This window comes from Anomaloglossus baeobatrachus, unplaced genomic scaffold, assembly GCF_048569485.1.
Source record: "Anomaloglossus baeobatrachus isolate aAnoBae1 unplaced genomic scaffold, aAnoBae1.hap1 Scaffold_3019, whole genome shotgun sequence".
Lineage (NCBI taxonomy): Eukaryota > Metazoa > Chordata > Amphibia > Anura > Aromobatidae > Anomaloglossus > Anomaloglossus baeobatrachus.
In genome coordinates, this window is record NW_027442446.1 from 4,659 (window position 1) to 76,747 (window position 72,089).

The window sequence follows — 72,089 nt, forward strand, 5'->3', positions numbered from 1 at the left end:
GCAGGGAGGCCCCTGGTTGGTATTGTGAGGGTTAGTGGAATTCCTTCACTGAAGGGTTCTCAGTTGCCTCAGGTTTGTGAAAAATGCTATAGACAAATAATGCCCGGAGAAAAGGGGTTCATATACAGCGAATAATGGTAATACAAGGTACATGTGTCACATGTAATAGTATATATATATATATTGTACTAAGCTCTACACCAGAAATAGAAAGTAGTCCCTCTGCCTTCTGTCTAGGTGCCCTGAGTTATGTCCTGTAAACTGTCACAGGGACCCAGACACACATGTGTAGTAGGGGAATATCCCTGCTGAGATGCCAGTGCTAGAGCACTCGTTTGCTGTGGAGTTGAACGCTATGTGAGCAGTTCTTACCTTCAATGAGCAGAAGTCTCTTTTTTCAGATTTCAATATCTCTGTGGGTATCTGGCAGAAATATGGAATACTCTTTACTGCTAAGACCCTGTACACCACTCCCACTAAAGGGGGCTTTACACGCTGCGACATCGCTAATGCGGAGTCGTTGGGGTCACGGAATTTGTGACGCACATCCGGCCGCATTAGCGATGTTGCTGCATGTGACACCGATGAGCGATTTTGCATCGCTGCAAAAACGTGCAAAATCGCTCATCGGTGACATGGGTCTCCATTCTCGATTATCGTTACTGCAGCAGTAACGATGTAGTTCGTCGCTCCTGCGGCAGCACACATCGCTCCGTGTGACACCGCAGAAACGAGGAACCTCTCCTTACCTGCCTCCCAGCCGCTATGAGGAAGGAAGGAGGTGGGCGGGATGTTCCGGCCACTCATCTCCGCCCCTCCGCTGCTATTGGGCGGTCGCTCAGTGACGTCGCTGTGACGCCGCACGGACCGCCCCCTTAGAAAGGAGGCGGTTCGCCGGTCACAGCGACGTCGCCGGGCAGGTAAGTATGTGTGACGGGTCTGGTCGGTGTTGTGCAGCATGGGCAGCGATTTGCCCGTGTCGCGCAACAGATGGGGGCGGGTATCCACACTAGCGATATCGGGACCGATATCGCAGTGTGTAAAGTAGCCTTTAATAAACTGTGTAAAGGATTTTAAGTAAAAATCCACAATAAACCAGCGCTAGATGGGTTTTTATAATTTTATTAATAGACCACAAATAAAAAATTTTTTGCTATCCTTGTTTCAAGACAGAGTATTTGATAATATACAATACACTGATTATTACTAAAACCAAGGACCACATAAAACAAGGACCACATAAAATAAAAAATGAAAGTAATGAGAATAAAATTCTTTTGTATAACCAATTAACTTCGAGGTGATACAATATTCACATTGATTTAGTTTTACCAGTCTAATGTAATGCCCCGGCCGGTGGCATATATTTTGTTTGGTTAATAATTTAGACTTATACAATGAAAGATGTACTATACCACCCCTGGCTAACTTACAAGTTTTAAGTTGTACAATATAAGTTTGCGACGTTATATTCATATATAGGAAGGCAAACAATATTGGCAATTTAGTGGCACCCACCATACGTAATCTTACAGCACCTAATAAGGGAGGATTATTTGGCCTGAAAGGTTTTTTTCCATGCAAAAGCTGTATAGTATGTAAGAATACAAAAAATATTTCACGGAAATCCTTCTTACAGGGGCAGTCAGAAGTCATGATTAGAGAATTTATTACATGTCAATCAAAGGGAGTAGTATATTGCATTCAATGTCCCTGTCAGAAAAAATACATTGGGAGAACTATTAGACCCCTATGGAAAAGGGTGGGTGAGCACATTAGAAGTGTTAAAAATAAATGTACTAAGCACCCCCTATCCAGACATTATGTGTTAAAACATGGAGGGTCCTTTAAAGGATCCCAAGTATGGGGCGTACAAAAAATAACTAAGGATTGGAGAGGTGGCGATTTCATTAAAAAAATGTCACGAGCAGAAAGCCAATGGATTTTTGAATTGAACACCTTGAAACCATATGGACTCAATAATGATATAAAACTGTTTGCTTTTAATTAATTTATATTTTTATAGGTAGAGGAGTAATAGGTACTGATAATAATACGGAGAGAAGGAAAAAAAAAAAAAAGCGATTGTCATGGAGATATATGTGTATATATGCATAATATATATTAAAATTGGTGCTTCACTTGCCCAAGGTTGATGTAGATATAAGGGGCTTTTCATATTATAGCAAATTTATATTACACCTTTATGATGTCCTTTTGTTAAATTTATTGTTGAAAAAAAGCATATGCATATATACACATTGTCTTCCCAGTATATGATGATACAAGCAAGGCTATATATAGGTCTTTTTAGAAAAACCTTTAGAAAAACCTTTGCACATAATTATATTATATGGCTATTATGAACGGTCTTTCACAAATTGATATATGTAGTGGTCATTGAATGTTGGTTGAATTTAAACATTGTTTAATTTTATGCAAATTATAACCAATTAAATATATGCATAAATAGTGCTCTAGGCAACAGCTGAGTTATCCTTGAGGAAGGGGGCCGTTACACGCCCCCGAAACGCGCGTCGGATCAGGACTCTGTTTTTGCCTACCTCACCTGTGCGGTGATAACCTGCCAAGTAATCTCTCCCTCGTGTGGAATCAACCGGCTTCCACTGGACACGGTACGGATTGCCTGCTGGAGAGGTTGAGAGGTTACCGCTGACATTTCCTTTGTCTGCAACCAGGATACATTGGTACCTCCAGCGGTTCTGCATTGCTCGTTTGGAAACGGATCGGAGCCTTGTGTGGTGCTAACCTGCCAAGCAACTTCCTCCTGTGTGGAATCAGTCAGCTGACACTGGATACGGTCTGGACTGCCCGCTGGAGAGGCTGAGTAGTTACCGCTGATCTTATTGTTGTCCGCAGCCAACATCTTGGTGCTTTCAGTGGCTTCGTACTGCTTGATTTCGAAAGTACATTTGGGAGAATACGGGACCGGCTGGTTTGTGGCCTTGTGAAGTGTTATAAAGGCTCTGTAAAGAGGGATGTCGGTAACCATACATCTCCCCCAGAGCCAGCACTAGTCGCGGCCACTGGCCTCAAAACGTCCGCTCTGGAAGTCTAACAGGTCAATCCTGTACATAGCGGTTCCAGCCTAATCAACGGAGAAATCCGGGGTGTTTTTTGCGGTCAAGTTGTTGTGAGGTTTATTCCCCCAGGCCCTGGGGGCGAATATAACGTCGCAAACTTATATTGTACAACTTAAAACTTGTAAGTTAGCCAGGGGTGGTATAGTACATCTTTCATTGTATAAGTCTAAATTATTAACCAAACAAAATATATGCCACCGGCCGGGGCATTACATTAGACTGGTAAAACTAAATCAATGTGAATATTGTATCACCTCGAAGTTAATTGGTTATACAAAAGAATTTTATTCTCATTACTTTCATTTTTTATTTTATGTGGTCCTTGTTTTATGTGGTCCTTGGTTTTAGTAATAATCAGTTGGCTACAGATTCTATGCTAGGGATGGGCTGCATCTTAATGGGGAGGGTGCAGCTCTGCTGGGGCAGAAAATGGCTAGAAGGTTGGAGGAGTGTTTAAACTAGGAATGGGGGGTGAGGGTATTCACTTTATAGAAGGGGAATGTAGTGCAGATAGTGACAAGGGCACAAGTAATGAAATTGGGGGTGGTACGGGGGGAAGGGTTAGGACAGTCAATACAGTAAGCAGGAATATAGGTACAGAGTCATACGTAACGTGCATGTACACTAATGCCCGAAGCCTCACAAATAAGGTGGAGGAATTAGAATTAATATTGTTGGAAGAAAATTATGATATAGTGGGGATATCAGAGACATGGCTGGATGAGAGCTATGACTGGGCTGTTAATTTACAGGGTTATAGCCTATTCAGGAATGACCGTACAAATAAGCGAGGGGGAGGTGTGTGTCTATATGTAAAATCATCCTTAAAACCCATCCTGCGTGACAACATATGTGAGGGTACTGAGAATGTAGAGTCCCTATGGGTGGAGATAAGGGGGGGGGGAGTGAATAATAAAATACTGATAGGGGTGTGTTATAAGACGCCGAATATTATGGAAGAGGTAGAGAATCTCCTCATAAAGCAAATTGATAAAGCAGCGAGTCTCGGAGAGGTAATTATTATGGGGGACTTTAACTATCCTGATATAAATTGGGGAACAGAAACTTGCAGTTCCAGCAAAGGAAATAGATTTTTGATAACAATGAAAGATAATTACCTTTCACAAATGGTACAGGACCCCACAAGAGGGGGAGCACTACTAGACCTTGTACTAACCAATAGGCCAGACCGCATATCAAATATACAAGTTGGGGGTTACTTGGGGAATAGTGATCACAAAATAATAAGTTTTCACGTATTCTTTAGTAAGATGTATAGTAGAGGGGCTACAAGGACACTAAACTTCAGGAAAGCAAATTTTAAACGGCTGAGAGATGATCTTAGTGCAATAAACTGGGATGATGTACTAAGTAATAAAAGTACACAAAGCAAATGGGAGACTTTTATGAGCATCCTGAATAGGGCTTGTGCAGAAAATATACCCTATGGGAACAAACATGCTAGAAATAGGAGGAAACCCCTATGGCTAAATAGAGCTGTAAGGGAAGCAATAAAAGAAAAACAGAAAGCCTTAAAAGAATTAAAGAGGGTAGGTAGTGATGAGGCATTATATAATTATAGAAAATTAAATAAAATATGTAAAAAGCAAATTAAGTTAGCTAAGTTTGAGACAGAGAGACTCATTGCGAGAGAAAGTAAAAATAATCCTAAAATATTCTTTAACTACATAAACAGTAAAAAACTGAAAAGCGATAGTGTTGGCCCCCTTAAAAATAGTCTTGGTGAAATGGTGGAAGGGGATGAGGGTAAAGCCAACCTGCTGAATGACTTTTTTTCTACGGTTTTTATACAAGAAAATGCCATGGCAGATGACATGACCAGTGATGCCATAAATTCACCCTTGAATATTACCTGCTTAACCCAGCAGGAAGTACGCCGCCGCCTCGAAATCACTAAGGTTGACAAATCTCCGGGCCCGGATGGCATACACCCCAGAGTACTACAGGAATTGAATTCTGTGATAGATAGACCATTATTTTTAATCTTCTCAGATTCCTTAATAACAGGGTCGGTACCGCAGGACTGGCGCATAGCAAATGTGGTGCCAATATTCAAAAAGGGGACAAAAACTGAGCCGGGAAATTATAGGCCGGTAAGTTTAACCTCTACGGTTGGTAAAATCCTTGAGGGTTTCTTGAGAGATGCTATACTGGAGTATCTCAAGAAAAATAACCTTATGACAGAGTATCAACATGGGTTTATGAGGGATCGATCCTGTCAAACTAATTTGATCAGCTTCTATGAAGAGGTAAGTTCAAGCCTGGACCGGGGAAATGCAGTGGATGTTGTGTATATGGACTTTTCAAAAGCTTTTGATACGGTGCCACACAAAAGGTTGGTACATAAAATGAGAATAATGGGGATAGGGGAAAATATGTGTAACTGGGTTAAAAACTGGCACAGTGATAGGAAACAAAGGGTGGTTATTAATGGTACGTACTCGGACTGGGTCTCAGTTCATAGTGGGGTACCACAGGGGTCAGTATTGGGCCCGCTTCTTTTCAACATATTTATAAATGACCTTGTTGGGGGCATGCGGAGTAGAATTTCAATATTTGCAGATGATACTAAACTCTGCAGGGTAATCAATACAGAGGAGGATAATTTTATATTACAGGGAGATTTATGTAAATTGGAGGATTGGGCTGAGAAGTGGCAATTGAAGTTTAATGTAGATAAATGTAAGGTCATGCACTTGGGTAGAGGAAATAACATTTATGATTATGTACTTAATTGTAGAACACTGGGTAAAACAGACACAGAAAAAGACTTGGGTGTATGGGTGGATGGTAAACTTCACTTTAGTGGACAGTGTCAGGCAGCTGCTGCCAGGGCTAATAAAATAATGGGATGTATTAAAAGAGGTATAAGTGTTCATGAAAAAAATATAGTTCTACCTCTGTACAAGTCACTAGTGCGACCGCACTTAGAATACTGTGTACAATTCTGGTCACCGATATATAAGAAGGACATAGCTGAACTGGAGAGGGTGCAGAGAAGAGCGACCAAGATTATTAGAGGAATGGGGGGGCTGCAATACGAAGACAGGTTATTAAACTTGGGGTTATTTAGTCTGGAAAAACGAAGGCTTAGGGGGGATCTAATCACAATGTATAAATATATGAGGGGACAGTACAGAGACCTTTCCAAAGATCTATTTACACCTAGGCCTGCGACTGGAACACGGGGGCATCCGCTACGTCTTGAGGAAAGAAGGTTTAATCATAATCACAGACGAGGATTCTTTACTGTACGAGCAGTGAGACTATGGAACTCTCTGCCGCATGATGTTGTAATGAGTGATTCACTACTAACATTTAAGCAGAGCCTGGATGCCTTTCTTGAAAAATTTAATATAACCAGTTATGTATATTAGATTTTATGACAGGGTATTGATCCAGGGAACTAGTCTGATTGCCGGATGTGGAGTCAGGAAGGACATTTTTTTCCCCATTGGAACTTGTTTGCCACATTGGGGTTTTTTGCCTTCCTCTGGATCAACATGTTAGGCTACGGGTTGAACTAGATGGACTTAGAGTCTCCCTTCAACCTTAAAAACTATGATACTATGATACTATGATCAGTGTATTGTATATTATCAAATACTCTGTCTTGAAACAAGGATAGCAAAAAAATTTTTATTTGTGGTCTATTAATAAAATTATAAAAACCCATCTAGCGCTGGTTTATTGTGGATTTTTACTTAAAATCCTTTACACAGTTTATTAAAGGCTACTTTACACACTGCGATATCGGTCCCGATATCGCTAGTGTGGATACCCGCCCCCATCTGTTGCGCGACACGGGCAAATCGCTGCCCATGCTGCACAACACCGACCAGACCCGTCACACATACTTACCTGCCCGGCGACGTCGCTGTGACCGGCGAACCGCCTCCTTTCTAAGGGGGCGGTCCGTGCGGCGTCACAGCGACGTCACTGAGCGACCGCCCAATAGCAGCGGAGGGGCGGAGATGAGTGGCCGGAACATCCCGCCCACCTCCTTCCTTCCTCATAGCGGCTGGGAGGCAGGTAAGGAGAGGTTCCTCGTTTCTGCGGTGTCACACGGAGCGATGTGTGCTGCCGCAGGAGCGACGAACTACATCGTTACTGCTGCAGTAACGATAATCGAGAATGGAGACCCATGTCACCGATGAGCGATTTTGCACGTTTTTGCAGCGATGCAAAATCGCTCATCGGTGTCACACGCAGCAACATCGCTAATGCGGCCGGATGTGCGTCACAAATTCCGTGACCCCAACGACTCCGCATTAGCGATGTCGCAGCGTGTAAAGCCCCCTTTAGTGGGAGTGGTGTACAGGGTCTTAGCAGTAAAGAGTATTCCATATTTCTGCCAGATACCCACAGAGATATTGAAATCTGAAAAAAGAGACTTCTGCTCATTGAAGGTAAGAACTGCTCACATAGCGTTCAACTCCACAGCAAACGAGTGCTCTAGCACTGGCATCTCAGCAGGGATATTCCCCTACTACACATGTGTGTCTGGGTCCCTGTGACAGTTTACAGGACATAACTCAGGGCACCTAGACAGAAGGCAGAGGGACTACTTTCTATTTCTGGTGTAGAGCTTAGTACAATATATATATATATACTATTACATGTGACACATGTACCTTGTATTACCATTATTCGCTGTATATGAACCCCTTTTCTCCGGGCATTATTTGTCTATAGCATTTTTCACGAACCTGAGGCAACTGAGAACCCTTCAGTGAAGGAATTCCACTAACCCTCACAATACCAACCAGGGGCCTCCCTGCAGTAACTCAGGTAGTTGTACCCATTCTCTTTCCGCATTCTATGTGTTCTTCTTCTTTCTTCTTTTTTTTCTTTTTTCTTCTTTTTATTTCTATCATGTAGTTCAGGGGTTTATAGATATATGTCCTGCATCTCATATTTCCTTTAGTGGTGCTTCTTACCCATTCTCATATCATTTACCCTAGTATTTCATGATCCTGAGGCGACTGAGAACCCTTTAATAAAGGAATCCTTTTTCACTTGAATTGTCAAGTGATACTTACCAGTGACTATCACGTAATGTTACAGGTAGTTGCATTTTCTTCCTCTTCTTTCTCTCCTTTCTTCTTTGTCACACGGTCCATTGTGTTATAGCCCACGTGTCATGATAACACTTGTACCATCTTTTCATTTAGATTCCACCTACAATTATTTACCGATTCCAGTTCTGAAATAGGCTTTCATGATCTACTCACTAGAATTCTCAAGTGCATAAGGTACTGAGACATATACATGTTCACACCATTATAAAGAACAAAGTATAAACATTGAGGTTTTTCTCACACCCATGTTCCTGTGTTCTTTGATATGATATGTGTTCATTTCCTTCACTATATAGGATTGCAAGTTTTCCATTTGTACCTTAATGGCAATGACGCTATACAATTGAACACATATCATCCTGTTATCCATATAGGTGTGTATTTACCTGCTTGACTATTTTTGGTTGTTTGATCCAGAATGTTTCTCCAGATAGGTCATGTGGAAATTTTCTTTCCTCAGTACAAATGTTTTCACTATGGCTTTGGAAAAATTTTTTGTATGTGCATCATGGTCATTTGACCCATTGTACTCTCAAGTAGCAATATATGTTATGTTATGTTGTACTATGTACTAATTACGTGTTTATATGGTTTTGTAACCCTTTATGATCTTAGATAACTTTATCCTTGATAAAGACCTAAAAACAAGGTCGAAACGTTGGATGAATTATCCTTTTGCACAAATAAAGAATTTTCAGCATTCCAAGAGTTCTTTTCTTACGTTATTGATCACTATAGTGTGCCAGAGCTATTTCTATTGAATTGACTCTTATTTTTTCTGAGCACCTGCTATATACACAGTGACCCAGACATATTCAAGTTTCATTCAGAAGGCAGAGGGAAGCCTTAGCAGCTGAGCCTATATCTTGGCTTGTGAGCATTAGAACAGGCCGGCGATTACAGGGTAACATGAAAAATGTCCAGCTTGCATTATGACTAGAACATGACAATATCCTTTTAAGTACTAACCTATGATGCGTTCCTAAGCAGTTGATGTTATATGTTCTACATTTCATTTTCTGCATACTTTACAAGTAGTAGAATTTGCTTTGATATAGGCAACTGGATTTTCACAATGAAAAGGCAAAGGATAACGCCCGAAAAAGACGCCATACATTATGTCAGTGCCATCACTGACAAACCTGGATTGACCATGAAATACATCAATCCCCTTAAAGGTGAGTTAAAACAAGTTTTAACTAAATTGCCTTAATATTGTCATGCATTAGAATGACTGTCTTAGGTAATGATAAATATTTTCTACAGGAAGAGGAGTGTTTGCTGAAACTGAAATCGAAAAAGGGAGTTTTGTTGCAGAATATCGAGGCGAGCTCACGTATGCACTTACGATGGTAGACAACTACTCGATATTTATGGTTGTGGTACAAGTCAAAGATCTAATGGCCCATACTGCAGCGAAGGTCTTCCAAGCACACTTATGCAGACCTCATGGCTACTCAGAGAGAGTCCTCACAGATCAAGGCACAGCCTTTGAAGCGGAAATCTTCAAGGACTTCTGCAGCTTTTACCGATGCAGGAAGATGCGCACTACACCCTACCATGCTCAAACCAATGGTTATCAACCTGCTCAGGACTTTACCCCATATTCCAGATGTGGCCTTACAAGTGATTTATAGAGGGGTAACAATACGTTGGGATCACCGGATCTAATCTCCCTTTTTATACACCCTAAAATCTTGTTTGCTTTAGAATAAACAATAACATCATAAAGGTATAGCAGTACCGTTTCAAAGTTTCGGTGTCCCAAGCAGCATTCCATCAGCCTCTGGAAGGTTCCTGGCAAATTGCACAGCTCGAAGGGCATGCTTTTGAACTCGCAGAGACCCATCGGGGTGGCAAAGGCGGTCTTCTCCCGGTCTGCCTCAGCAACGGACACTTGCCAATAGCGACTAGTGAGATCAAGGGTAGAAAAATAATTTGCAGTTCTCAATGCAGCTAGCTATTCCTCAATACAGGGGAGTGGTGCTGTCCTTCTTCTTTAACAGGACCAACGGAGCTGCCCAGAGGCTACAACTGTCACGGATAACCCCAGCCTCCTTCATGTTGCTCAACATGTCCTTGGTACACTGGTAATGTGCAGGTAGTTTTGGCTTATATCTCTCTTAGATGGGTGGGTGTGCACTTGTGGGGATGTAGTGTTTGACCCCTTTTATTCTTCAAAAGTCTAGCGGATGTTTGCTGAAGACTTGCTCGTATTCTTGCACTAGCCTGTAGACCCCCTTCTTGTGATGTGAAGGTGTGGAGTCAGTGCCTACGTGTAATTCCTTACACCACTCCTCTGGCTGACTTGGTGAGCTGTCACTGAATGGGTGGGCTGAAGCAATGGTGGATGCTGCTGTTTGGATAGCATGTGTATCTACTGAGAACAGCTTATCAATGGTGGCAAATCGGAGCAGCTTAATCTCTTGCTCTCCGCAGTTCAACACTCTCATGGGCACTCTTCCCTTCCATATTAATGAATAAAACTATGATGTAAATAGCATATAGATACCCCACAAATGCAGATAAAAGTAGGTTATGGGAAACGGGGGAAGAGAGAAACAGGAAAATAGTGGAATAAAGTATACCTTCCAGGTGGGAGAGGAAATGGCAGCACAGCCAGTGGAGGTGAAGCAAGGGGAGCCTGCAACTAAAGAGTTGAGAGCGTTATCACATGGTGACTGAGCCTGATTGTAACGGGAGCATAGAGGTGCCGATCCTGTCTTACCTGCGTTGGTGTAGAAGTGGGTGTCCTGTGGTGGAGTCAGCTATGTGCAGTGGTGGCCGTGGGTTCTTTTATGTGCGACCGTAGTAATAGCTGCGCCCACTTCCTGTATGGGAGTGGAATGCAGTGAGGGTAATGGAACGCACGCCTGCGCATTTGTGTTTAACGTCGCGCATGTGCAGAACGGAGAAAAGGCTGCGCTCACTTCCTAATGAAAGGGAGTGAGACGCATCTGGGAAGGGAAGGGAAAAGATTAGGGTTTGGGGATGATGAAAGGGCTTTCTACGGGCAAGGATGGCAAAGGGTGGCAGTGACGGAAAGTCAGGCAGCCTGTCCTGTCCTGTCCTGTCCGTCCGTCTTTTTGTATCATGAATTGGAAAGACTGCAAGGGGGAGGGGAGGTGCTTGTGTCCAAAAGGAGGAGTTATTCAGATTCATTGCAGTGGGTGCAAAAAGCACCATTCTTCTTGTTTTTGCTCTGCAAAACAGCCTTTTCAAGGGTTGGCTTGGGTGACAAAATGTCTTCTGTAGGCGTGGGTTTGTCTCCCTCTCCCTAAGATGTGTCCGGTATAGGCCAGGGTGCCACTCAAGGCCGTAACCAATTCGGGTTATAGCTTCTCGGCCTTTTGGCTAAGATCAAGTGTAGTTTCGGAGGACGCTACCTTGGTCGGTACTGGAAGGTGCCTGGGATTGCACGTCTGCCGGCCTTGAGGAAGTGTGTGCGCCTTCTGGTGACACATAGCCCTCTTGTGCCTGGACGGTTCCCAGGCAACGGGAGGCGATCACCTTTGTTATTTTGAAGTCCTACTGATAAGCAGAAAAAAAAAAAAATTAAATCTGTTCTTATCAGTTTAATATCTGATACGTCCCCTCTCTGGGGACCATATATTAAATGGATTTTTAGAACAAGGAGATGGAAAAAATCTTGCTCTGTCCACTGCACGCATTGACCTGGTATTGCAGTACCTCCAGGACCGGTGCACCCCTTCTTAACCCAGTTTCCAAAAGCAGAACTCAATTCACCTGATTCAAATGAGCCCCATTAGTGAATTGAAAGAAAGCAAAAACTTTATATGCACCTCAATTTGGCCAATTCACTTTTCACACTTTCACCCTTTTTTTTATCTTTCACACCTTTTACTTGCTTTATTGATGCAAAAAGCTGTGCCAAATAGCAAACTCATCTCCACTCAACTTGACCAACTCTGCTATGTCCCGTGCAGTATCTTATTCTCAGTCTTATCTAGATCATTTGCAATTGAATAGAATAGATCCCTTTTGGCTGCTTATGACTGTGTAAAATATGTAGTTTTACTGGGCTGGGATGAGAGAATCCATTGAAGCATGGTGTAGGGATTGTGGTTCCTGTGTGCTAAGAAGAGAGGCTGGCACCAGCCAGAAAGCCCCATTGCAGCCAATAATCACTTAATAACTTTTTCAACTTGTCATCATATGGGAGGCCTTCCATTCCTTGTAGTAGTCTAGTTGCCCACCTTTGAACTGACTCTAACTTCTGAATGTCCTTATTAAAATGTGGAGCCCAAAACTGGTTCCCATATTCCAGATGTAGCCTTACAAGTGATTTATAGAGGTGTAACAATACGTTGGGATCACGGGATCTAATCTCCCTTTTTATACACCCTAAAATCTTGTCCCAAGCAGCATTCCATCAGCCTCTGGAAGGTTCCTGGCGCATTGCACAGCTCGAAGGGCATGCTTTTGAACTCGCAGAGACCCATAGGGGTGGCGAAGGCGGTCTTCTCCCGGTCTGCCTCAGCAACGGACACTTGCCAATAGTGACTAGTGAGATCAAGGGTAGAAAAATAATTTGCAGTTCTCAATGCAGCTAGCGATTCCTCAATACGGGGAGTGGTGCCGTCCTTCTTTTTTAACAGGATCAACAGAGCTGCCCAAAGGCTACAACTGTCACGGATAACCCCAGCCGCCTTCATGTTGCTCAACATGTCCTTGGTACACTGGCAATGTGAAGGTGGTATTGGCTTATAGCTCTCTTTGATGGGTGGGTGTGCACCTGTGGGGATGTGGTGTTGGACCCCTTTTATTCCCCCAAAATCTAGCGGGCTTCCCACCGGTAACCCGCTCCCCAGCTTGGATGGATGCTGAGGGAGCCCCTTTTGCCCGCAGGCTCTGGCCCTGGGAACTGTAGCCTTGGCGGTGACTGTGCTTCCCTCTACGGTGTGAGCTGTTGCCTTCAATCGGGTCTTGACTGCTGGGAAACCCTGGAGGTTCCTGTCGCTAACGGATTTGACCGGTTTTACGGCGACTCCTAGCCTGGTCGGGGTCCGTAGGCCCTGCCGGATGGTGCTGGCTTCTCTTCACTCCCCGATCTGGTACCGGCGGGCCACCGCCCATCCCCGGTCCGTACGGTTCACTCCAATCAGCCTCTCCTGCAGAAGGTCACCACCGTCTGCCAACCTTGCTGAGTGCCCGGGCCACACACCCGGACACGGTCAGTCTCCTCTCCTCTTCACTTCTCTAACTCCAAAACTGATCTCTAATCTGACTCCTTTTCCCGCCTCCAGGACTGTGAACTCCTCGGTGGGTTGGATCAACCGCCTGGCCCACCCCCTGGTGTGGACATCAGCCCCTGGAGGAAGGCAACTAGGATTTGTGTTTAGCTTCGGTGTGCCTAGCCGGAGTGTAGAGTGTGTTGGTGTAGTACCTGTGACGACCTGGCTTGTCCAGGGCGCCACATTCCCCTATAGTAAAATGCAGACCGTCCGCGGGCTGCCCGTCCATCACCGGTTTTATTTTCACAACTGAAAAAGAATAAAACGGTAAAACATGTAAAAGCATCATAAACATTTTACAACGGTACAGCTTCCGCTCTTCTCCCACCCAAACAACCTGGCCCTGATGCTGCCCCTAAGAAGCGGGCAGCACCCCTTGACCCCAGTCCAGCACCAAGTTGCCCGAGCGGGTTCTGTCTCTTTCAGGGGGCCCACGTCCAAGGGGACCCCTGAACCCCCGGAGGATCGCCACCGGTTACGGTAGTGGCGGGCCTAGGCCATCCCTTTCCTCCAGGCCCATCCTCCCAAATCAGCCTCTCCGGAGGCGGTAACGGTGTCAAGCCAACAAACATTTTTATTTACATTGCACTAAGTTTGTGGTTGCCCTGCAAGTTCTCGGGCTTGTCCGTAAGCAGTTCCTTACGCAATGGTTGCACAGTCCCTACGGGGACAACAGTTGCCGGCAACGGCCGGTTTAATCACGGTTCAATCAGGTAAACTTCTTTGGTTGATCATCTTTACTTATCATTTAAAACTTTCAAACTGGTACACTCAACACATAAAGCCCCCCCCTTTTAAAGAGTAGTTTCCCTGTACCTAAGTGGGGGTCTACCTAGGTTGGGGCGAGTGGACCTTCGGGGTCCGGTGTCAGTGGTGACAGGCAGTGGGGCAGAGGGAACAGTCAGTTCCTCCTCCCTGCTATCATGTGGGGCAGGCGGAGGCGTAGGGGAGCTGGGTACAGGTACATCCCTGGGCACTGGCTCGCGGTTAACCGTTTCCATCATTTCTTCATCCACGGGTTGTGGGAACAGTATCACTGGAAGGATCACCGCACCGTTCTGTGTAGGCCAGTCTGCTGGAAAATCACCCATCATGGTGTGGATTACCTCTTTTTCCTTCTCCACTGGACTGGGAACTGGAGCCTCATCCGCTACTCTCAATGCTGGTGGGCACTTCTTCAGGTGGTCTCGGGAAACCGTGGCCAAAGTCCCCCCCTGGTCACGGCTGATCTGGTAGGCCTTCCCATTCTCCCATCCTGTGGGCTGGACTACATACGGGGTTTTTTCCCATTGATCATCCAGCTTGTGGGCCCTTCTTTTCCGCTTCAGCACTACATCCCCAGGTTGGAAGGAACCGGCAGGCGCCTTCTTGTTGAAGCACTGCTCCTGTTGTCCCCGACTCCGGCACAAGTTCTTTTCAACATACTCCTGGACCTGTCGGTACTGTGTCCTCCGCCGAGTGTCCCATTCAGCTGTCGACAGGAGTGCTTCTGAAGCTTCCAAGCCCATTTCCAGATCCACTGGTAGCCGGCCGGGACGAGCTCTCATCAGGTATGCTGGAGTGCATTTCGTAGAGCTGGAAGGGATGTTGTTGTACATATCGACCAGGTCAGGTAGCTTCTCCAGCCACAGGTTCCGCTCTTCCAGTGGTAACGTCTTGAGGAGGCCCAGGACCAAGTGGTTCATCTTTTCACAAATGCCATTGGTTTGGGCGTGGTAAGGCGTGGTCCGGATTTTCTTGCAGCCGTACAACTGGCAGAATTCCTGGAATACCTCTGCTTCAAAGGCCGGACCCTGGTCGGTAAGCACCCTCTCCGGGTACCAATGCGGTCAACAGAAATAAGCCTGGAAAGCCTTAGCAGCGGTGCGGCCGGTTAAGTCCTTAACTGGGACAACCACCAGGAACCTCGAGTAGTGGTCTACGATGGTCAGAGCGTAGGTGTACCCACTTCGGCTGGGGGTGAGCTTTACATGGTCAAGGGCAACCAGCTCCAGCGGTTGGTGTGTAATGATCGGGTGTAGGGGTGCCTTCTGGCTGGCCTCGTTCTTCCTTCTCAATGCGCAAGGGCCACATTCTCGGCACCAGGCCTCCACAGATTCCCGCATTCCACTCCAATAGAACCGCTCTCTTAACAACATCTCTAGCTTCTTCCACCCGAAGTGCACTGCACCATCATTGTATGCTTGCAGGACGGTGGGCACGTTAGCCTGGGGAATCACCAGCTGGCGGATCTTCTCGTGAGTCTTTGGATTAATCAGCTCGCGATACAACTTCCCCTGGTGTAGGTATAGCCGGGTCCGTTCTTGCCACAGACGTTGGGCTTCGGCAGGGGCAGCAGGGTCTATACCAGCAGAACCCTGTTCCACTAGAGTCTTGACCAGGCGGACAGCAGGTGCCTGGTCCTGAGCTTCCTGCCAGTCCTGTCGGGGCAGCGGATCCAGGTTCACCCGTTGTTGGTAGACGTGCACCTTCTCAGTGAATGGCCGGTGAAATGCAGGCAACTCGATCTCTTTGAGGTCATCATCCTCTGGCCCCTCTTCCGACAGGTGGGGCATCCGGGAGAGTGCATTGGCATTGACGTTGGTACGGCCGGCCCGGTACTTGATGGTGAAATCGTAGTTGGCTAACCTGGTCACCCACCGCTGCTCCAACGCGCCCAGCTTGGCCGTATCTAGATGGGTCAGCAGGTTATTGTCTGTGTACGTGGTGAACTTGGCTGCTGCCAGGTAATGGCGGAACCGCTCGGTGATAGCCCACACCAGTGCCAAGAGCTCAAGCTTGAAGGAGATGTAGTTCTCAGGGTTCCTCTCAGTCGGTCGGAGTTTTCGGCTAGCATAAGCTATTACCTTTTCCCTTCTGTCTTGGACCTGGGATAGAACAGCCCCCAAGCCCACATTGCTGGCGTCGGTGTAGAGGATGAATGGGCGGCTGTAGTCAGGGTACGCTAGGATTTCCTCTCCGGTCAGGGCTGTTCTCAGCTGGCGGAAGGATTCCTCATGCTTTTCTTCCCACACCAATGGGGCTACTAGGGATCTACCACCCTTGGTCTGTCCTACGAGGAGGTCTTGCATGGGGGCAGCCATCTTTGTGTACCCCTTAATGAAGCGACGGTAATATCCCACCAGGCCCAGAAACTGCCTCACTTCCCTCACTGTGGTCGGTCTCGGCCAGTCTTGGATGGCGGTGATCTTCTCGGGGTTGGGGGCGACACCTTCCGCACCAACCACATGTCCTAGGTACTGCACTCTGGGTTTCAGCAGATGACACTTTGAGGGCTTCAACTTCATCCCATACTTGGCAAGGGACGCGAACACCTCGGCTAGGTACTCCAGGTGGGCTTCATACGTCTGTGAGTACACAATCACATCATCCAAGTACAGCAAAACGGTCCCATAGGCAGTCTTCTCTCGGTCTTCCGGTGCCACGGCCACCTGCCAGTACCCGCTGGTGAGGTCAAGGGTGGAGAAGTAGTTAGCGGTTCTCAGCGAGGCCAGGGACTCTTTGATGCGGGGCAGAGGGTAAGCATCCTTATGCGTTATCTGGTTAATCTTCCGGTAATCCACACACATCCGCATGGTGCCATCCTTCTTCTTAACCAGCACCAACGGAGCGGCCCAGGGACTACAGCTGTCCCTAATAACCCCTGCCTCCTTCATGTTCCTCAACATGTCTTTGGCGCATTGGTAGTGCGCAGGGGGAATAGGCCTGTATCTCTCTTTAATAGGGGAGTGTGTACCGGTAGGGATGTGGTGTTGAACCCCTTTAATCTGCCCAAAATCTAGAGGGTGCTTGCTAAAAACCCGCTCATACTCCTGTACCACCCGGTATACCCCTTCCTTGTGGTGTATGGGGTATCATCAGTGCCGACATGTAGCTCTCGATACCACTCGCCTAACTCCCCCAGGGATGAGTGGGAACCGGCAGCAGGCGGTGTGACCGGGGGAACGGCTTCATGGATCGTGTGGGGATCTAGAGTGAGCAATTTGGCAAGGGTAGCGTACCGGGTGGTGCATGAATGCACACATATTGGTTTTATAATCTTATTGTATTACTTTATATTCTTATTTCACTTGTGCATATCTCCACCATAATCCTGGCTAAGAAATATAGCTTTTTTTTGGGGTACACAGGTAGTAAGGTCTTCTTTCTATTTCTTTAGGGGTGATATAGCCTGGTGGAACTCTAGACCTCTAACATTATATATGCACCCTTTTTCTTTATGGTTCTTGGACACCTTATAACATTCTTCCATACATATATATCTTTCTCATAAATTATAAATAATTAGGCATTTTTATATATTTTATTTACATTTTCATAAATAACTTTTTACAAAGCATGGGGGACATTCTCACATACATATAATTTTCATGTACGCATTCTGAAAATTTACGCATAAACCGTACACACTCCTTTTTGTAACAATTTCTATAACTCATTCGCTGAACTCTCATCCCGGATATTCATTCTTACACCGAATTTCCTGTTATAACACAACATTCATGATTTTTATTCAATTTATTTTTATTTTTTAGGTTTATTAGTAGTGATGAGCGAGTACTAAAAAGCTCGGGTGCTCGAAGCTCGGGCCGAGCCTCCCAAGATACTCGGTACTCGGCCCGAGCACCGAGCCTAATGTTATCCTATGGGAGACCCGAGTATTTTTGTGAAATGACCACCGGCAGCATGTAGAAACCCTAAAAATGGCACAAAAGTCTCCGAAGAGTGCTCAAATGACATGGCAACAGCATGGGGAAGACCCCTTGAAGCATTTATCACTCAAAAGTCACAGCTGTGAATAATTTTGTCCGCGTTTTACGCCATTTTTACGGACTCACCAGAAAACCTTCCAAAATGACACCAAAATGATTTTTCATAGCGGAAATGTTAAGGGCACATACCCAATAGTGAGATAGAGCTAATGTATGTTACTTTTTGAGATCAATACATGAAAGATTTTACGTAAAACATTGTGTGGCACTCCGATGTCCCTGAGAAGAGACGTACATAAAGGCCTCTGAGTCTAATGTGCCCATTTTGAGGAACTGAGTCTTTGTAGTATTTTCCTTTGCCAGGGCAGTCCAAAATTGTGAGGTTCACCAATGCCCCTGCATACAGACGTGCATGAAGGCCTGTAAACCTGAAGTGCCCATTGTAAGGAAGTGGGTCTATTGTAGTATAGCCCTTAGGCAGGGCAGCCAAAAATTGGGAGGCTCCACGTTGTCCCTGGATAGAGACGTGCATGAGGGCCTCAAAACATTAAGTGTCCAGTGTCAGGAAGTGGGTGTATTATAGTATAGCCCTTAGGCAGGGCAGCCAAAAATTGGGAGGCTCCACGTTGTCCCTGGATAGAGACGTGCATGAGGGCCTGTAAACCTGAAGTGCCCATTGGAAGGAAGTGGGTCTTTTGTAGTATAGCCCTTTGGCAGGGCAGCCAAAAATTGGGAGGCTCCACGTTGTCCCTGGATAGAGACGTGCATGAGGGCCTGTAAACCTGAAGTGCCCATTGGAAGGAAGTGGGTCTTTTGTAGTATAGCCCTTTGGCAGGGCAGCCAAAAATTGGGAGGCTCCACATTGTCCCTGGATAGAGACATGCATGAGGGCCTCAAAACATTAAGTGTCCATTGTCAGGAAGTGGGTGTATTATAGTATAGCCCTTAGGCAGGGCAGCCAAAAATTGGGAGGCTCCACGTTGTCCCTGGATAGAGACGTGCATGAGGGCCTGTAAACCTGAAGTGCCCATTGGAAGGAAGTGGGTCTTTTGTAGTATAGCCCTTTGGCAAGGCAGCCAAAAATTGGGAGGCTCCACGTTGTCCCTGGATAGAGACGTGCATGAGGGCCTCAAAACATTAAGTGTCCATTGTCAGGAAGTGGGTGTATTATAGTATAGCCCTTTGGCAGGGCAGCCAAAAATTGGGAGGCTCCACGTTGTCCCTGGATAGAGACGTGCATGAGGGCCTCAAAACATTAAGTGTCCATTGTCAGGAAGTGGGTGTATTATAGTATAGCCCTTAGGCAGTGCAGCCAAAAATTGGGAGGCTCCACGTTGTCCCTGGATAGAGACGTGCATGAGGGCCTCAAAACATTAAGTGTCCATTGTCAGGAAGTGGGTCATTTGTAGTATAGCCCTTTGGGAGGGCAGCCAAAAATTGGGAGGCTCCACGTTGTCCCTGGATAGAGACGTGCATGAGGGCCTCAAAACATTAAGTGTCCATTGTCAGGAAGTGGGTGTATTATAGTATAGCCCTTTGGCAGGGCAGCCAAAAATTGGGAGGCTCCACGTTGTCCCTGCATAGAGACGTGCATGAGGGCCTCAAAACATTGTTCCCATTGCAAAGGAGCGGGTCTCCTGTCGTTGTAACGTGGAGCCTCCCAATTTTTGGCTGCCCTGCCAAAGGGCTATACTACAAAAGACCCACTTCCTGACAATGGACACTTAATGTTTTGAGGCCCTCATGCACGTCTCTATCCAGGGACAACGTGGAGCCTCCCAATTTTTGGCTGCCCTGCCTAAGGGCTATACTATAATACACCCACTTCCTGACAATGGACACTTAATGTTTTGAGGCCCTCATGCACGTCTCTATCCAGGGACAACGTGGAGCCTCCCAATTTTTGGCTGCCCTGCCAAAGGGCTATACTATAATACACCCACTTCCTGACAATGGACACTTAATGTTTTGAGGCCCTCATGCACGTCTCTATCCAGGGACAACGTGGAGCCTCACAATTTTTGGCTGCCCTGCCAAAGGGCTATACTACAAAAGACCCACTTCCTTCCAATGGGCACTTCAGGTTTACAGGCCCTCATGCACGTCTCTATCCAGGGACAACGTGGAGCCTCCCAATTTTTGGCTGCCCTGCCTAAGGGCTATACTATAATACACCCACTTCCTGACAATGGACACTTAATGTTTTGAGGCCCTCATGCATGTCTCTATCCAGGGACAACGTGGAGCCTCCCAATTATTGGCTGCCCTGCCAAAGGGCTATACTACAAAAGACCCACTTCCTTCCAATGGGCACTTCAGGTTTACAGGCCCTCATGCACGTCTCTATCCAGGGACAACGTGGAGCCTCCCAATTTTTGGCTGCCCTGCCAAAGGGCTATACTACAAAAGACCCACTTCCTTCCAATGGGCACTTCAGGTTTACAGGCCCTCATGCACGTCTCTATCCAGGGACAACGTGGAGCCTCCCAATTTTTGGCTGCCCTGCCTAAGGGCTATACTATAATACACCCACTTCCTGACAATGGACACTTAATGTTTTGAGGCCCTCATGCACGTCTCTATCCAGGGACAACGTGGAGCCTCCCAATTTTTGGCTGCCCTGCCAAAGGGCTATACTATAATACACCCACTTCCTGACAATGGACACTTAATGTTTTGAGGCCCTCATGCACGTCTCTATCCAGGGACAACGTGGAGCCTCACAATTTTTGGCTGCCCTGCCAAAGGGCTATACTACAAAAGACCCACTTCCTTCCAATGGGCACTTCAGGTTTACAGGCCCTCATGCACGTCTCTATCCAGGGACAACGTGGAGCCTCCCAATTTTTGGCTGCCCTGCCTAAGGGCTATACTATAATACACCCACTTCCTGACACTGGACACTTAATGTTTTGAGGCCCTCATGCACGTCTCTATCCAGGGACAACGTGGAGCCTCCCAATTTTTGGCTGCCCTGCCTAAGGGTTATACTACAATAGACCCACTTCCTTACAATGGGCACTTCAGGTTTACAAGCCATCATGCACGTCTGTATGCAGGGGCATTGGTGAACCTCACAATTTTGGACTGCCCTGGCAAAGGAAAATACTACCCAGTCTTTACTCAGTTCCTCAAAATGGGCACATTAGACTCAGAGGCCTTTATGTACGTCTCTTCTCAGGGACATCGGAGTGCCACACAATGTTTTACGTAAAATCTTTCATGTATTGATCTCAAAAAGTAACATACATTAGCTTTATCTCACTATTGGGTATGTGCCCTTAACATTTCCGCTATGAAAAATCATTTTGGTGTCATTTTGGAAGGTTTTCTGGTGAGTCCGTAAAAATGGCGTAAAACGCGGACAAAATTATTCACAGCTGTGACTTTTGAGTGATAAATGCTTCAATGGGTCTTCCCCATGCTGTTGCCATGTCATTTGAGCACTCTTCGGAGACTTTTGTGCCATTTTTAGGGTTTCTACATGCTGCCGGTGGTCATTTCACAAAAATACTCGGGTCTCCCATAGGATAACATTGGGCTCGGTGCTCGGGCCGAGTACACGAGTATCTTGGGAGGCTCGGCCTGAGCTTCGAGCACCCGAGCTTTTTAGTACTCGCTCATCACTACTAATAAACCTAAAAAATAAAAATAAATTGAATAAAAATCATGAATGTTGTGTTATAACAGGAAATTCGGTGTAAGAATGAATATCCGGGATGAGAGTTCAGCGAATGAGTTATAGAAATTGTTACAAAAAGGAGTGTGTACGGTTTATGCGTAAATTTTCAGAATGCGTACATGAAAATTATATGTATGTGAGAATGTCCCCCATGCTTTGTAAAAAGTTATTTATGAAAATGTAAATAAAATATATAAAAATGCCTAATTATTTATAATTTATGAGAAAGATATATATGTATGGAAGAATGTTATAAGGTGTCCAAGAACCATAAAGAAAAAGGGTGCATATATAATGTTAGAGGTCTAGAGTTCCACCAGGCTATATCACCCCTAAAGAAATAGAAAGAAGACCTTACTACCTGTGTACCCCAAAAAAAGCTATATTTCTTAGCCAGGATTATGGTGGAGATATGCACAAGTGAAATAAGAATATAAAGTAATACAATAAGATTATAAAACCAATATGTGTGCATTCATGCACCACCCGGTACGCTACCCTTGCCAAATTGCTCACTCTAGATCCCCACACGATCCATGAAGCCGTTCCCCCGGTCACACCGCCTGCTGCCGGTTCCCACTCATCCCTGGGGGAGTTAGGCGAGTGGTATCGAGAGCTACATGTCGGCACTGATGATACCCCCATACACCACAAGGAAGGGGTATACCGGGTGGTACAGGAGTATGAGCGGGTTTTTAGCAAGCACCCTCTAGATTTTGGGCAGATTAAAGGGGTTCAACACCACATCCCTACCGGTACACACTCCCCTATTAAAGAGAGATACAGGCCTATTCCCCCTGCGCACTACCAATGCGCCAAAGACATGTTGAGGAACATGAAGGAGGCAGGGGTTATTAGGGACAGCTGTAGTCCCTGGGCCGCTCCGTTGGTGCTGGTTAAGAAGAAGGATGGCACCATGCGGATGTGTGTGGATTACCGGAAGATTAACCAGATAACGCATAAGGATGCTTACCCTCTGCCCCGCATCAAAGAGTCCCTGGCCTCGCTGAGAACCGCTAACTACTTCTCCACCCTTGACCTCACCAGCGGGTACTGGCAGGTGGCCGTGGCACCGGAAGACCGAGAGAAGACTGCCTATGGGACCGTTTTGCTGTACTTGGATGATGTGATTGTGTACTCACAGACGTATGAAGCCCACCTGGAGCACCTAGCCGAGGTGTTCGCGTCCCTTGCCAAGTATGGGATGAAGTTGAAGCCCTCAAAGTGTCATCTGCTGAAACCCAGAGTGCAGTACCTAGGACATGTGGTTGGTGCGGAAGGTGTCGCCCCCAACCCCGAGAAGATCACCGCCATCCAAGACTGGCCGAGACCGACCACAGTGAGGGAAGTGAGGCAGTTTCTGGGCCTGGTGGGATATTACCGTCGCTTCATTAAGGGGTACACAAAGATGGCTGCCCCCATGCAAGACCTCCTCGTAGGACAGACCAAGGGTGGTAGATCCCTAGTAGCCCCATTGGTGTGGGAAGAAAAGCATGAGGAATCCTTCCGCCAGCTGAGAACAGCCCTGACCGGAGAGGAAATCCTAGCGTACCCTGACTACAGCCGCCCATTCATCCTCTACACCGACGCCAGCAATGTGGGCTTGGGGGCTGTTCTATCCCAGGTCCAAGACAGAAGGGAAAAGGTAATAGCTTATGCTAGCCGAAAACTCCGACCGACTGAGAGGAACCCTGAGAACTACATCTCCTTCAAGCTTGAGCTCTTGGCACTGGTGTGGGCTATCACCGAGCGGTTCCGCCATTACCTGGCAGCAGCCAAGTTCACCGCGTACACAGACAATAACCTGCTGACCCATCTAGATACGGCCAAGCTGGGCGCGTTGGAGCAGCGGTGGGTGACCAGGTTAGCCAACTACGATTTCACCATCAAGTACCGGGCCGGCCGTACCAACGTCAATGCCAATGCACTCTCCCGGATGCCCCACCTGTCGGAAGAGGGGCCAGAGGATGATGACCTCGAAGAGATCGAGTTGCCTGCATTTCACCGGCCATTCACTGAGAAGGTGCACGTCTACCAACAACGGGGCCTCCCATATGATGACAAGTTGAAAAAGTTATTAAGTGATTATTGGCTGCAATGGGGCTTTCTGGCTGGTGCCAGCCTCTCTTCTTAGCACACAGGAACCACAATCCCTACACCATGCTTCAATGGATTCTCTCATCCCAGCCCAGTAAAACTACATATTTTACACAGTCATAAGTAGCCAAAAGGGATCTATTCTATTCAATTGCAAATGATCTAGATAAGACTGAGAATAAGATACTGCACGGGACATAGCAGAGTTGGTCAAGTTGAGTGGAGATGAGTTTGCTATTTGGCACAGCTTTTTGCATCAATAAAGCAAGTAAAAGGTGTGAAAGATAAAAAAAAGGGTGAAAGTGTGAAAAGTGAATTGGCCAAATTGAGGTGCATATAAAGTTTTTGCTTTCTTTCAATTCACTAATGGGGCTCATTTGAATCAGGTGAATTGAGTTCTGCTTTTGGAAACTGGGTTAAGAAGGGGTGCACCGGTCCTGGAGGTACTGCAATACCAGGTCAATGCGTGCAGTGGACAGAGCAAGATTTTTTCCATCTCCTTGTTCTAAAAATCCATTTAATATATGGTCCCCAGAGAGGGGACGTATCAGATATTAAACTGATAAGAACAGATTTAAATTTTTTTTTTTTCTGTTTATCAGTAGGACTTCAAAATAACAAAGGTGATCGCCTCCCGTTGCCTGGGAACCGTCCAGGCACAAGAGGGCTATGTGTCACCAGAAGGCGCACACACTTCCTCAAGGCCGGCAGACGTGCAATCCCAGGCACCTTCCAGTACCGACCAAGGTAGCGTCCTCCGAAACTACACTTGATCTTAGCCAAAAGGCCGAGAAGCTATAACCCGAATTTGTTACGGCCTTGAGTGGCACCCTGGCCTATACCGGACACATCTTAGGGAGAGGGAGACAAACCCACGCCTACAGAAGACATTTTGTCACCAAGCCAACCCTTGAAAAGGCTGTTTTGCAGAGCAAAAACAAGAAGAATGGTGCTTTTTGCAGCCGCCGCCCACTGCAATGAATCTGAATAACTCCTCCTTTTGGACACAAGCACCTCCCCTCCCCCTTGCAGTCTTTCCAATTCATGATACAAAAAGACGGACGGACAGGACAGGACAGGACAGGCTGCCTGACTTTCCGTCACTGCCACCCTTTGCCATCCTTGCCCGTAGAAAGCCCTTTCATCATCCCCAAACCCTAATCTTTTCCCTTCCCTTCCCAGATGCGTCTCACTCCCTTTCATTAGGAAGTGAGCGCAGCCTTTTCTCCGTTCTGCACATGCGCGACGTTAAACACAAATGCGCAGGTGTGACGCCCTAGCAGCAGTCGGACTGCTCGGCAGACACTTTGATGAAAAACAAAAAGGTTTTTTACGGGGGAGAATATTTGTGACGCCACCTGCGGTGTGCGGTAATAAGGAATACCGCCGCTGCTGTATGGGAGTGCCGGGGCTGATGGTGTTGGGGCAGCCTGGTGGTGATTCCCTCCGCAGGTAGGGGCCCCGGGACTCAGGGTAGGGAATAGGTAGGAACAGCCTATATTGATATAGGGCCGGCAGGACGCTGGGGGCCAGGGTACTCACTCAGGTGTGATGACGCATTCAGTGGACACAGACTCTGAGGTAAACAAAGTCTCTTGGTACTGCTGCACTCGGTGACTGCACGTGCGGTGGTCCCTTTCAGTGATTCTGTGGTGGACTGGAGCCTTCCTCCATACACTGTATACTGTGTGTGTCCCTGGCCCCGTTGGCTTGAAACCTTCGGGTCCCGTCCCTCTTTTTAATTGGGACCTGCTCTTAGCAGCTGGCACGTGGGATTTTCTGTGACTGCTCTGTGTGGGAAGTCCTATCCCTCCGCTGTGCTGACGCCGCTAATCTCTGAGCCGTCAAGTACAGGCCACTGTCTGCGACCCAGCCAGGCTCTCCTCAGGGAGCTCTTAATCCCCAGGTCCTCTCTCTTTTTCAGTTACTACCAACTGTCTAACTGACTCCTCCCACCAGCCTGTCTGACTCATAGGTGGGCGGTTCCTTTCCCAGCTGGAACCACGCCCCTGGTGTGCCTGACAAGTGTAGTGTTTGGGTGACTAGGATTTGTGCTGTTAGTACAGAATCACTGTTGCGGACCCCGGAACCAAGGAGGGTGGGCCCTGCACCAAGGATAGAGAATAGTGCAGTTCCCTGTGACACCCTGGATTAGTCCAGGGGCGTCACATTCCCCCTTGGTTAAACGTAGCTCGTCCCCGAGCTACAGTGCACCCAGAGTGTTTATTTTTATCTGCAAAAAGTGAACATTTTAATAAGAAAAACATATCTATCCATCCCACGCAGGGGAGGCACTTGAACCCAACGTTTCGCTTTCCCAGTCCTTCATCCCACCCCCAAAGTTCCAAAAGGAGGCAAGCCACCGTTCCTGTTGGTGGCCAGACCTGGGCCATATGTCTCCCAGGTCTCTCCTCCACCTGTGTCTTCTCCTGTAGGTGGGGATGCAGTCCGTGGCTATGAATGGGAAATAACCATTTACAATAGCACCAGTTCGTGCTGGCTACCACCAGTCCTGTAGCCAAAGGTCCATTTTCAATAAAACTTATCATTGGTCGTCAATCAGGTCATGAATCCAGGTAATTAAAATAAAATCAACATTCTTCTTATCAACACTCTATATCAACATGTCTTACATGACTATCTTTAGCATGGAAAATAGTAGAATTAAAAGCATGGAAAATACTAAACATTTTTAAATTTACTCTATATTTAGACTATTTACATTAGGGTAGAGTAGCCGGGTTCCGCTACCATTCCTCATCTCTGAACCTATGTGGGGGCTGACCAAAGTTCACACGGGTGGACCTTCTCAGCTCCTGGCTTCCCTCTAACCCTTGTACTGTGGTGTTTGCTACTACCTGTTCCCCACTACTGGTGCTAGGTGTTGTAGGTGGTAATCTACGTGTTCGTGGTGCTGGTATGGGTACTTCTCTAGGTGCAATGATTTCAGGCCTCCTTGGTTCTGGTTCTTCCGCGGGTTGCGGGAATGTGAGTACAGGCACAATCACTGCTCCATTGTACATAGGCCAATCTTCCGGGAAGTCACCTAGGATGGTGTGGATCACTCTCTTCTTTTTCTCAGTCACTTGAGGTTGGGGCTGTTCTTCCTTCTGGATGTTCAGGGGTTCAGGGCACTTTTTCAAGTGGTCACGGGAAATTACAGCTGTGGTTCTTCCTTGGTCCTTGCTGACAAGACAGGTCTTCTGGTTGTTGAAATTGGAAGGCTGGACCACATATGGCTCTCTTTCCCACTGGTCGTCCAGTTTATGCATCTTTCTTTTTCTTTTTAAGACCACTTCTCCTGGTGAAAATGGAGGGGCTTGGGCTTGCTTGTTAAAGCTTCTTTCTTGCTTTTCCCTACTTTGGTCCAGATTCTCCTCGACATACTCTTGAATTTGCCTGTATTGAGCTCTACGCTTGGTATCCCAATCTGCATTTGGGGAATAAACTTCAGGCATCTCAACTTCCATCTCCAGATCCACTGGCAGTTACTGAGGCCCGGTCCTGATCTGTCCAGGTCTCCGCCTCCAGCTCTGCGGCGCCTGATAACTGGCCGAGTAGTACAGACGCTTGCTGCCGGTCATTCATCCCAAACATATCCAGGAGTGTGCGGATTTTTCTTTTGAATCCTTGCAGAGTGTCAGGGGAACCATCATATTGTGGTAGCCAGGTAGCGCCTGGCACATACGGTAAAGTCATTGGCATTATCTGCGCGGTCGCTCGTGCGTCCATGTCACCTTGATCTTGAGGGGGAACTGCCGCTGCGCTCGCTTCACCCGGCGCCGACATCTTTCTATGCCCCCTTGGTTTTCAGCAGCAAGATGGCGGCAACTGAATTTTTTTTTTTTTTATTCACTTTGGGCTCAACAGTTTTGGAGAAGGCGCACGTCACCCAGGTTAGTGGGTCCAGTCCAATCCTGTTCGTGACGCCAAAAATCAATGTGTGACGCCCTAGCAGCAGTCGGACTGCTCGGCAGACACTTTGATGAAAAACAAAAAGGTTTTTTACGGGGGAGAATATTTGTGACGCCACCTGCGGTGTGCGGTAATAAGGAATACCGCCGCTGCTGTATGGGAGTGCCGGGGCTGATGGTGTTGGGGCAGCCTGGTGGTGATTCCCTCCGCAGGTAGGGGCCCCGGGACTCAGGGTAGGGAATAGGTAGGAACAGCCTATATTGATATAGGGCCGGCAGGACGCTGGGGGCCAGGGTACTCACTCAGGTGTGATGACGCATTCAGTGGACACAGACTCTGAGGTAAACAAAGTCTCTTGGTACTGCTGCACTCGGTGACTGCACGTGCGGTGGTCCCTTTCAGTGATTCTGTGGTGGACTGGAGCCTTCCTCCATACACTGTATACTGTGTGTGTCCCTGGCCCCGTTGGCTTGAAACCTTCGGGTCCCGTCCCTCTTTTTAATTGGGACCTGCTCTTAGCAGCTGGCACGTGGGATTTTCTGTGACTGCTCTGTGTGGGAAGTCCTATCCCTCCGCTGTGCTGACGCCGCTAATCTCTGAGCCGTCAAGTACAGGCCACTGTCTGCGACCCAGCCAGGCTCTCCTCAGGGAGCTCTTAATCCCCAGGTCCTCTCTCTTTTTCAGTTACTACCAACTGTCTAACTGACTCCTCCCACCAGCCTGTCTGACTCATAGGTGGGCGGTTCCTTTCCCAGCTGGAACCACGCCCCTGGTGTGCCTGACAAGTGTAGTGTTTAGGTGACTAGGATTTGTGCTGTTAGTACAGAATCACTGTTGCGGACCCCGGAACCAAGGAGGGTGGGCCCTGCACCAAGGATAGAGAATAGTGCAGTTCCCTGTGACACCCTGGATTAGTCCAGGGGCGTCACACAGGCGTGCGTTCCATTACCCTCACTGCATTCCACTCCCATACAGGAAGTGGGCGCAGCTATTACTACGGTCGCACATAAAAGAACCCACGGCCACCACTGCACATAGCTGACTCCACCACAGGACACCCACTTCTACACCAACGCAGGTAAGACAGGATCGGCACCTCTATGCTCCCGTTACAATCAGGCTCAGTCACCATGTGATAACGCTCTCAACTCTTTAGTTGCAGGCTCCCCTTGCTTCACCTCCACTGGCTGTGCTGCCATTTCCTCTCCCACCTGGAAGGTATACTTTATTCCACTATTTTCCTGTTTCTCTCTTCCCCCTTTTCCCATAACCTACTTTTATCTGCATTTGTGGGGTATCTATATGCTATTTACATCATAGTTTTATTCATTAATATGGAAGGGAAGAGTGCCCATGAGAGTGTTGAACTGCGGAGAGCAAGAGATTAAGCTGCTCCGATTTGCCACCATTGATAAGCTGTTCTCAGTAGATACACATGCTATCCAAACAGCAGCATCCACCATTGCTTCAGCCCACCCATTCAGTGACAGCTCACCAAGTCAGCCAGAGGAGTGGTGTAAGGAATTACACGTAGGCACTGACTCCACACCTTCACATCACAAGAAGGGGGTCTACAGGCTAGTGCAAGAATACGAGCAAGTCTTCAGCAAACATCCGCTAGACTTTTGAAGAATAAAAGGGGTCAAACACTACATCCCCACAAGTGCACACCCACCCATCAAAGATAGATATAAGCCAAAACTACCTGCACATTACCAGTGTACCAAGGACATGTTGAGCAACATGAAGGAGGCTGGGGTTATCCGTGACAGTTGTAGCCTCTGGGCAGCTCCGTTGGTCCTGTTAAAGAAGAAGGACAGCACCACTCCCCTGTATTGAGGAATAGCTAGCTGCATTGAGAACTGCAAATTATTTTTCTACCCTTGATCTCACTAGTCGCTATTGGCAAGTGTCCGTTGCTGAGGCAGACCGGGAGAAGACCGCCTTTGCCACCCCGATGGGTCTCTGCGAGTTCAAAAGCATGCCCTTCGAGCTGTGCAATTTGCCAGGAACCTTCCAGAGGCTGATGGAATGCTGCTTGGGACACCGAAACTTTGAAACGGTACTGCTATACCTTTATGATGTTATTGTTTATTCTAAAGCAAACAAGATTTTAGGGTGTATAAAAAGCGAGATTAGATCCGGTGATCCCAACGTATTGTTACCCCTCTATAAATCACTTGTAAGGCCACAATCATACATACATACATCTTTCATTGTATAAGTCTAAATTATTAACCAAACAAAATATATGCCACCGGCCGGGGCATTACATTAGACTGGTAAAACTAAATCAATGTGAATATTGTATCACCTCGAAGTTAATTGGTTATACAAAAGAATTTTATTCTCATTACTTTCATTTTTTATTTTATGTGGTCCTTGTTTTATGTGGTCCTTGGTTTTAGTAATAATCAGTGTATTGTATATTATCAAATACTCTGTCTTGAAACAAGGATAGCAAAAAATGTTTTATTTGTGGTCTATTAATAAAATTATAAAAACCCATCTAGCGCTGGTTTATTGTGGATTTTTACTTAAAATCCTTTACACAGTTTATTAAAGGCTACTTTACACACTGCGATATCGGTCCCGATATCGCTAGTGTGGATACCCGCCCCCATCTGTTGCGCGACACGGGCAAATCGCTGCCCATGCTGCACAACACCGACCAGACCCGTCACACATACTTACCTGCCCGGCGACGTCGCTGTGACCGGCGAACCGCCTCCTTTCTAAGGGGGCGGTCCGTGCGGCGTCACAGCGACGTCACTGAGCGACCGCCCAATAGCAGCGGAGGGGCGGAGATGAGTGGCCGGAACATCCCGCCCACCTCCTTCCTTCCTCATAGCGGCTGGGAGGCAGGTAAGGAGAGGTTCCTCGTTTCTGCGGTGTCACACGGAGCGATGTGTGCTGCCGCAGGAGCGACGAACTACATCGTTACTGCTGCAGTAACGATAATCGAGAATGGAGACCCATGTCACCGATGAGCGATTTTGCACGTTTTTGCAGCGATGCAAAATCGCTCATCGGTGTCACACGCAGCAACATCGCTAATGCGGCCGGATGTGCGTCACAAATTCCGTGACCCCAACGACTCCGCATTAGCGATGTCGCAGCGTGTAAAGCCCCCTTTAGTGGGAGTGGTGTACAGGGTCTTAGCAGTAAAGAGTATTCCATATTTCTGCCAGATACCCACAGAGATATTGAAATCTGAAAAAAGAGACTTCTGCTCATTGAAGGTAAGAACTGCTCACATAGCGTTCAACTCCACAGCAAACGAGTGCTCTAGCACTGGCATCTCAGGAGGGATATTCCCCTACTACACATGTGTGTCTGGGTCCCTGTGACAGTTTACAGGACATAACTCAGGGCACCTAGACAGAAGGCAGAGGGACTACTTTCTATTTCTGGTGTAGAGCTTAGTACAATATATATATATATACTATTACATGTGACACATGTACCTTGTATTACCATTATTCGCTGTATATGAACCCCTTTTCTCCGGGCATTATTTGTCTATAGCATTTTTCACGAACCTGAGGCAACTGAGAACCCTTCAGTGAAGGAATTCCACTAACCCTCACAATACCAACCAGGGGCCTCCCTGCAGTAACTCAGGTAGTTGTACCCATTCTCTTTCCGCATTCTATGTGTTCTTCTTCTTTCTTCTTTTTTTTCTTTTTTCTTCTTTTTATTTCTATCATGTAGTTCAGGGGTTTATAGATATATGTCCTGCATCTCATATTTCCTTTAGTGGTGCTTCTTACCCATTCTCATATCATTTACCCTAGTATTTCATGATCCTGAGGCGACTGAGAACCCTTTAATAAAGGAATCCTTTTTCATTTGAATTGTCAAGTGATACTTACCAGTGACTATCACGTAATGTTACAGGTAGTTGCATTTTCTTCCTCTTCTTTCTCTCCTTTCTTCTTTGTCACACGGTCCATTGTGTTATAGCCCACGTGTCATGATAACACTTGTACCATCTTTTCATTTAGATTCCACCTACATTTATTTACCGATTCCAGTTCTGAAATAGGCTTTCATGATCTACTCACTAGAATTCTCAAGTGCATAAGGTACTGAGACATATACATGTTCACACCATTATAAAGAACAAAGTATAAACATTGAGGTTTTTCTCACACCCATGTTCCTGTGTTCTTTGATATGATATGTGTTCATTTCCTTCACTATATAGGATTGCAAGTTTTCCATTTGTACCTTAATGGCAATGACGCTATACAATTGAACACATATCATCCTGTTATCCATATAGGTGTGTATTTACCTGCTTGACTATTTTTGGTTGTTTGATCCAGAATGTTTCTCCAGATAGGTCATGTGGAAATTTTCTTTCCTCAGTACAAATGTTTTCACTATGGCTTTGGAAAACTTTTTTGTATGTGCATCATGGTCATTTGACCCATTGTACTCTCAAGTAGCAATATATTGTACTGTTATGTTGTACTATGTACTAATTACGTGTTTATATGGTTTTGTAACCCTTTATGATCTTAGATAACTTTATCCTTGATAAAGACCTAAAAACAAGGTCGAAACGTTGGATGAATTATCCTTTTGCACAAATAAAGAATTTTCAGCATTCCAAGAGTTCTTTTCTTACGTTATTGATCACTATAGTGTGCCAGAGCTATTTCTATTGAATTGACTGTTATTTTTTCTGAGCACCTGCTATATACACAGTGACCCAGACATATTCAAGTTTCATTCAGAAGGCAGAGGGAAGCCTTAGCAGCTGAGCCTATATCTTGGCTTGTGAGCATTAGAACAGGCCGGCGATTACAGGGTAACATGAAAAATGTCCAGCTTGCATTATGACTAGAACATGACAATATCCTTTTAAGTACTAACCTATGATGCGTTCCTAAGCAGTTGATGTTATATGTTCTACATTTCATTTTCTGCATACTTTACAAGTAGTAGAATTTGCTTTGATATAGGCAACTGGATTTTCACAATGAAAAGGCAAAGGATAACGCCCGAAAAAGACGCCATACATTATGTCAGTGCCATCACTGACAAACCTGGATTGACCATGAAATACATCAATCCCCTTAAAGGTGAGTTAAAACAAGTTTTAACTAAATTGCCTTAATATTGTCATGCATTAGAATGACTGTCTTAGGTAATGATAAATATTTTCTACAGGAAGAGGAGTGTTTGCTGAAACTGAAATCGAAAAAGGGAGTTTTGTTGCAGAATATCGAGGCGAGCTCACGTATGCACTTACGATGGTAGACAACTACTCGAGATTTATGGTTGTGGTACAAGTCAAAGATCTAATGGCCCATACTGCAGCGAAGGTCTTCCAAGCACACTTATGCAGACCTCATGGCTACTCAGAGAGAGTCCTCACAGATCAAGGCACAGCCTTTGAAGCGGAAATCTTCAAGGACTTCTGCAGCTTTTACCGATGCAGGAAGATGCGCACTACACCCTACCATGCTCAAACCAATGGTTATCAACCTGCTCAGGACTTTACCCCATATTCCAGATGTGGCCTTACAAGTGATTTATAGAGGGGTAACAATACGTTGGGCTCACCGGATCTAATCTCCCTTTTTATACACCCTAAAATCTTGTTTGCTTTAGAATAAACAATAACATCATAAAGGTATAGCAGTACCGTTTCAAAGTTTCGGTGTCCCAAGCAGCATTCCATCAGCCTCTGGAAGGTTCCTGGCAAATTGCACAGCTCGAAGGGCATGCTTTTGAACTCGCAGAGACCCATCGGGGTGGCAAAGGCGGTCTTCTCCCGGTCTGCCTCAGCAACGGACACTTGCCAATAGCGACTAGTGAGATCAAGGGTAGAAAAATAATTTGCAGTTCTCAATGCAGCTAGCTATTCCTCAATACAGGGGAGTGGTGCTGTCCTTTTTCTTTAACAGGACCAACGGAGCTGCCCAGAGGCTACAACTGTCACGGATAACCCCAGCCTCCTTCATGTTGCTCAACATGTCCTTGGTACACTGGTAATGTGCAGGTAGTTTTGGCTTATATCTCTCTTTGATGGGTGGGTGTGCACTTGTGGGGATGTAGTGTTTGACCCCTTTTATTCTTCAAAAGTCTAGCGGATGTTTGCTGAAGACTTGCTCGTATTCTTGCACTAGCCTGTAGACCCCCTTCTTGTGATGTGAAGGTGTGGAGTCAGTGCCTACGTGTAATTCCTTACACCACTCCTCTGGCTGACTTGGTGAGCTGTCACTGAATGGGTGGGCTGAAGCAATGGTGGATGCTGCTGTTTGGATAGCATGTGTATCTACTGAGAACAGCTTATCAATGGTGGCAAATCGGAGCAGCTTAATCTCTTGCTCTCCGCAGTTCAACACTCTCATGGGCACTCTTCCCTTCCATATTAATGAATAAAACTATGATGTAAATAGCATATAGATACCCCACAAATGCAGATAAAAGTAGGTTATGGGAAAAGGGGGAAGAGAGAAACAGGAAAATAGTGGAATAAAGTATACCTTCCAGGTGGGAGAGGAAATGGCAGCACAGCCAGTGGAGGTGAAGCAAGGGGAGCCTGCAACTAAAGAGTTGAGAGCGTTATCACATGGTGACTGAGCCTGATTGTAACGGGAGCATAGAGGTGCCGATCCTGTCTTACCTGCGTTGGTGTAGAAGTGGGTGTCCTGTGGTGGAGTCAGCTATGTGCAGTGGTGGCCGTGGGTTCTTTTATGTGCGACCGTAGTAATAGCTGCGCCCACTTCCTGTATGGGAGTGGAATGCAGTGAGGGTAATGGAACGCACGCCTGTGTGACGCCCCTGGACTAATCCAGGGTGTCACAGGGAACTGCACTATTCTCTATCCTTGGTGCAGGGCCCACCCTCCTTGGTTCCGGGGTCCGCAACAGTGATTCTGTACTAACAGCACAAATCCTAGTCACCCAAACACTACACTTGTCAGGCACACCAGGGGCGTGGTTCCAGCTGGGAAAGGAACCGCCCACCTATGAGTCAGACAGGCTGGTGGGAGGAGTCAGTTAGACAGTTGGTAGTAACTGAAAAAGAGAGAGGACCTGGGGATTAAGAGCTCCCTGAGGAGAGCCTGGCTGGGTCGCAGACAGTGGCCTGTACTTGACGGCTCAGAGATTAGCGGCGTCAGCACAGCGGAGGGATAGGACTTCCCACACAGAGCAGTCACAGAAAATCCCACGTGCCAGCTGCTAAGAGCAGGTCCCAATTAAAAAGAGGGACGGGACCCGAAGGTTTCAAGCCAACGGGGCCAGGGACACACACAGTATACAGTGTATGGAGGAAGGCTCCAGTCCACCACAGAATCACTGAAAGGGACCACCGCACGTGCAGTCACCGAGTGCAGCAGTACCAAGAGACTTTGTTTACCTCAGAGTCTGTGTCCACTGAATGCGTCATCACACCTGAGTGAGTACCCTGGCCCCCAGCGTCCTGCCGGCCCTATATCAATATAGGCTGTTCCTACCTATTCCCTACCCTGAGTCCCGGGGCCCCTACCTGCGGAGGGAATCACCACCAGGCTGCCCCAACACCATCAGCCCCGGCACTCCCATACAGCAGTGGCGGTATTCCTTATTACCGCACACCGCAGGTGGCGTCACAAATATTCTCCCCCGTAAAAAACCTTTTTGTTTTTCATCAAAGTGTCTGCCGAGCAGTCCAACTGCTGCTAGGGCGTCACACATTGACTTTTGGCGTCACGAACAGGATTGGACTGGACCCACTAACCTGGGTGACGTGCGCCTTCTCCAAAACTGTTGAGCCCAAAGTGAATAAAAAAAAAAAAAATTCAGTTGCCGCCATCTTGCTGCTGAAAACCAAGGGGGCATAGAAAGATGTCGGCGCCGGGTGAAGCGAGCGCAGCGGCAGTTCCCCCTCAAGATCAAGGTGACATGGACGCACGAGCGACCGCGCAGATAATGCCAATGACTTTACCGTATGTGCCAGGCGCTACCTGGCTACCACAATATGATGGTTCCCCTGACACTCTGCAAGGATTCAAAAGAAAAATCCGCACACTCCTGGATATGTTTGGGATGAATGACCGGCAGCAAGCGTCTGTACTACTCGGCCAGTTATCAGGCGCCGCAGAGCTGGAGGCGGAGACCTGGACAGATCAGGACCGGGCCTCAGTAACTGCCAGTGGATCTGGAGATGGAAGTTGAGATGCCTGAAGTTTATTCCCCAAATGCAGATTGGGATACCAAGCGTAGAGCTCAATACAGGCAAATTCAAGAGTATGTCGAGGAGAATCTGGACCAAAGTAGGGAAAAGCAAGAAAGAAGCTTTAACAAGCAAGCCCAAGCCCCTCCATTTTCACCAGGAGAAGTGGTCTTAAAAAGAAAAAGAAAGATGCATAAACTGGACGACCAGTGGGAAAGAGAGCCATATGTGGTCCAGCCTTCCAATTTCAACAACCAGAAGACCTGTCTTGTCAGCAAGGACCAAGGAAGAACCACAGCTGTAATTTCCCGTGACCACTTGAAAAAGTGCCCTGAACCCCTGAACATCCAGAAGGAAGAACAGCCCCAACCTCAAGTGACTGAGAAAAAGAAGAGAGTGATCCACACCATCCTAGGTGACTTCCCGGAAGATTGGCCTATGTACAATGGAGCAGTGATTGTGCCTGTACTCACATTCCCGCAACCCGCGGAAGAACCAGAACCAAGGAGGCCTGAAATCATTGCACCTAGAGAAGTACCCATACCAGCACCACGAACACGTAGATTACCACCTACAACACCTAGCACCAGTAGTGGGGAACAGGTAGTAGCAAACACCACAGTACAAGGGTTAGAGGGAAGCCAGGAGCTGAGAAGGTCCACCCGTGTGAACTTTGGTCAGCCCCCACATAGGTTCAGAGATGAGGAATGGTAGCGGAACCCGGCTACTCTACCCTAATGTAAATAGTCTAAATATAGAGTAAATTTAAAAATGTTTAGTATTTTCCATGCTTTTAATTCTACTATTTTCCATGCTAAAGATAGTCATGTAAGACATGTTGATATAGAGTGTTGATAAGAAGAATGTTGATTTTATTTTAATTACCTGGATTCATGACCTGATTGACGACCAATGATAAGTTTTATTGAAAATGGACCTTTGGCTACAGGACTGGTGGTAGCCAGCACGAACTGGTGCTATTGTAAATGGTTATTTCCCATTCATAGCCACGGACTGCATCCCCACCTACAGGAGAAGACACAGGTGGAGGAGAGACCTGGGAGACATATGGCCCAGGTCTGGCCACCAACAGGAACGGTGGCTTGCCTCCTTTTGGAACTTTGGGGGTGGGATGAAGGACTGGGAAAGCGAAACGTTGGGTTCAAGTGCCTCCCCTGCGTGGGATGGATAGATATGTTTTTCTTATTAAAATGTTCACTTTTTGCAGATAAAAATAAACACTCTGGGTGCACTGTAGCTCGGGGACGAGCTACGTTTAACCAAGGGGGAATGTGACGCCCCTGGACTAATCCAGGGTGTCACAGGGAACTGCACTATTCTCTATCCTTGGTGCAGGGCCCACCCTCCTTGGTTCCGGGGTCCGCAACAGTGATTCTGTACTAACAGCACAAATCCTAGTCACCCAAACACTACACTTGTCAGGCACACCAGGGGCGTGGTTCCAGCTGGGAAAGGAACCGCCCACCTATGAGTCAGACAGGCTGGTGGGAGGAGTCAGTTAGACAGTTGGTAGTAACTGAAAAAGAGAGAGGACCTGGGGATTAAGAGCTCCCTGAGGAGAGCCTGGCTGGGTCGCAGACAGTGGCCTGTACTTGACGGCTCAGAGATTAGCGGCGTCAGCACAGCGGAGGGATAGGACTTCCCACACAGAGCAGTCACAGAAAATCCCACGTGCCAGCTGCTAAGAGCAGGTCCCAATTAAAAAGAGGGACGGGACCCGAAGGTTTCAAGCCAACGGGGCCAGGGACACACACAGTATACAGTGTATGGAGGAAGGCTCCAGTCCACCACAGAATCACTGAAAGGGACCACCGCACGTGCAGTCACCGAGTGCAGCAGTACCAAGAGACTTTGTTTACCTCAGAGTCTGTGTCCACTGAATGCGTCATCACACCTGAGTGAGTACCCTGGCCCCCAGCGTCCTGCCGGCCCTATATCAATATAGGCTGTTCCTACCTATTCCCTACCCTGAGTCCCGGGGCCCCTACCTGCGGAGGGAATCACCACCAGGCTGCCCCAACACCATCAGCCCCGGCACTCCCATACAGCAGCGGCGGTATTCCTTATTACCGCACACCGCAGGTGGCGTCACAAATATTCTCCCCCGTAAAAAACCTTTTTGTTTTTCATCAAAGTGTCTGCCGAGCAGTCCGACTGCTGCTAGGGCGTCACACCTGCGCATTTGTGTTTAACGTCGCGCATGTGCAGAACGGAGAAAAGGCTGCGCTCACTTCCTAATGAAAGGGAGTGAGACGCATCTGGGAAGGGAAGGGAAAAGATTAGGGTTTGGGGATGATGAAAGGGCTTTCTACGGGCAAGGATGGCAAAGGGTGGCAGTGACGGAAAGTCAGGCAGCCTGTCCTGTCCTGTCCTGTCCGTCCGTCTTTTTGTATCATGAATTGGAAAGACTGCAAGGGGGAGGGGAGGTGCTTGTGTCCAAAAGGAGGAGTTATTCAGATTCATTGCAGTGGGCGGCGGCTGCAAAAAGCACCATTCTTCTTGTTTTTGCTCTGCAAAACAGCCTTTTCAAGGGTTGGCTTGGTGACAAAATGTCTTCTGTAGGCGTGGGTTTGTCTCCCTCTCCCTAAGATGTGTCCGGTATAGGCCAGGGTGCCACTCAAGGCCGTAACCAATTCGGGTTATAGCTTCTCGGCCTTTTGGCTAAGATCAAGTGTAGTTTCGGAGGACGCTACCTTGGTCGGTACTGGAAGGTGCCTGGGATTGCACGTCTGCCGGCCTTGAGGAAGTGTGTGCGCCTTCTGGTGACACATAGCCCTCTTGTGCCTGGACGGTTCCCAGGCAACGGGAGGCGATCACCTTTGTTATTTGGAAGTCCTACTGATAAACAGAAAAAAAAAAAAATTAAATCTGTTCTTATCAGTTTAATATCTGATACGTCCCCTCTCTGGGGACCATATATTAAATGGATTTTTAGAACAAGGAGATGGAAAAAATCTTGCTCTGTCCACTGCACGCATTGACCTGGTATTGCAGTACCTCCAGGACCGGTGCACCCCTTCTTAACCCAGTTTCCAAAAGCAGAACTCAATTCACCTGATTCAAATGAGCCCCATTAGTGAATTGAAAGAAAGCAAAAACTTTATATGCACCTCAATTTGGCCAATTCACTTTTCACACTTTCACCCTTTTTTTTATCTTTCACACCTTTTACTTGCTTTATTGATGCAAAAAGCTGTGCCAAATAGCAAACTCATCTCCACTCAACTTGACCAACTCTGCTATGTCCCGTGCAGTATCTTATTCTCAGTCTTATCTAGATCATTTGCAATTGAATAGAATAGATCCCTTTTGGCTACTTATGACTGTGTAAAATATGTAGTTTTACTGGGCTGGGATGAGAGAATCCATTGAAGCATGGTGTAGGGATTGTGGTTCCTGTGTGCTAAGAAGAGAGGCTGGCACCAGCCAGAAAGCCCCATTGCAGCCAATAATCACTTAATAACTTTTTCAACTTGTCATCATATGGGAGGCCCCGTTGTTGGTAGACGTGCACCTTCTCAGTGAATGGCCGGTGAAATGCAGGCAACTCGATCTCTTCGAGGTCATCATCCTCTGGCCCCTCTTCCGACAGGTGGGGCATCCGGGAGAGTGCATTGGCATTGACGTTGGTACGGCCGGCCCGGTACTTGATGGTGAAATCGTAGTTGGCTAACCTGGTCACCCACCGCTGCTCCAACGCGCCCAGCTTGGCCGTATCTAGATGGGTCAGCAGGTTATTGTCTGTGTACGCGGTGAACTTGGCTGCTGCCAGGTAATGGCGGAACCGCTCGGTGATAGCCCACACCAGTGCCAAGAGCTCAAGCTTGAAGGAGATGTAGTTCTCAGGGTTCCTCTCAGTCGGTCGGAGTTTTCGCTAGCATAAGCTATTACCTTTTCCCTTCTGTCTTGGACCTGGGATAGAACAGCCCCCAAGCCCACATTGCTGGCGTCGGTGTAGAGGATGAATGGGCGGCTGTAGTCAGGGTACGCTAGGATTTCCTCTCCGGTCAGGGCTGTTCTCAGCTGGCGGAAGGATTCCTCATGCTTTTCTTCCCACACCAATGGGGCTACTAGGGATCTACCACCCTTGGTCTGTCCTACGAGGAGGTCTTGCATGGGGGCAGCCATCTTTGTGTACCCCTTAATGAAGCGACGGTAATATCCCACCAGGCCCAGAAACTGCCTCACTTCCCTCACTGTGGTCGGTCTCGGCCAGTCTTGGATGGCGGTGATCTTCCCGGGGTTGGGGGCGACACCTTCCGCACCAACCACATGTCCTAGGTACTGCACTCTGGGTTTCAGCAGATGACACTTTGAGGGCTTCAACTTCATCCCATACTTGGCAAGGGACGCGAACACCTCGGCTAGGTGCTCCAGGTGGGCTTCATACGTCTGTGAGTACACAATCACATCATCCAAGTACAGCAAAACGGTCCCATAGGCAGTCTTCTCTCGGTCTTCCGGTGCCACGGCCACCTGCCAGTACCCGCTGGTGAGGTCAAGGGTGGAGAAGTAGTTAGCGGTTCTCAGCGAGGCCAGGGACTCTTTGATGCGGGGCAGAGGGTAAGCATCCTTATGCGTTATCTGGTTAATCTTCCGGTAATCCACACACATCCGCATGGTGCCATCCTTCTTCTTAACCAGCACCAACGGAGCGGCCCAGGGACTACAGCTGTCCCTAATAACCCCTGCCTCCTTCACGTTCCTCAACATGTCTTTGGCGCATTGGTAGTGCGCAGGGGGAATAGGCCTGTATCTCTCTTTAATAGGGGAGTGTGTACCGGTAGGGATGTGGTGTTGAACCCCTTTAATCTGCCCAAAATCTAGAGGGTGCTTGCTAAAAACCCGCTCATACTCCTGTACCACCCGGTATACCCCTTCCTTGTGGTGTATGGGGGTATCATCAGTGCCGACATGTAGCTCTCGATACCACTCGCCTAACTCCCCCAGGGATGAGTGGGAACCGGCAGCAGGCGGTGTGACCGGGGGAACGGCTTCATGGATCGTGTGGGGATCTAGAGTGAGCAATTTGGCAAGGGTAGCGTACCGGGTGGTGCATGAATGCACACATATTGGTTTTATAATCTTATTGTATTACTTTATATTCTTATTTCACTTGTGCATATCTCCACCATAATCCTGGCTAAGAAATATAGCTTTTTTTGGGGTACACAGGTAGTAAGGTCTTCTTTCTATTTCTTTAGGGGTGATATAGCCTGGTGGAACTCTAGACCTCTAACATTATATATGCACCCTTTTTCTTTATGGTTCTTGGACACCTTATAACATTCTTCCATACATATATATCTTTCTCATAAATTATAAATAATTAGGCATTTTTATATATTTTATTTACATTTTCATAAATAACTTTTTACAAAGCATGGGGGACATTCTCACATACATATAATTTTCATGTACGCATTCTGAAAATTTACGCATAAACCGTACACACTCCTTTTTGTAACAATTTCTATAACTCATTCGCTGAACTCTCATCCCGGATATTCATTCTTACACCGAATTTCCTGTTATAACACAACATTCATGATTTTTATTCAATTTATTTTTATTTTTTAGGTTTATTAGTAGTGATGAGCGAGTACTAAAAAGCTCGGGTGCTCGAAGCTCGGGCCGAGCCTTCCAAGATACTCGTGTACTCGGCCCGAGCACCGAGCCCAATGTTATCCTATGGGAGACCCGAGTATTTTTGTGAAATGACCACCGGCAGCATGTAGAAACCCTAAAAATGGCACAAAGTCTCCGAAGAGTGCTCAAATGACATGGCAACAGCATGGGGAAGACCCCTTGAAGCATTTATCACTCAAAAGTCACAGCTGTGAATAATTTTGTCCGCGTTTTACGCCATTTTTACGGACTCACCAGAAAACCTTCCAAAATGACACCAAAATGATTTTTCATAGCGGAAATGTTAAGGGCACATACCCAATAGTGAGATAAAGCTAATGTATGTTACTTTTTGAGATCAATACATGAAAGATTTTACGTAAAACATTGTGTGGCACTCCGATGTCCCTGAGAAGAGACGTACATAAAGGCCTCTGAGTCTAATGTGCCCATTTTGAGGAACTGAGTCTTTGTAGTATTTTCCTTTGCCAGGGCAGTCCAAAATTGTGAGGTTCACCAATGCCCCTGCATACAGACGTGCATGATGGCCTGTAAACCTGAAGTGCCCATTGTAAGGAAGTGGGTCTATTGTAGTATAACCCTTAGGCAGGGCAGCCAAAAATTGGGAGGCTCCACGTTGTCCCTGGATAGAGACGTGCATGAGGGCCTCAAAACATTAAGTGTCCAGTGTCAGGAAGTGGGTGTATTATAGTATAGCCCTTAGGCAGGGCAGCCAAAAATTGGGAGGCTCCACGTTGTCCCTGGATAGAGACGTGCATGAGGGCCTGTAAACCTGAAGTGCCCATTGGAAGGAAGTGGGTCTTTTGTAGTATAGCCCTTTGGCAGGGCAGCCAAAAATTGGGAGGCTCCACGTTGTCCCTGGATAGAGACGTGCATGAGGGCCTGTAAACCTGAAGTGCCCATTGGAAGGAAGTGGGTCTTTTGTAGTATAGCCCTTTGGCAGGGCAGCCAATAATTGGGAGGCTCCACGTTGTCCCTGGATAGAGACATGCATGAGGGCCTCAAAACATTAAGTGTCCATTGTCAGGAAGTGGGTGTATTATAGTATAGCCCTTAGGCAGGGCAGCCAAAAATTGGGAGGCTCCACGTTGTCCCTGGATAGAGACGTGCATGAGGGCCTGTAAACCTGAAGTGCCCATTGGAAGGAAGTGGGTCTTTTGTAGTATAGCCCTTTGGCAGGGCAGCCAAAAATTGGGAGGCTCCACGTTGTCCCTGGATAGAGACGTGCATGAGGGCCTCAAAACATTAAGTGTCCATTGTCAGGAAGTGGGTGTATTATAGTATAGCCCTTTGGCAGGGCAGCCAAAAATTGGGAGGCTCCACGTTGTCCCTGGATAGAGACGTGCATGAGGGCCTCAAAACATTAAGTGTCCATTGTCAGGAAGTGGGTGTATTATAGTATAGCCCTTAGGCAGGGCAGCCAAAAATTGGGAGGCTCCACGTTGTCCCTGGATAGAGACGTGCATGAGGGCCTCAAAACATTAAGTGTCCATTGTCAGGAAGTGGGTCTTTTGTAGTATAGCCCTTTGGCAGGGCAGCCAAAAATTGGGAGGCTCCACGTTACAACGACAGGAGACCCGCTCCTTTGCAATGGGAACAATGTTTTGAGGCCCTCATGCACGTCTCTATGCAGGGACAACGTGGAGCCTCCCAATTTTTGGCTGCCCTGCCAAAGGGCTATACTATAATACACCCACTTCCTGACAATGGACACTTAATGTTTTGAGGCCCTCATGCACGTCTCTATCCAGGGACAACGTGGAGCCTCCCAATTTTTGGCTGCCCTGCCAAAGGGCTATACTACAAAAGACCCACTTCCTGACAATGGACACTTAATGTTTTGAGGCCCTCATGCACGTCTCTATCCAGGGACAACGTGGAGCCTCCCAATTTTTGGCTGCCCTGCCTAAGGGCTATACTATAATACACCCACTTCCTGACAATGGACACTTAATGTTTTGAGGCCCTCATGCACGTCTCTATCCAGGGACAACGTGGAGCCTCCCAATTTTTGGCTGCCCTGCCAAAGGGCTATACTACAAATGACCCACTTCCTGACAATGGACACTTAATGTTTTGAGGCCCTCATGCACGTCTCTATCCAGGGACAACGTGGAGCCTCCCAATTTTTGGCTGCACTGCCTAAGGGCTATACTATAATACACCCACTTCCTGACAATGGACACTTAATGTTTTGAGGCCCTCATGCACGTCTCTATCCAGGGACAACGTGGAGCCTCCCAATTTTTGGCTGCCCTGCCAAAGGGCTATACTATAATACACCCACTTCCTGACAATGGACACTTAATGTTTTGAGGCCCTCATGCACGTCTCTATCCAGGGACAACGTGGAGCCTCCCAATTTTTGGCTGCCCTGCCAAAGGGCTATACTACAAAAGACCCACTTCCTTCCAATGGGCACTTCAGGTTTACAGGCCCTCATGCACGTCTCTATCCAGGGACAACGTGGAGCCTCCCAATTTTTGGCTGCCCTGCCTAAGGGCTATACTATAATACACCCACTTCCTGACAATGGACACTTAATGTTTTGAGGCCCTCATGCATGTCTCTATCCAGGGACAACGTGGAGCCTCCCAATTTTTGGCTGCCCTGCCAAAGGGCTATACTACAAAAGACCCACTTCCTTCCAATGGGCACTTCAGGTTTACAGGCCCTCATGCACGTCTCTATCCAGGGACAACGTGAAGCCTCCCAATTTTTGGCTGCCCTGCCAAAGGGCTATACTACAAAAGACCCACTTCCTTCCAATGGGCACTTCAGGTTTACAGGCCCTCATGCACGTCTCTATCCAGGGACAACGTGGAGCCTCCCAATTTTTGGCTGCCCTGCCTAAGGGCTATACTATAATACACCCACTTCCTGACACTGGACACTTAATGTTTTGAGGCCCTCATGCACGTCTCTATCCAGGGACAACGTGGAGCCTCCCAATTTTTGGCTGCCCTGCCTAAGGGCTATACTACAATAGACCCACTTCCTTACAATGGGCACTTCAGGTTTACAGGCCTTCATGCACGTCTGTATGCAGGGGCATTGGTGAACCTCACAATTTTGGACTGCCCTGGCAAAGGAAAATACTACAAAGACTCAGTTCCTCAAAATGGGCACATTAGACTCAGAGGCCTTTATGTACGTCTCTTCTCAGGGACATCGGAGTGCCACACAATGTTTTACGTAAAATCTTTCATGTATTGATCTCAAAAAGTAACATACATTAGCTCTATCTCACTATTGGGTATGTGCCCTTAACATTTCCGCTATGAAAAATCATTTTGGTGTCATTTTGGAAGGTTTTCTGGTGAGTCCGTAAAAATGGCGTAAAACGCGGACAAAATTATTCACAGCTGTGACTTTTGAGTGATAAATGCTTCAAGGGGTCTTCCCCATGCTGTTGCCATGTCATTTGAGCACTCTTCGGAGACTTTTGTGCCATTTTTAGGGTTTCTACATGCTGCCGGTGGTCATTTCACAAAAATACTCGTGTCTCCCATAGGATAACATTGGGCTCGGTGCTCGGGCCGAGTACACGAGTATCTTGGGAGGCTCGGCCCGAGCTTCGAGCACCCGAGCTTTTTAGTACTCGCTCATCACTACTAATAAACCTAAAAAATAAAAATAAATTGAATAAAAATCATGAATGTTGTGTTATAACAGGAAATTCGGTGTAAGAATGAATATCCGGGATGAGAGTTCAGCGAATGAGTTATAGAAATTGTTACAAAAAGGAGTGTGTACGGTTTATGCGTAAATTTTCAGAATGCGTACATGAAAATTATATGTATGTGAGAATGTCCCCCATGCTTTGTAAAAAGTTATTTATGAAAATGTAAATAAAATATATAAAAATGCCTAATTATTTATAATTTATGAGAAAGATATATATGTATGGAAGAATGTTATAAGGTGTCCAAGAACCATAAAGAAAAAGGGTGCATATATAATGTTAGAGGTCTAGAGTTCCACCAGGCTATATCACCCCTAAAGAAATAGAAAGAAGACCTTACTACCTGTGTACCCCAAAAAAAGCTATATTTCTTAGCCAGGATTATGGTGGAGATATGCACAAGTGAAATAAGAATATAAAGTAATACAATAAGATTATAAAACCAATATGTGTGCATTCATGCACCACCCGGTACGCTACCCTTGCCAAATTGCTCACTCTAGATCCCCACACGATCCATGAAGCCGTTCCCCCGGTCACACCGCCTGCTGCCGGTTCCCACTCATCCCTGGGGGAGTTAGGCGAGTGGTATCGAGAGCTACATGTCGGCACTGATGATACCCCCATACACCACAAGGAAGGGGTATACCGGGTGGTACAGGAGTATGATCGGGTTTTTTGCAAGCACCCTCTAGATTTTGGGCAGATTAAAGGGGTTCAACACCACATCCCTACCGGTACACACTCCCCTATTAAAGAGAGATACAGGCCTATTCCCCCTGCGCACTACCAATGCGCCAAAGACATGTTGAGGAACATGAAGGAGGCAGGGGTTATTAGGGACAGCTGTAGTCCCTGGGCCGCTCCGTTGGTGCTGGTTAAGAAGAAGGATGGCACCATGCGGATGTGTGTGGATTACCGGAAGATTAACCAGATAACGCATAAGGATGCTTACCCTCTGCCCCGCATCAAAGAGTCCCTGGCCTCGCTGAGAACCGCTAACTACTTCTCCACCTTTGACCTCACCAGCGGGTACTGGCAGGTGGCCGTGGCACCGGAAGACCGAGAGAAGACTGCCTATGGGACCGTTTTGCTGTACTTGGATGATGTGATTGTGTACTCACAGACGTATGAAGCCCACCTGGAGTACCTAGCCGAGGTGTTCGCGTCCCTTGCCAAGTATGGGATGAAGTTGAAGCCCTCAAAGTGTCATCTGCTGAAACCCAGAGTGCAGTACCTAGGACATGTGGTTGGTGCGGAAGGTGTCGCCCCCAACCCCGAGAAGATCACCGCCATCCAAGACTGGCCGAGACCGACCACAGTGAGGGAAGTGAGGCAGTTTCTGGGCCTGGTGGGATATTACCGTCGCTTCATTAAGGGGTACACAAAGATGGCTGCCCCCATGCAAGACCTCCTCGTAGGACAGACCAAGGGTGGTAGATCCCTAGTAGCCCCATTGGTGTGGGAAGAAAAGCATGAGGAATCCTTCCGCCAGCTGAGAACAGCCCTGACCGGAGAGGAAATCCTAGCGTACCCTGACTACAGCCGCCCATTCATCCTCTACACCGACGCCAGCAATGTGGGCTTGGGGGCTGTTCTATCCCAGGTCCAAGACAGAAGGGAAAAGGTAATAGCTTATGCTAGCCGAAAACTCCGACCGACTGAGAGGAACCCTGAGAACTACATCTCCTTCAAGCTTGAGCTCTTGGCACTGGTGTGGGCTATCACCGAGCGGTTCCGCCATTACCTGGCAGCAGCCAAGTTCACCGCGTACACAGACAATAACCTGCTGACCCATCTAGATACGGCCAAGCTGGGCGCGTTGGAGCAGCGGTGGGTGACCAGGTTAGCCAACTACGATTTCACCATCAAGTACCGGGCCGGCCGTACCAACGTCAATGCCAATGCACTCTCCCGGATGCCCCACCTGTCGGAAGAGGGGCCAGAGGATGATGACCTCGAAGAGATCGAGTTGCCTGCATTTCACCGGCCATTCACTGAGAAGGTGCACGTCTACCAACAACGGGTGAACCTGGATCCGCTGCCCCGACAGGACTGGCAGGAAGCTCAGGACCAGGCACCTGCTGTCCGCCTGGTCAAGACTTTAGTGGAACAGGGTTCTGCTGGGATAGACCCTGCTGCCCCTGCCGAAGCCCAACGTCTGTGGCAAGAACGGACCCGGCTATACCTACACCAGGGGAAGTTGTATCGCGAGCTGATTAATCCAAAGACTCACGAGAAGATCCGCCAGCTGGTGATTCCCCAGGCTAACGTGCCCACCGTCCTGCAAGCATACCATGATGGTGCAGTGCACTTCGGGTGGAAGAAGCTAGAGATGTTGTTAAGAGAGCGGTTCTATTGGAGTGGAATGCGGGAATCTGTGGAGGCCTGGTGCCGAGAATGTGGCCCTTGCGCATTGAGAAGGAAGGACGAGGCCAGCCAGAAGGCACCCCTACACCCGATCATTACACACCAACCGCTGGAGCTGGTTGCCCTTGACCATGTAAAGCTCACCCCCAGCCGAAGTGGGTACACCTACGCTCTGACCATCGTAGACCACTACTCGAGGTTCCTGGTGGTTGTCCCAGTTAAGGACTTAACCGGCCGCACCGCTGCTAAGGCTTTCCAGGCTTATTTCTGTTGACCGCATTGGTACCCGGAGAGGGTGCTTACCGACCAGGGTCCGGCCTTTGAAGCAGAGGTATTCCAGGAATTCTGCCAGTTGTACGGCTGCAAGAAAATCCGGACCACGCCTTACCACGCCCAAACCAATGGCATTTGTGAAAAGATGAACCACTTGGTCCTGGGCCTCCTCAAGACGTTACCACTGGAAGAGCGGAACCTGTGGCTGGAGAAGCTACCTGACCTGGTCGATATGTACAACAACATCCCTTCCAGCTCTACGAAATGCACTCCAGCATACCTGATGAGAGCTCGTCCCGGCCGGCTACCAGTGGATCTGGAAATGGGCTTGGAAGCTTCAGAAGCACTCCTGTCGACAGCTGAATGGGACACTCGGCGGAGGACACAGTACCGACAGGTCCAGGAGTATGTTGAAAAGAACGGGAGCAGTGCTTCAACAAGAAGGCGCCTGCCGGTTCCTTCCAACCTGGGGATGTAGTGCTGAAGCGGAAAAGAAGGGCCCACAAGCTGGATGATCAATGGGAAAAAACCCCGTATGTAGTCCAGCCCACAGGATGGGAGAATGGGAAGGCCTACCAGATCAGCCGTGACCAGGGGGGGACTTTGGCCACGGTTTCCCGAGACCACCTGAAGAAGTGCCCACCAGCATTGAGAGTAGCGGATGAGGCTCCAGTTCCCAGTCCAGTGGAGAAGGAAAAAGAGGTAATCCACACCATGATGGGTGATTTTCCAGCAGACTGGCCTACACAGAACGGTGCGGTGATCCTTCCAGTGATACTGTTCCCACAACCCGTGGATGAAGAAATGATGGAAACGGTTAACCGCGAGCCAGTGCCCAGGGATGTACCTGTACCCAGCTCCCCTACGCCTCCGCCTGCCCCACATGATAGCAGGGAGGAGGAACTGACTGTTCCCTCTGCCCCACTGCCTGTCACCACTGACACCGGACCCCGAAGGTCCACTCGCCCCAACCTAGGTAGACCCCCACTTAGGTACAGGGAAACTACTCTTTAAAAAGGGGGGGGCTTTATGTGTTGAGTGTACCAGTTTGAAAGTTTTAAATGATAAGTAAAGATGATCAACCAAAGAAGTTTACCTGATTGAACCGTGATTAAACCGGCCGTTGCCGGCAACTGTTGTCCCCGTAGGGACTGTGCAACCATTGCGTAAGGAACTGCTTACGGACAAGCCCGAGAACTTGCAGGGCAACCACAAACTTAGTGCAATGTAAATAAAAATGTTTGTTGGCTTGACACCGTTACCGCCTCCGGAGAGGCTGATTTGGGAGGATGGGCCTGGAGGAAAGGGATGGCCTAGGCCCGCCACTACCGTAACCGGTGGCGATCCTCCGGGGGTTCAGGGGTCCCCTTGGACGTGGGCCCCCTGAAAGAGACAGAACCCGCTCGGGCAACTTGGTGCTGGACTGGGGTCAAGGGGTGCTGCCCGCTTCTTAGGGGCAGCATCAGGGCCAGGTTGTTTGGGTGGGAGAAGAGCGGAAGCTGTACCGTTGTAAAATGTTTATGATGCTTTTACATGTTTTACCGTTTTATTCTTTTTCAGTTGTGAAAATAAAACCGGTGATGGACGGGCAGCCCGCAGACGGTCTGCATTTTACTATAGGGGAATGTGGCGCCCTGGACAAGCCAGGTCGTCACAGGTACTACACCAACACACTCTACACTCCGGCTAGGCACACCGAAGCTAAACACAAATCCTAGTTGCCTTCCTCCAGGGGCTGATGTCCACACCAGGGGGTGGGCCAGGCGGTTGATCCCACCCACCGAGGAGTTCACAGTCCTGGAGGCGGGAAAAGGAGTCAGATTAGAGATCAGTTTTGGAGTTAGAGAAGTGAAGAGGAGAGGAGACTGACCGTGTCCGGGTGTGTGGCCCGGGCACTCAGCAAGGTTGGCAGACGGTGGTGACCTTCTGCAGGAGAGGCTGATTGGAGTGAACCGTACGGACCGGGGATGGGCGGTGGCCCGCCGGTACCAGATCGGGGAGTGAAGAGAAGCCAGCACCATCCGGCAGGGCCTACGGACCCCGACCAGGCTAGGAGTCGCCGTAAAACCGGTCAAATCCGTTAGCGACAGGAACCTCCAGGGTTTCCCAGCAGTCAAGACCCGATTGAAGGCAACAGCTCACACCGTAGAGGGAAGCACAGTCACCGCCAAGGCTACAGTTCCCAGGGCCAGAGCCTGCGGGCAAAAGGGGCTCCCTCAGCATCCATCCAAGCTGGGGAGCGGGTTACCGGTGGGAAGCCCGCTAGATTTTGGGGGAATAAAAGGGGTCCAACACCACATCCCCACAGGTGCACACCCACCCATCAAAGAGAGCTATAAGCCAATACCACCTTCACATTGCCAGTGTACCAAGGACATGTTGAGCAACATGAAGGCGGCTGGGGTTATCCGTGACAGTTGTAGCCTTTGGGCAGCTCTGTTGATCCTGTTAAAAAAGAAGGACGGCACCACTCCCCGTATTGAGGAATCGCTAGCTGCATTGAGAACTGCAAATTATTTTTCTACCCTTGATCTCACTAGTCACTATTGGCAAGTGTCCGTTGCTGAGGCAGACCGGGAGAAGACCGCCTTCGCCACCCCTATGGGTCTCTGCGAGTTCAAAAGCATGCCCTTCGAGCTGTGCAATGCGCCAGGAACCTTCCAGAGGCTGATGGAATGCTGCTTGGGACACCGAAACTTTGAAACGGTACTGCTATACCTTTATGATGTTATTGTTTATTCTAAAGCAAACAAGATTTTAGGGTGTATAAAAAGGGAGATTAGATCCGGTGATCCCAACGTATTGTTACCCCTCTATAAATCACTTGTAAGGCCACATCTGGAATATGGGGTAAAGTCCTGAGCAGGTTGATAACCATTGGTTTGAGCATGGTAGGGTGTAGTGCGCATCTTCCTGCATCGGTAAAAGCTGCAGAAGTCCTTGAAGATTTCCGCTTCAAAGGCTGTGCCTTGATCTGTGAGGACTCTCTCTGAGTAGCCATGAGGTCTGCATAAGTGTGCTTGGAAGACCTTCGCTGCAGTATGGGCCATTAGATCTTTGACTTGTACCACAACCATAAATCTCGAGTAGTTGTCTACCATCGTAAGTGCATACGTGAGCTCGCCTCGATATTCTGTAACAAAACTCCCTTTTTCGATTTCAGTTTCAGCAAACACTCCTCTTCCTGTAGAAAATATTTATCATTACCTAAGACAGTCATTCTAATGCATGACAATATTAAGGCAATTTAGTTAAAACTTGTTTTAACTCACCTTTAAGGGGATTGATGTATTTCATGGTCAATCCAGGTTTGTCAGTGATGGCACTGACATAATGTATGGCGTCTTTTTCGGGCGTTATCCTTTGCCTTTTCATTGTGAAAATCCAGTTGCCTATATCAAAGCAAATTCTACTACTTGTAAAGTATGCAGAAAATGAAATGTAGAACATATAACATCAACTGCTTAGGAACGCATCATAGGTTAGTACTTAAAAGGATATTGTCATGTTCTAGTCATAATGCAAGCTGGACATTTTTCATGTTACCCTGTAATCGCCGGCCTGTTCTAATGCTCACAAGCCAAGATATAGGCTCAGCTGCTAAGGCTTCCCTCTGCCTTCTGAATGAAACTTGAATATGTCTGGGTCACTGTGTATATAGCAGGTGCTCAGAAAAAATAAGAGTCAATTCAATAGAAATAGCTCTGGCACACTATAGTGATCAATAACGTAAGAAAAGAACTCTTGGAATGCTGAAAATTCTTTATTTGTGCAAAAGGATAATTCATCCAACGTTTCGACCTTGTTTTTAGGTCTTTATCAAGGATAAAGTTATCTAAGATCATAAAGGGTTACAAAACCATATAAACACGTAATTAGTACATAGTACAACATAACAGTACAATATATTGCTACTTGAGAGTACAATGGGTCAAATGACCATGATGCACATACAAAAAATTTTTCCAAAGCCATAGTGAAAACATTTGTACTGAGGAAAGAAAATTTCCACATGACCTATCTGGAGAAACATTCTGGATCAAACAACCAAAAATAGTCAAGCAGGTAAATACACACCTATATGGATAACAGGATGATATGTGTTCAATTGTATAGCGTCATTGCCATTAAGGTACAAATGGAAAACTTGCAATCCTATATAGTGAAGGAAATGAACACATATCATATCAAAGAACACAGGAACATGGGTGTGAGAAAAACCTCAATGTTTATACTTTGTTCTTTATAATGGTGTGAACATGTATATGTCTCAGTACCTTATGCACTTGAGAATTCTAGTGAGTAGATCATGAAAGCCTATTTCAGAACTGGAATCGGTAAATAATTGTAGGTGGAATCTAAATGAAAAGATGGTACAAGTGTTATCATGACACGTGGGCTATAACACAATGGACCGTGTGACAAAGAAGAAAGGAGAGAAAGAAGAGGAAGAAAATGCAACTACCTGTAACATTACGTGATAGTCACTGGTAAGTATCACTTGACAATTCAAGTGAAAAAGGATTCCTTTATTAAAGGGTTCTCAGTCGCCTCAGGATCATGAAATACTAGGGTAAATGATATGAGAATGGGTAAGAAGCACCACTAAAGGAAATATGAGATGCAGGACATATATCTATAAACCCCTGAACTACATGATAGAAATAAAAAGAAGAAAAAAGAAAAAAAAGAAGAAAGAAGAAGAACACATAGAATGCGGAAAGAGAATGGGTACAACTACCTGAGTTACTGCAGGGAGGCCCCTGGTTGGTATTGTGAGGGTTAGTGGAATTCCTTCACTGAAGGGTTCTCAGTTGCCTCAGGTTCGTGAAAAATGCTATAGACAAATAATGCCCGGAGAAAAGGGGTTCATATACAGCGAATAATGGTAATACAAGGTACATGTGTCACATGTAATAGTATATATATATATATTGTACTAAGCTCTACACCAGAAATAGAAAGTAGTCCCTCTGCCTTCTGTCTAGGTGCCCTGAGTTATGTCCTGTAAACTGTCACAGGGACCCAGACACACATGTGTAGTAGGGGAATATCCCTGCTGAGATGCCAGTGCTAGAGCACTCGTTTGCTGTGGAGTTGAACGCTATGTGAGCAGTTCTTACCTTCAATGAGCAGAAGTCTCTTTTTTCAGATTTCAATATCTCTGTGGGTATCTGGCAGAAATATGGAATACTCTTTACTGCTAAGACCCTGTACACCACTCCCACTAAAGGGGGCTTTACACGCTGCGACATCGCTAATGCGGAGTCGTTGGGGTCACGGAATTTGTGACGCACATCCGGCCGCATTAGCGATGTTGCTGCGTGTGACACCGATGAGCGATTTTGCATCGCTGCAAAAACGTGCAAAATCGCTCATCGGTGACATGGGTCTCCATTCTCGATTATCGTTACTGCAGCAGTAACGATGTAGTTCGTCGCTCCTGCGGCAGCACACATCGCTCCGTGTGACACCGCAGAAACGAGGAACCTCTCCTTACCTGCCTCCCAGCCGCTATGAGGAAGGAAGGAGGTGGGCGGGATGTTCCGGCCACTCATCTCCGCCCCTCCGCTGCTATTGGGCGGTCGCTCAGTGACGTCGCTGTGACGCCGCACGGACCGCCCCCTTAGAAAGGAGGCGGTTCGCCGGTCACAGCGACGTCGCCGGGCAGGTAAGTATGTGTGACGGGTCTGGTCGGTGTTGTGCAGCATGGGCAGCGATTTGCCCGTGTCGCGCAACAGATGGGGGCGGGTATCCACACTAGCGATATCGGGACCGATATCGCAGTGTGTAAAGTAGCCTTTAATAAACTGTGTAAAGGATTTTAAGTAAAAATCCACAATAAACCAGCGCTAGATGGGTTTTTATAATTTTATTAATAGACCACAAATAAAAAATTTTTTGCTATCCTTGTTTCAAGACAGAGTATTTGATAATATACAATACACTGATTATTACTAAAACCAAGGACCACATAAAACAAGGACCACATAAAATAAAAAATGAAAGTAATGAGAATAAAATTCTTTTGTATAACCAATTAACTTCGAGGTGATACAATATTCACATTGATTTAGTTTTACCAGTCTAATGTAATGCCCCGGCCGGTGGCATATATTTTGTTTGGTTAATAATTTAGACTTATACAATGAAAGATGTACTATACCACCCCTGGCTAACTTACAAGTTTTAAGTTGTACAATATAAGTTTGCGACGTTATATTCGCCCCCAGGGCCTGGGGGAATAAACCTCACAACAACTTGACCGCAAAAAACACCCCGGATTTCTCCGTTGATTAGGCTGGAACCGCTATGTACAGGATTGACCTGTTAGACTTCCAGAGCGGACGTTTTGAGGCCAGTGGCCGCGACTAGTGCTGGCTCTGGGGGAGATGTATGGTTACCGACATCCCTCTTTACAGAGCCTTTATAACACTTCACAAGGCCACAAACCAGCCGGTCCCGTATTCTCCCAAATGTACTTTCGAAATCAAGCAGTACGAAGCCACTGAAAGCACCAAGATGTTGGCTGCGGACAACAATAAGATCAGCGGTAACTACTCAGCCTCTCCAGCGGGCAGTCCAGACCGTATCCAGTGTCAGCTGACTGATTCCACACAGGAGGAAGTTGCTTGGCAGGTTAGCACCACACAAGGCTCCGATCCGCTTCCAAACGAGCAATGCAGAACCGCTGGAGGTACCAATGTATCCTGGTTGCAGACAAAGGAAATGTCAGCGGTAACCTCTCAACCTCTCCAGCAGGCAATCCGTACCGTGTCCAGTGGAAGCCGGTTGATTCCACACGAGGGAGAGATTACTTGGCAGGTTATCACCGCACAGGTGAGGTAGGCAAAAACAGAGTCCTGATCCGACGCGCGTTTCGGGGGCGTGTAACGGCCCCCTTCCTCAAGGATAACTCAGCTGTTGCCTAGAGCACTATTTATGCATATATTTAATTGGTTATAATTTGCATAAAATTAAACAATGTTTAAATTCAACCAACATTCAATGACCACTACATATATCAATTTGTGAAAGACCGTTCATAATAGCCATATAATATAATTATGTGCAAAGGTTTTTCTAAAGGTTTTTCTAAAAAGACCTATATATAGCCTTGCTTGTATCATCATATACTGGGAAGACAATGTGTATATATGCATATGCTTTTTTTCAACAATAAATTTAACAAAAGGACATCATAAAGGTGTAATATAAATTTGCTATAATATGAAAAGCCCCTTATATCTACATCAACCTTGGGCAAGTGAAGCACCAATTTTAATATATATTATGCATATATACACATATATCTCCATGACAATCGCTTTTTTTTTTTTTTTTTTTTTTTCCTTCTCTCCGTATTATTATCAGTACCTATTACTCCTCTACCTATAAAAATATAAATTAATTAAAAGCAAACAGTTCTATATCATTATTGAGTCCATATGGTTTCAAGGTGTTCAATTCAAAAATCCATTGGCTTTCTGCTCGTGACATTTTTTTAATGAAATCGCCACCTCTCCAATCCTTAGTTATTTTTTGTACGCCCCATACTTGGGATCCTTTAAAGGACCCTCCATGTTTTAACACATAATGTCTGGATAGGGGGTGCTTAGTACATTTATTTTTAACACTTCTAATATGCTCACCCACCCTTTTCCATAGGGGTCTAATAGTTCTCCCAATGTATTTTTTCTGACAGGGACATTGAATGCAATATACTACTCCCTTTGATTGACATGTAATAAATTCTCTAATCATGACTTCTGACTGCCCCTGTAAGAAGGATTTCCGTGAAATATTTTTTGTATTCTTACATACTATACAGCTTTTGCATGGAAAAAAACCTTTCAGGCCAAATAATCCTCCCTTATTAGGTGCTGTAAGATTACGTATGGTGGGTGCCACTAAATTGCCAATATTGTTTGCCTTCCTATATATGAATATAACGTCGCAAACTTATATTGTACAACTTAAAACTTGTAAGTTAGCCAGGGGTGGTATAGTACATCTTTCATTGTATAAGTCTAAATTATTAACCAAACAAAATATATGCCACCGGCCGGGGCATTACATTAGACTGGTAAAACTAAATCAATGTGAATATTGTATCACCTCGAAGTTAATTGGTTATACAAAAGAATTTTATTCTCATTACTTTCATTTTTTATTTTATGTGGTCCTTGTTTTATGTGGTCCTTGGTTTTAGTAATAATCAGTGTATTGTATATTATCAAATACTCTGTCTTGAAACAAGGATAGCAAAAAATTTTTTATTTGTGGTCTATTAATAAAATTATAAAAACCCATCTAGCGCTGGTTTATTGTGGATTTTTACTTAAAATCCTTTACACAGTTTATTAAAGGCTACTTTACACACTGCGATATCGGTCCCGATATCGCTAGTGTGGATACCCGCCCCCATCTGTTGCGCGACACGGGCAAATCGCTGCCCATGCTGCACAACACCGACCAGACCCGTCACACATACTTACCTGCCCGGCGACGTCGCTGTGACCGGCGAACCGCCTCCTTTCTAAGGGGGCGGTCCGTGCGGCGTCACAGCGACGTCACTGAGCGACCGCCCAATAGCAGCGGAGGGGCGGAGATGAGTGGCCGGAACATCCCGCCCACCTCCTTCCTTCCTCATAGCGGCTGGGAGGCAGGTAAGGAGAGGTTCCTCGTTTCTGCGGTGTCACACGGAGCGATGTGTGCTGCCGCAGAAGCGACGAACTACATCGTTACTGCTGCAGTAACGATAATCGAGAATGGAGACCCATGTCACCGATGAGCGATTTTGCACGTTTTTGCAGCGATGCAAAATCGCTCATCGGTGTCACACGCAGCAACATCGCTAATGCGGCCGGATGTGCGTCACAAATTCCGTGACCCCAACGACTCCGCATTAGCGATGTCGCAGCGTGTAAAGCCCCCTTTAGTGGGAGTGGTGTACAGGGTCTTAGCAGTAAAGAGTATTCCATATTTCTGCCAGATACCCACAGAGATATTGAAATCTGAAAAAAGAGACTTCTGCTCATTGAAGGTAAGAACTGCTCACATAGCGTTCAACTCCACAGCAAACGAGTGCTCTAGCACTGGCATCTCAGCAGGGATATTCCCCTACTACACATGTGTGTCTGGGTCCCTGTGACAGTTTACAGGACATAACTCAGGGCACCTAGACAGAAGGCAGAGGGACTACTTTCTATTTCTGGTGTAGAGCTTAGTACAATATATATATATATATACTATTACATGTGACACATGTACCTTGTATTACCATTATTCGCTGTATATGAACCCCTTTTCTCCGGGCATTATTTGTCTATAGCATTTTTCACGAACCTGAGGCAACTGAGAACCCTTCAGTGAAGGAATTCCACTAACCCTCACAATACCAACCAGGGGCCTCCCTGCAGTAACTCAGGTAGTTGTACCCATTCTCTTTCCGCATTCTATGTGTTCTTCTTCTTTCTTCTTTTTTTTCTTTTTTCTTCTTTTTATTTCTATCATGTAGTTCAGGGGTTTATAGATATATGTCCTGCATCTCATATTTCCTTTAGTGGTGCTTCTTACCCATTCTCATATCATTTACCCTAGTATTTCATGATCCTGAGGCGACTGAGAACCCTTTAATAAAGGAATCCTTTTTCACTTGAATTGTCAAGTGATACTTACCAGTGACTATCACGTAATGTTACAGGTAGTTGCATTTTCTTCCTCTTCTTTCTCTCCTTTCTTCTTTGTCACACGGTCCATTGTGTTATAGCCCACGTGTCATGATAACACTTGTACCATCTTTTCATTTAGATTCCACCTACAATTATTTACCGATTCCAGTTCTGAAATAGGCTTTCATGATCTACTCACTAGAATTCTCAAGTGCATAAGGTACTGAGACATATACATGTTCACACCATTATAAAGAACAAAGTATAAACATTGAGGTTTTTCTCACACCCATGTTCCTGTGTTCTTTGATATGATATGTGTTCATTTCCTTCACTATATAGGATTGCAAGTTTTCCATTTGTACCTTAATGGCAATGACGCTATACAATTGAACACATATCATCCTGTTATCCATATAGGTGTGTATTTACCTGCTTGACTATTTTTGGTTGTTTGATCCAGAATGTTTCTCCAGATAGGTCATGTGGAAATTTTCTTTCCTCAGTACAAATGTTTTCACTATGGCTTTGGAAAAATTTTTTGTATGTGCATCATGGTCATTTGACCCATTGTACTCTCAAGTAGCAATATATTGTACTGTTATGTTGTACTATGTACTAATTACGTGTTTATATGGTTTTGTAACCCTTTATGATCTTAGATAACAGATAACTTTATCCTTGATAAAGACCTAAAAACAAGGTCGAAACGTTGGATGAATTATCCTTTTGCACAAATAAAGAATTTTCAGCATTCCAAGAGTTCTTTTCTTACGTTATTGATCACTATAGTGTGCCAGAGCTATTTCTATTGAATTGACTCTTATTTTTTCTGAGCACCTGCTATATACACAGTGACCCAGACATATTCAAGTTTCATTCAGAAGGCAGAGGGAAGCCTTAGCAGCTGAGCCTATATCTTGGCTTGTGAGCATTAGAACAGGCCGGCGATTACAGGGTAACATGAAAAATGTCCAGCTTGCATTATGACTAGAACATGACAATATCCTTTTAAGTACTAACCTATGATGCGTTCCTAAGCAGTTGATGTTATATGTTCTACATTTCATTTTCTGCATACTTTACAAGTAGTAGAATTTGCTTTGATATAGGCAACTGGATTTTCACAATGAAAAGGCAAAGGATAACGCCCGAAAAAGACGCCATACATTATGTCAGTGCCATCACTGACAAACCTGGATTGACCATGAAATACATCAATCCCCTTAAAGGTGAGTTAAAACAAGTTTTAACTAAATTGGCTTAATATTGTCATGCATTAGAATGACTGTCTTAGGTAATGATAAATATTTTCTACAGGAAGAGGAGTGTTTGCTGAAACTGAAATCGAAAAAGGGAGTTTTGTTGCAGAATATCGAGGCGAGCTCACGTATGCACTTACGATGGTAGACAACTACTCGAGATTTATGGTTGTGGTACAAGTCAAAGATCTAATGGCCCATACTGCAGCGAAGGTCTTCCAAGCACACTTATGCAGACCTCATGGCTACTCAGAGAGAGTCCTCACAGATCAAGGCACAGCCTTTGAAGCGGAAATCTTCAAGGACTTCTGCAGCTTTTACCGATGCAGGAAGATGCGCACTACACCCTACCATGCTCAAACCAATGGTTATCAACCTGCTCAGGACTTTACCCCATATTCCAGATGTGGCCTTACAAGTGATTTATAGAGGGGTAACAATACGTTGGGATCACCGGATCTAATCTCCCTTTTTATACACCCTAAAATCTTGTTTGCTTTAGAATAAACAATAACATCATAAAGGTATAGCAGTACCGTTTCAAAGTTTCGGTGTCCCAAGCAGCATTCCATCAGCCTCTGGAAGGTTCCTGGCAAATTGCACAGCTCGAAGGGCATGCTTTTGAACTCGCAGAGACCCATCGGGGTGGCAAAGGCGGTCTTCTCCCGGTCTGCCTCAGCAACGGACACTTGCCAATAGCGACTAGTGAGATCAAGGGTAGAAAAATAATTTGCAGTTCTCAATGCAGCTAGCTATTCCTCAATACAGGGGAGTGGTGCTGTCCTTCTTCTTTAACAGGACCAACGGAGCTGCCCAGAGGCTACAACTGTCACGGATAACCCCAGCCTCCTTCATGTTGCTCAACATGTCCTTGGTAAACTGGTAATGTGCAGGTAGTTTTGGCTTATATCTCTCTTTGATGGGTGGGTGTGCACTTGTGGGGATGTAGTGTTTGACCCCTTTTATTCTTCAAAAGTCTAGCGGATGTTTGCTGAAGACTTGCTCGTATTCTTGCACTAGCCTGTAGACCCCCTTCTTGTGATGTGAAGGTGTGGAGTCAGTGCCTACGTGTAATTCCTTACACCACTCCTCTGGCTGACTTGGTGAGCTGTCACTGAATGGGTGGGCTGAAGCAATGGTGGATGCTGCTGTTTGGATAGCATGTGTATCTACTGAGAACAGCTTATCAATGGTGGCAAATCGGAGCAGCTTAATCTCTTGCTCTCCGCAGTTCAACACTCTCATGGGCACTCTTCCCTTCCATATTAATGAATAAAACTATGATGTAAATAGCATATAGATACCCCACAAATGCAGATAAAAGTAGGTTATGGGAAAAGGGGGAAGAGAGAAACAGGAAAATAGTGGAATAAAGTATACCTTCCAGGTGGGAGAGGAAATGGCAGCACAGCCAGTGGAGGTGAAGCAAGGGGAGCCTGCAACTAAAGAGTTGAGAGCGTTATCACATGGTGACTGAGCCTGATTGTAACGGGAGCATAGAGGTGCCGATCCTGTCTTACCTGCGTTGGTGTAGAAGTGGGTGTCCTGTGGTGGAGTCAGCTATGTGCAGTGGTGGCCGTGGGTTCTTTTATGTGCGACCGTAGTAATAGCTGCGCCCACTTCCTGTATGGGAGTGGAATGCAGTGAGGGTAATGGAACGCACGCCTGCGCATTTGTGTTTAACGTCGCGCATGTGCAGAACGGAGAAAAGGCTGCGCTCACTTCCTAATAAAAGGGAGTGAGACGCATCTGGGAAGGGAAGGGAAAAGATTAGGGTTTGGGGATGATGAAAGGGCTTTCTACGGGCAAGGATGGCAAAGGGTGGCAGTGACGGAAAGTCAGGCAGCCTGTCCTGTCCTGTCCTGTCCGTCCGTCTTTTTGTATCATGAATTGGAAAGACTGCAAGGGGGAGGGGAGGTGCTTGTGTCCAAAAGGAGGAGTTATTCAGATTCATTGCAGTGGGCGGCGGCTGCAAAAAGCACCATTCTTCTTGTTTTTGCTCTGCAAAACAGCCTTTTCAAGGGTTGGCTTGGGTGACAAAATGTCTTCTGTAGGCGTGGGTTTGTCTCCCTCTCCCTAAGATGTGTCCGGTATAGGCCAGGGTGCCACTCAAGGCCGTAACCAATTCGGGTTATAGCTTCTCGGCCTTTTGGCTAAGATCAAGTGTAGTTTCGGAGGACGCTACCTTGGTCGGTACTGGAAGGCGCCTGGGATTGCACGTCTGCCAGCCTTGAGGAAGTGTGTGCGCCTTCTGGTGACACATAGCCCTCTCGTGCCTGGACGGTTCCCAGGCAACGGGAGGCGATCACCTTTGTTATTTTGAAGTCCTACTGATAAACAGAAAAAAAAAAAAATTAAATCTGTTCTTATCAGTTTAATATCTGATACGTCCCCTCTCTGGGGACCATATATTAAATGGATTTTTAGAACAAGGAGATGGAAAAAATCTTGCTCTGTCCACTCCACGCATTGACCTGGTATTGCAGTACCTCCAGGACCGGTGCACCCCTTCTTAACCCAGTTTCCAAAAGCAGAGCTCAATTCACCTGATTCAAATGAGCCCCATTAGTGAATTGAAAGAAAGCAAAAACTTTATATGCACCTCAATTTGGCCAATTCACTTTTCACACTTTCACCCTTTTTTTTATCTTTCACACCTTTTACTTGCTTTATTGATGCAAAAAGCTGTGCCAAATAGCAAACTCATCTCCACTCAACTTGACCAACTCTGCTATGTCCCGTGCAGTATCTTATTCTCAGTCTTATCTAGATCATTTGCAATTGAATAGAATAGATCCCTTTTGGCTGCTTATGACTGTGTAAAATATGTAGTTTTACTGGGCTGGGATGAGAGAATCCATTGAAGCATGGTGTAGGGATTGTGGTTCCTGTGTGCTAAGAAGAGAGGCTGGCACCAGCCAGAAAGCCCCATTGCAGCCAATAATCACTTAATAACTTTTTCAACTTGTCATCATATGGGAGGCCTTCCATTCCTTGTAGTAGTCTAGTTGCCCACCTTTGAACTGACTCTAACTTCTGAATGTCCTTTTTAAAATGTGGAGCCCAAAACTGGTTCCCATATTCCAGATGTAGCCTTACAAGTGATTTATAGAGGTGTAACAATACGTTGGGATCACGGGATCTAATCTCCCTTTTTATACACCCTAAAATCTTGTCCCAAGCAGCATTCCATCAGCCTCTGGAAGGTTCCTGGCGCATTGCACAGCTCGAAGGGCATGCTTTTGAACTCGCAGAGACCCATAGGGGTGGCGAAGGCGGTCTTCTCCCGGTCTGCCTCAGCAACGGACACTTGCCAATAGTGACTAGTGAGATCAAGGGTAGAAAAATAATTTGCAGTTCTCAATGCAGCTAGCGATTCCTCAATACGGGGAGTGGTGCCGTCCTTCTTTTTTAATAGGATCAACAGAGCTGCCCAAAGGCTACAACTGTCACGGATAACCCCAGCCGCCTTCATGTTGCTCAACATGTCCTTGGTACACTGGCAATGTGAAGGTGGTATTGGCTTATAGCTCTCTTTGATGGGTGGGTGTGCACCTGTGGGGATGTGGTGTTGGACCCCTTTTATTCCCCCAAAATCTAGCGGGCTTCCCACCGGTAACCCGCTCCCCAGCTTGGATGGATTCTGAGGGAGCCCCTTTTGCCCGCAGGCTCTGGCCCTGGGAACTGTAGCCTTGGCGGTGACTGTGCTTCCCTCTACGGTGTGAGCTGTTGCCTTCAATCGGGTCTTGACTGCTGGGAAACCCTGGAGGTTCCTGTCGCTAACGGATTTGACCGGTTTTACGGCGACTCCTACTCCTAGCCTGGTCGGGGTCCGTAGGCCCTGCCGGATGGTGCTGGCTTCTCTTCACTCCCCGATCTGGTACCGGCGGGCCACCGCCCATCCCCGGTCCGTACGGTTCACTCCAATCAGCCTCTCCTGCAGAAGGTCACCACCGTCTGCCAACCTTGCTGAGTGCCCGGGCCACACACCCGGACACGGTCAGTCTCCTCTCCTCTTCACTTCTCTAACTCCAAAACTGATCTCTAATCTGACTCCTTTCCCCGCCTCCAGGACTGTGAACTCCTCGGTGGGTGGGATCAACCGCCTGGCCCACCCCCTAGTGTGGACATCAGCCCCTGGAGGAAGGCAACTAGGATTTGTGTTTAGCTTCGGTGTGCCTAGCCGGAGTGTAGAGTGTGTTGGTGTAGTACCTGTGACGACCTGGCTTGTCCAGGGCGCCACATTCCCCTATAGTAAAATGCAGACCGTCCGCGGGCTGCCCGTCCATCACCGGTTTTATTTTCACAACTGAAAAAGAATAAAACGGTAAAACATGTAAAAGCATCATAAACATTTTACAACGGTACAGCTTCCGCTCTTCTCCCACCCAAACAGCCTTTATGTACGTCTCTTCTCAGGGACATCGGAGTGCCACACAATGTTTTACGTAAAATCTTTCATGTATTGATCTCAAAAAGTAACATACATTAGATCTATCTCACTATTGGGTATGTGCCCTTAACATTTCCGCTATGAAAAATCATTTTGGTGTCATTTTGGAAGGTTTTCTGGTGAGTCCGTAAAAATGGCGTAAAACGCGGACAAAATTATTCACAGCTGTGACTTTTGAGTGATAAATGCTTCAAGGGGTCTTCCCCATGCTGTTGCCATGTCATTTGAGCACTCTTCGGAGACTGCATCTGTTATAGTTTTGGAGAAAAATGTGTTCATTTCATGTATGCGCGAAATGCCTTAAAAATGGCTTTAAAATGGATTTGGAGCATGGAGACGATTATCTCGGGATTGCAAGATAACCAAACAAAACTTTTAGTGGATTTCTACTTATTTTATTAAATATCATCTCCACCAAACAGGACAAGCTTGCATCTGTTATAGTTTTGGAGAAAAATGTGTTCATTTCATGTATGCGCGAAATGCCTTAAAAATGGCTTTAAAATGGATTTGGAGCATGGAGACGATTATCTCGGGATTGCAAGATAACCAAACAAAACTTTTAGTGGATTTCTACTTATTTTATTAAATATCATCTCCACCAAATAGGACAAGCTTGCATGTGTTATAGTTTTGGAGAAAAATGTGTTCATTTCATGTATGCGCAAAATGCCTTTGAAATGGCTTTAAAATGGATTTGGAGCATGGAGACGATTATCTCAGGATGGCAATATAAAAAAACGAAACTTTTAGTAGATTTCTACTTATTTTATTAAATATTATCTCCACCAAACAGGACAAGCTTGCATCTGGTATAGTTTTGGAGAAAAATGTGTTCATTTCATGTATGCGCGAAATGCCTTAAAAATGGCTTTAAAATGGATTTGGAGCATGGAGACGATTATCTCGGGATTGCAAGATAACCAAACAAAACTTTTAGTGGATTTCTACTTATTTTATTAAATATCATCTCCACCAAACAGGACAAGCTTGCATCTGTTATAGTTTTGGAGAAAAATGTGTTCATTTCATGTATGCGCGAAATGCCTTAAAAATGGCTTTAAAATGGATTTGGAGCATGGAGACGATTATCTCGGGATTGCAAGATAACCAAACAAAACTTTTAGTGGATTTCTACTTATTTTATTAAATATCATCTCCACCAAACAGGACAAGCTTGCATCTGTTATAGTTTTGGAGAAAAATGTGTTCATTTCATGTATGCGCGAAATGCCTTAAAAATGGCTTTAAAATGGATTTGGAGCATGGAGACGATTATCTCGGGATTGCAAGATAACCAAACAAAACTTTTAGTGGATTTCTACTTATTTTATTAAATATCATCTCCACCAAACAGGACAAGCTTGCATCTGTTATAGTTTTGGAGAAAAATGTGTTCATTTCATGTATGCGCGAAATGCCTTAAAAATGGCTTTAAAATGGATTTGGAGCATGGAGACGATTATCTCCGGATTGCAAGATAACCAAACAAAACTTTTAGTGGATTTCTACTTATTTTATTAAATATCATCTCCACCAAACAGGACAAGCTTGCATCTGTTATAGTTTTGGAGAAAAATGTGTTCATTTCATGTATGCGCGAAATGCCTTAAAAATGGCTTTAAAATGGATTTGGAGCATGGAGACGATTATCTCGGGATTGCAATATAACCAAACAAAACTTTTAGTGGATTTCTACTTATTTTATTAAATATCATCTCCACCAAACAGGACAAGCTTGCATCTGTTATAGTTTTGGAGAAAAATGTGTTCATTTCATGTATGCGCGAAATGCCTTAAAAATGGCTTTAAAATGGATTTGGAGCATGGAGACGATTATCTCGGGATTGCAAGATAACCAAACAAAACGTTTAGTGGATTTCTACTTATTTTATTAAATATCATCTCCACCAAACAGGACAAGCTTGCATCTGTTATAGTTTTGGAGAAAAATGTGTTCATTTCATGTATGCGCGAAATGCCTTAAAAATGGCTTTAAAATGGATTTGGAGCATGGAGACGATTATCTCGGGATTGCAATATAACCAAACAAAACTTTTAGTGGATTTCTACTTATTTTATTAAATATCATCTCCACCAAACAGGACAAGCTTGCATCTGTTATAGTTTTGGAGAAAAATGTGTTCATTTCATGTATGCGCGAAATGCCTTAAAAATGGCTTTAAAATGGATTTGGAGCATGGAGACGATTATCTCGGGATTGCAAGATAACCAAACAAAACTTTTAGTGGATTTCTACTTATTTTATTAAATATCATCTCCACCAAACAGGACAAGCTTGCATGTGTTATAGTTTTGGAGAAAAATGTGTTCATTTCATGTATGCGCAAAATGCCTTTGAAATGGCTTTAAAATGGATTTGGAGCATGGAGACGATTATCTCGGGATTGCAAGATAACCAAACAAAACTTTTAGTGGATTTCTACTTATTTTATTAAATATCATCTCCACCAAACAGGACAAGCTTGCATCTGTTATAGTTTTGGAGAAAAATGTGTTCATTTCATGTATGCGCGAAATGCCTTAAAAATGGCTTTAAAATGGATTTGGAGCATGGAGACGATTATCTCCGGATTGCAAGATAACCAAACAAAACTTTTAGTGGATTTCTACTTATTTTATTAAATATCATCTCCACCAAACAGGACAAGCTTGCATCTGTTATAGTTTTGGAGAAAAATGTGTTCATTTCATGTATGCGCGAAATGCCTTAAAAATGGCTTTAAAATGGATTTGGAGCATGGAGACGATTATCTCGGGATTGCAAGATAACCAAACAAAACTTTTAGTGGATTTCTACTTATTTTATTAAATATCATCTCCACCAAACAGGACAAGCTTGCATGTGTTATAGTTTTGGAGAAAAATGTGTTCATTTCATGTATGCGCAAAATGCCTTTGAAATGGCTTTAAAATGGATTTGGAGCATGGAGACGATTATCTCAGGATGGCAATATAAACAAACGAAACTTTTAGTAGATTTCTACTTATTTTATTAAATATTATCTCCACCAAACAGGACAAGCTTGCATCTGTTATAGTTTTGGAGAAAAATGTGTTCATTTCATGTATGCGCGAAATGCCTTAAAAATGGCTTTAAAATGGATTTGGAGCATGGAGACGATTATCTCGGGATTGCAAGATAACCAAACAAAACTTTTAGTGGATTTCTACTTATTTTATTAAATATCATCTCTACCAAACAGGACAAGCTTGCATCTGTTATAGTTTTGGAGAAAAATGTGTTCATTTCATGTATGCGCGAAATGCCTTAAAAATGGCTTTAAAATGGATTTGGAGCATGGAGACGATTATCTCGGGATTGCAATATAACCAAACAAAACTTTTAGTGGATTTCTACTTATTTTATTAAATATCATCTCCACCAAACAGGACAAGCTTGCATCTGTTATAGTTTTGGAGAAAAATGTGTTCATTTCATGTATGCGCGAAATGCCTTAAAAATGGCTTTAAAATGGATTTGGAGCATGGAGACGATTATCTCAGGATGGCAATATAAACAAACGAAACTTTTAGTAGATTTCTACTTATTTTATTAAATATTATCTCCACCAAACAGGACAAGCTTGCATCTGTTATAGTTTTGGAGAAAAATGTGTTCATTTCATGTATGCGCGAAATGCCTTAAAAATGGCTTTAAAATGGATTTGGAGCATGGAGACGATTATCTCGGGATTGCAAGATAACCAAACAAAACTTTTAGTGGATTTCTACTTATTTTATTAAATATCATCTCCACCAAACAGGACAAGCTTGCATCTGTTATAGTTTTGGAGAAAAATGTGTTCATTTCATGTATGCGCGAAATGCCTTAAAAATGGCTTTAAAATGGATTTGGAGCATGGAGACGATTATCTCGGGATTGCAAGATAACCAAACAAAACTTTTAGTGGATTTCTACTTATTTTATTAAATATCATCTCCACCAAACAGGACAAGCTTGCATGTGTTATAGTTTTGGAGAAAAATGTGTTCATTTCATGTATGCGCAAAATGCCTTTGAAATGGCTTTAAAATGGATTTGGAGCATGGAGACGATTATCTCAGGATGGCAATATAAACAAACGAAACTTTTAGTAGATTTCTACTTATTTTATTAAATATTATCTCCACCAAACAGGACAAGCTTGCATCTGTTATAGTTTTGGAGAAAAATGTGTTCATTTCATGTATGCGCGAAATGCCTTAAAAATGGCTTTAAAATGGATTTGGAGCATGGAGACGATTATCTCGGGATTGCAAGATAACCAAACAAAACTTTTAGTGGATTTCTACTTATTTTATTAAATATCATCTCCACCAAACAGGACAAGCTTGCATCTGTTATAGTTTTGGAGAAAAATGTGTTCATTTCATGTATGCGCGAAATGCCTTAAAAATGGCTTTAAAATGGATTTGGAGCATGGAGACGATTATCTCGGGATTGCAAGATAACCAAACAAAACTTTTAGTGGATTTCTACTTATTTTATTAAATATCATCTCCACCAAACAGGACAAGCTTGCATGTGTTATAGTTTTGGAGAAAAATGTGTTCATTTCATGTATGCGCAAAATGCCTTTGAAATGGCTTTAAAATGGATTTGGAGCATGGAGACGATTATCTCAGGATGGCAATATAAACAAACGAAACTTTTAGTAGATTTCTACTTATTTTATTAAATATTATCTCCACCAAACAGGACAAGCTTGCATCTGTTATAGTTTTGGAGAAAAATGTGTTCATTTCATGTATGCGCGAAATGCCTTAAAAATGGCTTTAAAATGGATTTGGAGCATGGAGACGATTATCTCCGGATTGCAAGATAACCAAACAAAACTTTTAGTGGATTTCTACTTATTTTATTAAATATCATCTCCACCAAACAGGACAAGCTTGCATCTGTTATAGTTTTGGAGAAAAATGTGTTCATTTCATGTATGCGCGAAATGCCTTAAAAATGGCTTTAAAATGGATTTGGAGCATGGAGACGATTATCTCGGGATTGCAAGATAACCAAACAAAACTTTTAGTGGATTTCTACTTATTTTATTAAATATCATCTCCACCAAACAGGACAAGCTTGCATGTGTTATAGTTTTGGAGAAAAATGTGTTCATTTCATGTATGCGCAAAATGCCTTTGAAATGGCTTTAAAATGGATTTGGAGCATGGAGACGATTATCTCAGGATGGCAATATAAACAAACGAAACTTTTAGTAGATTTCTACTTATTTTATTAAATATTATCTCCACCAAACAGGACAAGCTTGCATCTGTTATAGTTTTGGAGAAAAATGTGTTCATTTCATGTATGCGCGAAATGCCTTAAAAATGGCTTTAAAATGGATTTGGAGCATGGAGACGATTATCTCGGGATTGCAAGATAACCAAACAAAACTTTTAGTGGATTTCTACTTATTTTATTAAATATCATCTCTACCAAACAGGACAAGCTTGCATCTGTTATAGTTTTGGAGAAAAATGTGTTCATTTCATGTATGCGCGAAATGCCTTAAAAATGGCTTTAAAATGGATTTGGAGCATGGAGACGATTATCTCGGGATTGCAATATAACCAAACAAAACTTTTAGTGGATTTCTACTTATTTTATTAAATATCATCTCCACCAAACAGGACAAGCTTGCATCTGTTATAGTTTTGGAGAAAAATGTGTTCATTTCATGTATGCGCGAAATGCCTTAAAAATGGCTTTAAAATGGATTTGGAGCATGGAGACGATTATCTCAGGATGGCAATATAAACAAACGAAACTTTTAGTAGATTTCTACTTATTTTATTAAATATTATCTCCACCAAACAGGACAAGCTTGCATCTGTTATAGTTTTGGAGAAAAATGTGTTCATTTCATGTATGCGCGAAATGCCTTAAAAATGGCTTTAAAATGGATTTGGAGCATGGAGACGATTATCTCGGGATTGCAAGATAACCAAACAAAACTTTTAGTGGATTTCTACTTATTTTATTAAATATCATCTCCACCAAACAGGACAAGCTTGCATCTGTTATAGTTTTGGAGAAAAATGTGTTCATTTCATGTATGCGCGAAATGCCTTAAAAATGGCTTTAAAATGGATTTGGAGCATGGAGACGATTATCTCGGGATTGCAAGATAACCAAACAAAACTTTTAGTGGATTTCTACTTATTTTATTAAATATCATCTCCACCAAACAGGACAAGCTTGCATGTGTTATAGTTTTGGAGAAAAATGTGTTCATTTCATGTATGCGCAAAATGCCTTTGAAATGGCTTTAAAATGGATTTGGAGCATGGAGACGATTATCTCAGGATGGCAATATAAACAAACGAAACTTTTAGTAGATTTCTACTTATTTTATTAAATATTATCTCCACCAAACAGGACAAGCTTGCATCTGTTATAGTTTTGGAGAAAAATGTGTTCATTTCATGTATGCGCGAAATGCCTTAAAAATGGCTTTAAAATGGATTTGGAGCATGGAGACGATTATCTCGGGATTGCAAGATAACCAAACAAAACTTTTAGTGGATTTCTACTTATTTTATTAAATATCATCTCCACCAAACAGGACAAGCTTGCATCTGTTATAGTTTTGGAGAAAAATGTGTTCATTTCATGTATGCGCGAAATGCCTTAAAAATGGCTTTAAAATGGATTTGGAGCATGGAGACGATTATCTCGGGATTGCAAGATAACCAAACAAAACTTTTAGTGGATTTCTACTTATTTTATTAAATATCATCTCCACCAAACAGGACAAGCTTGCATGTGTTATAGTTTTGGAGAAAAATGTGTTCATTTCATGTATGCGCAAAATGCCTTTGAAATGGCTTTAAAATGGATTTGGAGCATGGAGACGATTATCTCAGGATGGCAATATAAACAAACGAAACTTTTAGTAGATTTCTACTTATTTTATTAAATATTATCTCCACCAAACAGGACAAGCTTGCATCTGTTATAGTTTTGGAGAAAAATGTGTTCATTTCATGTATGCGCGAAATGCCTTAAAAATGGCTTTAAAATGGATTTGGAGCATGGAGACGATTATCTCCGGATTGCAAGATAACCAAACAAAACTTTTAGTGGATTTCTACTTATTTTATTAAATATCATCTCCACCAAACAGGACAAGCTTGCATCTGTTATAGTTTTGGAGAAAAATGTGTTCATTTCATGTATGCGCGAAATGCCTTAAAAATGGCTTTAAAATGGATTTGGAGCATGGAGACGATTATCTCGGGATTGCAAGATAACCAAACAAAACTTTTAGTGGATTTCTACTTATTTTATTAAATATCATCTCCACCAAACAGGACAAGCTTGCATGTGTTATAGTTTTGGAGAAAAATGTGTTCATTTCATGTATGCGCAAAATGCCTTTGAAATGGCTTTAAAATGGATTTGGAGCATGGAGACGATTATCTCAGGATGGCAATATAAACAAACGAAACTTTTAGTAGATTTCTACTTATTTTATTAAATATTATCTCCACCAAACAGGACAAGCTTGCATCTGTTATAGTTTTGGAGAAAAATGTGTTCATTTCATGTATGCGCGAAATGCCTTAAAAATGGCTTTAAAATGGATTTGGAGCATGGAGACGATTATCTCGGGATTGCAAGATAACCAAACAAAACTTTTAGTGGATTTCTACTTATTTTATTAAATATCATCTCTACCAAACAGGACAAGCTTGCATCTGTTATAGTTTTGGAGAAAAATGTGTTCATTTCATGTATGCGCGAAATGCCTTAAAAATGGCTTTAAAATGGATTTGGAGCATGGAGACGATTATCTCGGGATTGCAATATAACCAAACAAAACTTTTAGTGGATTTCTACTTATTTTATTAAATATCATCTCCACCAAACAGGACAAGCTTGCATCTGTTATAGTTTTGGAGAAAAATGTGTTCATTTCATGTATGCGCGAAATGCCTTAAAAATGGCTTTAAAATGGATTTGGAGCATGGAGACGATTATCTCAGGATGGCAATATAAACAAACGAAACTTTTAGTAGATTTCTACTTATTTTATTAAATATTATCTCCACCAAACAGGACAAGCTTGCATCTGTTATAGTTTTGGAGAAAAATGTGTTCATTTCATGTATGCGCGAAATGCCTTAAAAATGGCTTTAAAATGGATTTGGAGCATGGAGACGATTATCTCGGGATTGCAAGATAACCAAACAAAACTTTTAGTGGATTTCTACTTATTTTATTAAATATCATCTCCACCAAACAGGACAAGCTTGCATCTGTTATAGTTTTGGAGAAAAATGTGTTCATTTCATGTATGCGCGAAATGCCTTAAAAATGGCTTTAAAATGGATTTGGAGCATGGAGACGATTATCTCGGGATTGCAAGATAACCAAACAAAACTTTTAGTGGATTTCTACTTATTTTATTAAATATCATCTCCACCAAACAGGACAAGCTTGCATGTGTTATAGTTTTGGAGAAAAATGTGTTCATTTCATGTATGCGCAAAATGCCTTTGAAATGGCTTTAAAATGGATTTGGAGCATGGAGACGATTATCTCAGGATGGCAATATAAACAAACGAAACTTTTAGTAGATTTCTACTTATTTTATTAAATATTATCTCCACCAAACAGGACAAGCTTG

At 45.3% G+C, this 72,089-nt stretch overlaps 4 pseudogenes; 3 read left to right on the plus strand and 1 right to left on the minus strand.

Moving 5' to 3' along the window:
- Positions 1–11,711: 11,711 nt before the first annotated feature.
- Positions 11,712–11,918, plus strand: LOC142268461 (U2 spliceosomal RNA; annotated as a pseudogene).
- Positions 11,919–24,373: 12,455 nt separating this feature from the next.
- LOC142268462 (U2 spliceosomal RNA) lies at positions 24,374–24,580 on the minus strand (annotated as a pseudogene).
- Positions 24,581–38,875: 14,295 nt separating this feature from the next.
- LOC142268463 (U2 spliceosomal RNA) lies at positions 38,876–39,082 on the plus strand (annotated as a pseudogene).
- A 22,198-nt stretch (positions 39,083–61,280) lies between these two features.
- LOC142268459 (U2 spliceosomal RNA) lies at positions 61,281–61,487 on the plus strand (annotated as a pseudogene).
- Positions 61,488–72,089: the final 10,602 nt, after the last annotated feature.